General features: G+C 39.0%; 7 protein-coding genes across 8 annotated transcripts; 3 read left to right on the forward strand and 4 right to left on the reverse strand.

The window, feature by feature from the left end:
• The first annotated feature begins 11,712 nt into the window (after window positions 1-11,712).
• Window positions 11,713-17,081, forward strand: LOC110850498 (putative nuclease HARBI1). The gene is made up of 4 exons (XM_035852448.1): window positions 11,713-11,951; window positions 12,061-12,312; window positions 12,613-12,728; window positions 16,996-17,081. Exons 1-4 carry the CDS (start codon window positions 11,713-11,715, stop codon window positions 17,079-17,081), a joined length of 693 nt encoding a protein of 230 aa, XP_035708341.1.
• Window positions 17,082-32,196: 15,115 nt separating this feature from the next.
• LOC110850139 lies at window positions 32,197-32,781 on the reverse strand. The gene is made up of 2 exons (XM_022097621.2): window positions 32,407-32,781; window positions 32,197-32,345 (listed from the first exon to the last, which is right to left on the reverse strand). The coding sequence occupies exons 1-2, from the start codon at window positions 32,711-32,713 to the stop codon at window positions 32,281-32,283; spliced, it is 372 nt and encodes a 123-aa protein (XP_021953313.1). The 5' UTR covers window positions 32,714-32,781; the 3' UTR covers window positions 32,197-32,280.
• Window positions 32,782-33,272: 491 nt separating this feature from the next.
• LOC118435515 lies at window positions 33,273-36,542 on the forward strand. 2 transcript variants are annotated; one of them, XM_035851675.1, is made up of 4 exons: window positions 33,273-33,620; window positions 33,723-35,713; window positions 35,886-35,964; window positions 36,027-36,166. In XM_035851675.1, exons 1-4 carry the CDS (start codon window positions 33,359-33,361, stop codon window positions 36,035-36,037), a joined length of 2,343 nt encoding a protein of 780 aa, XP_035707568.1. In that variant the 5' UTR covers window positions 33,273-33,358; the 3' UTR covers window positions 36,038-36,166. The 2 variants fall into 2 exon arrangements, with proteins under 2 accessions (XP_035707568.1, XP_035707567.1); XM_035851674.1 differs by having other exon boundaries at window positions 33,281-33,620; window positions 36,023-36,542.
• A 7,244-nt stretch (window positions 36,543-43,786) lies between these two features.
• On the forward strand, window positions 43,787-46,300 carry LOC118435641. The gene is made up of 4 exons (XM_035851982.1): window positions 43,787-43,947; window positions 44,116-44,310; window positions 45,216-45,662; window positions 45,744-46,300. Exons 2-4 carry the CDS (start codon window positions 44,116-44,118, stop codon window positions 45,906-45,908), a joined length of 807 nt encoding a protein of 268 aa, XP_035707875.1. The 5' UTR covers window positions 43,787-43,947; the 3' UTR covers window positions 45,909-46,300.
• Window positions 46,301-47,495: 1,195 nt separating this feature from the next.
• Window positions 47,496-48,386, reverse strand: LOC118435846. Its single transcript, XM_035852309.1, has 2 exons — window positions 48,219-48,386; window positions 47,496-48,085 (listed from the first exon to the last, which is right to left on the reverse strand). The coding sequence occupies exons 1-2, from the start codon at window positions 48,252-48,254 to the stop codon at window positions 47,741-47,743; spliced, it is 381 nt and encodes a 126-aa protein (XP_035708202.1). The 5' UTR covers window positions 48,255-48,386; the 3' UTR covers window positions 47,496-47,740.
• Window positions 48,387-49,017: 631 nt separating this feature from the next.
• LOC118435920 lies at window positions 49,018-50,516 on the reverse strand. The gene is made up of 3 exons (XM_035852449.1): window positions 50,293-50,516; window positions 49,795-50,015; window positions 49,018-49,541 (listed from the first exon to the last, which is right to left on the reverse strand). Exons 1-3 carry the CDS (start codon window positions 50,514-50,516, stop codon window positions 49,018-49,020), a joined length of 969 nt encoding a protein of 322 aa, XP_035708342.1.
• Window positions 50,517-55,195: 4,679 nt separating this feature from the next.
• LOC110850500 lies at window positions 55,196-59,117 on the reverse strand. Its single transcript, XM_022097937.2, has 6 exons — window positions 58,833-59,117; window positions 58,436-58,742; window positions 57,733-58,192; window positions 56,796-57,284; window positions 56,368-56,585; window positions 55,196-55,890 (listed from the first exon to the last, which is right to left on the reverse strand). The coding sequence occupies exons 1-6, from the start codon at window positions 59,115-59,117 to the stop codon at window positions 55,352-55,354; spliced, it is 2,298 nt and encodes a 765-aa protein (XP_021953629.1). The 3' UTR covers window positions 55,196-55,351.
• Between the last annotated feature and the right edge of the window lie 11,865 nt (window positions 59,118-70,982).

Raw genomic sequence — 70,982 nt, forward strand, 5'->3', positions numbered from 1 at the left:
AAAAATACCCTGTTTTGGTTCAATAGAAAATTCACCAAAAATCCAATTGTGATCCGATTTTCACAATTTAAACATTTTTGTGATCCTAGATAGTTGCTTAATCATATCCAATATCAAACTAAAGTTTTTTGAAATTTTGATTTTTTCGAAGACACACCCCTGGACAAGAAGTTTTCAAAAATATTCAAAAAATTTAAAAAATTCATTTTGGTGTCGGATATCATAAAACAACTATCTGGGATCACGAAAATGCGTAAATTGCGGAAATTCGATCAAAACTGGATTTTTGGTGAATTTTTGAAGGTGATGATTTTCGTGTTTTTCGCACCTTTGAGTGGGTGTGGCGGGCGCAAATGTGGCCATGGAGTCAAACTGTTTCAGAGTTTTGGTACACTCATGGGGTACTACAATATATCCAAAGGGCATCGGATTCTGTGAGTGGCATGTTGTGAAGTGTTCCTCCTAAGAAAAGTACAAGTGGATGTTCAATTCTGGGCGGCACTGTAAGTTGTCATGTCAAACCCATTGTTAAGGTGGACAGGGAAAAAGAAGATAATGTCTGATGGATTGTTTGTTTTAGCTAGATAATCCTGACTATGCACAGTAGGCCAGGTGTCATAAATTTTGGCTTAAAATACAATTAAGCCTGAGTGTCTCAGGTAGCCCCATAAATAGGGTACCACTGGAAAGATCTCGGCGGGAGGATTCAGAATATATATACTTTGTGGGGTCTGGGACTACCCCCTGAGTATTTAGAGACCGAAGAATATTATGGAGTTTACGTCGATCTACTGCTGTGTTAACTCTCAATCTCGTCCTGTGTTAACCTGTATATACCTGGAAAACTAAAACTCAAAAAGATTTATCGGTCTCTAAATACTCAGTGGGTGGTCCCAGATCCCACAAAGTATATATATTCTGAATCCTCCCTCCGAGACCTATCCAACGGACCCCATTTATGGGGCTATGAGGATTTGGCCTTATGACTTCTGCCGTTAGAGCGTAAATATTTATAAATGGCGAAAAATCAAAATTCGTAACGAATCTGTAAATACAACTCATTCAGATCATTTTTCATCAATCTAGAAGGAAATCCATCCAATATTGTTCAAATGCCAGCTATTTGAAAAAAAGGTGAAACATGAGTTACGTTGGCACCTTACTCAGTCACCGTCCCCTTAAATGCTATCGCTCTGTTATGGGTGAGGCTGGGGCAAAATCAGTTCAATACTTATTGCGAAGGAGACAGTATTATTTAGACATTTCACGGGCGTTAAAACTGTTTAACACTTTTGCATATGATATGTCCAATTAGGCGCACCCTACGACTCCGTAATTTTTGAAATTTCAAAAAGGTGGACGATGTCGGGTCTGTTTCGCAAACAACAAGACTAAAAGGAAATAATAATGGCAAAAAATCAGCCGGAGCAGCCGGTGGCGAGCGGTGGCGCTTATCGAAACTTGTGCCCACTTACTCCAATGCTTTCTCTGAACCTTGGAACCCTGTTACTTTTAACCTGGAGTTCATCAATTGATGACATTTTGCAACAATGTTAATGGCTTCATACTCTGTTCATCTGGTATAGAATTTACTCTGAAGCTCGCACTCAGTTAATGGCCACCAAATCACATGCCCTGGCCCACTGTGCTATGGAGAAAGGACACCGCACGGACAACATGGCACAATCTCCCTTAGATATTTTTCCACCGTTTTTTGATATATTGTAGATGTCTGGGAGTCGAACCCTTTAGGTCGAAATCAACCTTCTTGACCTTGCTTCGGGGTCCAAAGTTCGAGCGAAGAATGCCAGTTTTCAGTTGTCAAGAATTTAACACAGTCGTAGATTGAGAGCCAACCTGGCAGTAGATGGGGAGAACTCAAAAATTTTCTCCGGTAACTGGTTGGTCAGGGAGTGGCATTACAGCCCACAAAGTATACATATTCTTAATCCCCTCGTCGAGACATTTCCAACGATACCTCGCTTGTGGGGATCCGTGACCTTCGACCAGCCGACCTAAACAAGGTCAAGCAGGGCGATTTCGACCTAAAGGGTAATTTAACTTTTGTTCTACTTCTAAAGATCTACAACATACCAAGTGTTCCGCCCCCATTTGGGACCTGGGATGGAAGATTTTCCAGCGTTGGTAAACTCCATAATATTCTTCGGTCTCTAAATACTCAGGGGGTAGCCCCAGACCCCACAAAGTATATATATTCTGAATCCTCCAGCCGAGACCTTTCAAATGGTACCCCATTTATGGGGCTACCTGAGACATTCAGGCTTAATTGTATTTTTGGCCAAAATATATGATACCTGGCCCACTGTGCATAGTCGCAAAAACTTGCATTTGCCGGATCATATAAATATTACATATTACGGATTATTGATAGAATAAAAATTACCCCAATTTTGGGACGTATACGATACACGAAGTCGTTTGAGTAGGAAAATTTCGCCATTTAATTTCATTAAGCATTTTTATAGTCATTTTATTATTAATTTTGGTCAGGATTTTGCGCGAAAAATATAATAATGTGTTTTCGTCTCATTGAAAGTAATCTTTGGAGCAATTTGGAGGGTGGTTTATCTCAGACATTTTTTGAACGTGTAGAGTATACCATCTGGACATGCTTGGCCATCTGGTTTCGCATGAGTTCCCACTACACTCTTAATAAAATTATTACTAGATCATTACCAAGCTGTACAAGTATCTGACTCTACCAGAATGGTAAAGAATTATTACCAGAATGGTAATAAATAATTTCGTTACCACAGCAGTAATAATTTATTACGCCTCGGTAAAAATTCACGCTATGACGGTAAAAATTATTGTTACCAAATCGTTGAAAACCATTACTGCGCGGTAATAAATCTTTACCAAATGAGTAATAAAGAATATTACCAACACGTGGAGTCGTGTCTTTACCAAACAGTAATAAACCTAGTAATAAGTATTATTACCACTGCGGAACAACTCTGTTTACCAGGGGCTTGGTAAAGATTGTTATTAAAATTTTATTACCAGTTTGCTAAGAGTGTACACGCATTTTGAAGAACAATGTCATGGGTAATCTTTTAAATTAGTCCGGTTAGTGCTAGTGCTCTAAAAGTTAGTGCTAGTTTTCTTGAAAATAAAATCCGAAAAGAGTGACATTTCAGATGTAATTATGCATATGCAATTTTGTATGGATTTTGTCCGAGTATTTCGGCCAAACTACGTCTTCGCATGAATTCCCACTACACGCATTTTGAAGAACAATGTCAGGGGTAATTAATCCGGTCCAAAAGTTAGTGCTAATTTGCTTGAAAATGAAATCCGAAGTTTTCGGGTAAAATTCGGCTTAACCGGCTATCTTCGGCTGAAGTAATAAAAAGTGGGAGGCCAACTTCACACTAGTACTACTTATTGTCATGCAATGGAATGAGGTAGACACATCACTCCATCTTTGTCTACTTTTTCTCCACCTAGCACAACATTTTAATTAGAGGACAAGATGACGTACTTGTTAAAAGTCGGGGTCCAGAAAAGCAATTTTTTACCTGTGCGAGAGTTCATGTATAAATATCACGCCATGGGAGTGACCATGACCAGTCGCAATTTTAAATTAAGGAGAAAAATATCTCGACGATGGGAATTCAGCCATAGTAAAAAAATACAAGTTGGAATTGTTATTTTCTAATTTTAATTTTTTTCGATTGAAAAGTAGGTAGATTTTTTTTAATATCAATTTTAAAGTTGTATTTGAATAATGTGGGTATTAATGTGTCAATATTTCGCAAGTTCGCATCGCTAAATAAAATTATCCAAATTTTGCGAATTTTCTTGCCCCTCTATGGGATAAGTAAGCATACACTGCATATAACCCGGTGTAGTCACGTGGGTGTAAATTTCGTGGTGTTAATTTGGTTTGGCTTGCCACTATGCGGTGTAAATTTTTCACTGTCTTGGTGGACTTGTATCACAAGGTGGGATAAATGTGTCACAATGCGGTGATAAGGGTTTAGACAATGTTTTGTTGAATTAATACCGAATTATTTTTAGTGTGCAAACTAATTTTCAATCAAAATTTTTCAAAGTTTGCCAAAGTATATTTTTGCGAACGTTGCAAAGTTTGCCAAAGCATTTTTTTGCGAACCTTGCGAAATTTGCCAAAGTATTTTTCTACTAATGTTGCGAAATGCGTGAAAATACGGTCAGTGTTAAAGAATTTCTCTATTTCACTAACATTTCTCTAACATTCTATTTCCAGGTGACAGGAGTTACGATCAAAACCGGAAACAATCACCACTACTTACACAAAGCCCAAAAATGAGTGAATTTTGTCAACCCCACCCTTTCCCCCACACCACCTCGTCTCCCTCCTCCAATCCGCCCTCCTCCTCGCCACTCAAACCTTCCTCGCCTACCAAAAGTCCATCGGTCACTGGAACTACGGCACTGAGGTGCACACCTTTGACATCACCTGCTCGTCATGACCCTCCGCTTCATCGGAGAACCTCCCCGTCCGGCCACTGAAGCCAAAGTCATCACCTACCTGACCAATCGTCAATTGCCCCACGGCGGTTGGCCTATTGTTCCCGACGAGGATAAACTTGACCTCACCGAAACTGTCAAAGCCTACATCGCCCTGACATATATGGGTGTCCCAAAAAACTCGTCACTTCTCACCCGTGCTCGTGACCAAATCCTTCGTCACGGCGGAGCTGAGCGGATGAACCTCCTTTTAAAACTTTACGCCACCCTGACCAGAATCATAGCTTGGCAAAGTATCCCGCTGGAAGCGCTCTTAATCCCGCCATGGTCATCCGTGAGTACCTACAGTATCGGGAGTTTCGGCAGGTTGGGATTTACGGTCGTGTTAGTGTCAAGAAGTGTCGATTTAGCCGAGAATTCTCCCGTCGTAACGGATTTTGAAGAACTGTTCATCAATAAAGACAACGTTTTAGACGATTCGTTCATTGGACCGTTTCAGAATCCGTATTTGCACGCGATGTGCAGAAGACTTATCTCGTTACTTGGGGTGGTTGATAACCTAGTGCCGGAAGCAGTGCGGAAGTGGGCAATCAAGAAGGTGGTTAAGAAGTTGGACAATATGACGAATCCGGTCAGTGGATTGTTCGGGACTGGAACGTTGACCGAGTGTCTGCTAATTATGTATCAAAAACTCGGTTTGGGAAACAGTTTGAAGGTGTGAGAGGCACGGGAAGCGCTGCGACTGACAATGAGAGAAGGTGAAACGGAGTAGGAGGCTACGTCGTCACTGTTCGAATCTTCCGTTTGGGACAAGGCGTTCATAGCGAGGACGTTGATGGAACCGCATAAGATTGGCAATTTTAGTCGGATCGGATGATGCGTTATCAAGTTAGTGCCCCTAAACATCAATAGCCTCTCAATGTAATGATTTTAATCGATAATTGAACATAAATAATCCTCTGTATGATGCTTTACCGTGCTTCTAGAAATTGGTATCAATTGGTATCGTTGCTGGGTCAATTTTTGGCGAGTTTGCAAAAAGAGAAGCCAATTTATTGCTTTTGTGACTGGATGTAATCAACTGGCAGCACTTACGTGGCTGATAAAGACGCCACGTGAGGAGAGTTGATTTTACTCAACTGCCGAGGAAAAATTAATCAACTTTTGGGCATTGATCGTCCAACGTTGGTTAATTTGATAGTTGATCAACAAAAAAGTCAAATTTTGCCCAAGGTTGAGCCCGGGAATGGGTGCGCACTTCCTTCGTAGCTGTCGACCCCAACACCCAACATCAAGTTCGGCTGAAGAAGGCGGACGTATTAACCCGCTACTAAGTTTTTGTCTCTCAGAGCGGGGAGGGTGGAGTCACCGAAGTCACCCTCGACAAATATATCAAGAGCTTTTTCCCCGACTCCACGACCCGTCGCGTTGGAGCCAGAGAAAAGTCCCACTACTGCTACGATAGCATCCAGTGGGCGGATGCACCTCCACCTTTGCCCCAACAACAACAACACGATTGGGGAGAAATCCTCGCGCGACTCAAGACCACCACACCCACCTTGCGAAGAGTCCCGCGAGGTGCGAGGAGACCTGTGGCGCAGTGCCTCACCAAGATTCTGGAGCAAGTTACGGAGTCAGGCGACGAAGAAAGTTGGGGAAAGCTGTTGCGCTTCCCATATGCGACACTCCCCGTCCACCAGAAGGAGGACCGTGTCAAGAATTTGACCACTTGGGTCAAGAATAATACAGCGGGATGGGAAGCCGGCTTCTCAATCCCTCGTGCCCTACCAATCCCGCGTCCATCTTCCAACAAACCTCCACTCGACATGACGGCGAAGAAAGTGGAGGCGAAACTCGCGGACGGCGACATCAAGGGAGCAATCCGCCTCGCATGCTCCGACGACACCATCGCACCGTCTGACGACGAAACCCTCGCCGCGCTGCTCGCCAAGCACCCGGCCCACCCCCAATAAATCAATATCCCACCACCACTTGAGAATCACGTCATTGCTGGACGAAGAATTGTTCAAGGCTATCTCCTCTTTTCCGCCAGGGTCGGCCGGGGGTCTAGACGGGATGAGACCCCAAATCATGAAGGACCTTTTGGGGTGTGTTCAAGGGGAGGAGGGCCACCAACTCACTGAGGCGATGCGAGCCTTCCTCAACAAGATCCTCAGCGGTGGAGTCCCGTCAACTTTTTGCCCCTTCTTCCTCGGAGCGTCCCTTACAGCGTTAAAGAAGAAGTCGGGAGGGATTCGACCCATCGCCGTGGGGAATACGTGGCGGCGACTAGCCGCGAAGATCGTCGTGGGAAGAATTACCCCTCAGTTGGTCCAGCACTTTTCCCCCCATCAACTAGGGATGGGTATCAAAGGTGGAGCGGAGAACGGCGCCCACGCTGCCCGAATCTACTACAACCACGCCCACACCAGGTGTGGCACACCTCCCCATAGGCGTTCCTGAAAATTGACTTCAGGAACGCCTTCGACGAAATTAGGAGGGACACGCTTCTCAAGGTTGTCCGCGACCTGTTCCCGTCAATTTTTCCGTTCGTGGCGCAGTGCTTCGCCAGCCCCTCGTCGCATTTCTACGGGATGATCCCCATTCCCTCCCTACTTGGCTGCCAACAAGGGGACCCTTTGGGCCCCGCCCTCTTTTCCCTTGTGGTCCACCCCATCGTCGAGGCGGTGGAAACCTAGCTCAACTTGTGGTACCTCGACGATGGGGCCATGGGGGACTCACCGGACAAGGTCTTAGAGGGCTCAGCAACCGTTGCTAGGATGAGCGGCGAAGTTGGCCTCCACCTCAACCACGACAAATGCGAAGTGGGGATCCTGAGGGCGGAGCGGGAGGAGGCAATCGACATTTTCCAGCAATTCCAGCAAGTAGCCCCCGGGATTCAGTTGATGTCCCCCGAACCTTCGATGTTACTGGGCTCCCCGCTCACTAATGAAGCGCTGGAGGTTGTCCTGGCAATGAAGACCCAACAACTGGCTACTTTATCGCAACGACTCGTCGGTCTCTCGGCCCACTCGGCCTTTTTCTTGCTCCGCGCGTCAATTTCCATCCCTTGACTCATCTACTTTCTCCGCTGCGCCCCATCGTCGAGAAAGATGGATGCCCTTGCCCACTACGACGCCACCCTTAATGACGCGCTCGAGGGGATCCTCAACTGTACTCTTTCGGAGGCTGCATGGATGCAGTCCTCCCTACCCGTGAAGGAAGGCGGCCTCGGGGTCAGGCACGCCGTGGATGTGGCGATACCGTGTTTTATTGCGTCCGCCCACAGCGTCCTGCCCCACGTAGAACGTCTCCTTCCCAGCCATCTCCATGGCAGAGGGGGTGCAGCGCTGGACGGATCTCGGCCTGACGGACCTCCTACCTGAAACCGTCAGAGGAGTCCAAGCCGCGCGGGAGCGTCCCATTCTGGACAAGACTTTGTCCCAACTTTCCGATTTGGCAGTTATCCGGGAAGATATTGCCCGACTCCGATCTCTGCGCAACAAGTACGCGGGGGTCTGGCTCAACACCCTCCCATCTCCACAGCTCCGTACCCTCCTTTCCAACGAGACCTTAGGGGTCCCAGTCTCTTTCCGCCTCGGGGCGACATCTGTAAGCCGCACAAATGCCCGTGCGGAGCTCAAGTTTTCTCCCGCAGCCCTCACGGTCTCTCTTGCCGCCGGAGTGCCACCAGGTCCTGCCACCAGGCCGCCAACGACGTTATCGCGAGGGCCCTCCGATCAGCGGAGGTACCCTGCATTAGGGAGCCAGCAGGGTGCTCCACCACGGACGGCAAGCGTCCTGACGGGATGACGCTTGTGCCTTGGGCGAGGGGGAGGTCCCTCGTGTGGGATTTTACGTGCGCCGACACCTTTGCCCCAAGTCACCTTCCCGACACAGTGCGCCATCAGGGTGCTGCAGCCAGCTAGGCGGAGGACGCCAAGAAGAAGTACGCATTTCTGATGGACTAGGGCTTCCCATGAGATGAGATGAGATGAGACGGGCCATCTCGAATCCTTATCGAGACAGCCAAACCGAGACGAGATGAGACGGTAGTTGTCTCATCTCATCTCGGTCTCATCTCGTCTCATCTCAAATCTCACTGAGACATCTCGATAACCATAAGACATGGCAAATACATGCGCCGTTGAAAAATATGTTCAATATTTCCGACAATGGTTACGTATACATATTCCGAGTGTAAACTTCGTGTTAAGTAAAAGTTATATCTGTTACTTTCGAAACGTGGTGAAAAGTTTACGGCGAAAATCAAAATATGTAGTTAAAATTATCCAATACTATATTTTGTTTGGGCGATTTTAAAGTGACAAATTTAGAACGGCATTCCATCGTAACATGTGGGTGTTGTCAGGAGGATCCCCCGAGAACTCGAGATTGACGTTCATCCATATAAGTACAACAAATTGGATGTCACACTTTCAATTTGTTCAAGAGAGACTCGGAACGTGTCGAAATAGCGATCAAATTCATAAGTGGGTTTTGCCCACCAATAAATTTTCCAGTACGTAGTGCAATAGAAATAGTAAAATTTATCCACAAGTTAAAAATTTTTGAAAGATCTAAACGCTTAAACCTTACCGACTCGTAAATTTAGCGTGTGTCGTGGTATCTCGGCGAGACCGAGATGAGACGAGATGAGACGAGATGGGATGAAGGCCGTCTCATCTCATCTCACGTCTCGTCTCAGTTCAACCGAGACGAAATATTCTGTCTCATCTCGTCTCATATCTCGTCTCATCTCGAATCTCATGTGACGTCTCATCTCATGGGAAGCCCTATGATGGACAGACACATTTTTGCGTATTTATTGATCAGAGTATAAGTTGTATCGCAGAGTATAAGTTACAAATTGTGTATAAAAAAAGCCTAAACGACCAGCGCTGTACATAAAATATCCCTAACTGAAAATCGCAGAAATCGCAGAATTAAACGCAGAAAAATCGTGACAAAAAGAAACGCAGCAAAAATCGAAGACAAATTCCAGAAAAAACGGGGTTACAAATAATACACCTCCTCCAACTCTTTTCCTGGAGGAAGTGTACCCAAAATCGAGGCGACGTTTCCTCGTTGCGCGGCGAGGGAAACTCGTTGGCGAAGAAAATTGACAGCATTGAGCTGTCCAGTCGTGGAGCCAATCCTTTGCCCAATTTGTTCGATGAGGGCGAGTCCCTCCTGCCCCCAAACCCCAGTCGTTTCCATGGCAACCGGGACAAAAATGTACCGGTCCATCAAGAAGGCGTACTTCCTCTTCTTGGCGTCCTCCGCCTTGCTGGCAGCAGCACCCTGATGGCGCACTGTGTCGGGAAGGTGACCTGGGGCGAAGGTGTCGGCGCACGTAAAATCCCACACGAGGGACCTCCCCCTCGCCCAAGGCACAAGCGTCATCCCGTCAGGACGCTTGCCGTCCGTGGTGGAGCACCCTGCTGGCTCCCTAATGCAGGGTACCTCCGCTGATCGGAGGGCTCTTGCGATAACGTCGTTTGCGGCCTCGTGGCGGGACCAACGACCGGCGCTCCGGCGGCAAGAGAGACCGTGTAGGCCGCGGAAGTAACCTGGAGCCCCGGACGGGCATTTGTGCGGCTGGCAGATGTCGCAGCCGAGGCGGAGAGCGACGGAGACACGGAAGGTCTCGTTGGAAAGGAGGGTACCGAGTTCTGGAGATGGGAGGGTGTTGAGCCACACCCCTGCGTACTTATTGCGCAGGGACCGGAGTCGGGCAATATCCTCCGGGATAACTGCTAAATCGGAGAGATGGGACAATGTTTTGTCCAGAATAGGGCGCTCCCACGCGGCTTGGACTCCTCTGACGGTTTCAGGTGGGAGGTCCGCCATGCCGAGATCCGTCCAACGCTGTACCCCCTCTGCCATGGCGATGTCGTTGCCATGGAGATAACCCGGAAGGAGACGTTCTACGTGGGGCAGGACGCTGTGGGCGGACGCAATAAAACTCGGTATCGCCATATCCACAGCGTGCCTGACCCCGAGGCCGCCTTCCTTCACGGGTAGGGAGGACTGCATCCATGCAGCCTCCGAGAGGGTACAGTTTAGGATCCCTTCCAACGCGTCCTTAAGGGTAGCGTCGTAGTTGGCAAGGGCATCCATCTTCCTCCACGACGGGGCGCAGCGGAGAAAATAGATGAGATGGAAATTGACGCGCGGAGTAGGAAAAAGGCCGAGTGGGCCGAGGAGTCGTTGGAAGAAAGTTGCAAGACACATTTTTGTCCAGGTTGCCATGGAAACGACTGGAGTATGGGGGCAGGAGGGACTCGCCCTCATCCAAGAAATCGGGCAAAGGATTGCCTCCACGACTGGACAGCTCAATGCGGACAATTTTCTCCGCCATCGAGTTTCCCTCGCCGCGCAACGAGGAAACGTCGCCTCGAGTTTGGGTACACTTCCTCCAGTAAAGGAGTTTGACGAGGTGTACTATTTGTAACGATGTTTTTCAGGAATTTTGTCTTCTATTTTTGACGTGATTCTGTTTCGCCACGATTTTTCTGCGTTTAATTCTGCGATTTCTACGATTTTTTACCCGATTTTTCTTCGCTTTTCAGTTAGGCATATTTTGTGTACAACGCTGGTCGTTTAGGCTTTTTTATATATACGAATTGTAACATATACATACACTGCGATACAATTTGCACTCTGATCAATAAAAACTTTTCTTGTCTGTTTAAAATAGATTGTCGAAAAAAGTTTGAGTGGGAAAGACGACGCGTCCTCCTTTGTCAGCGAGCGAGTGAGTGTGAGAGTGAATGTTAATCAAGTAAGTGGAAGTCGAGCAAATTAGAAGCTCCATTTTTTCTAGTCGTCAAATATTCGAATCAAGTCTAAAAATTAATTAAAATTAGGAATTTAATTAAAGTTTTTTAGTTATTCATTTGGGTCTACCTTCCTTCAAGCTAAATAAAGCACAATTGGCACGATTTATGCAGTTTTAAGACCTGGGAGCTCATGCTCGAACGCGTCGTTAGCTTAGCGACGTCGTTAAAATTAGCGACACATGCTCAAAATAATTTTTAGCGATGTCGGTAATGCTAAGGACACATTTGAGCATGTGCCCTTAGCGTTTGTCGCTAGTAGCGACACCAACGTACGCTCATAACTTTATCTGTCGTTAAGACCATGAAATTTGTTGTAAAAATTTTCGACGCTTAAATAGCTGTCGAAACGAGATAAATTTGTCGTAACCGTAGTTCTCATTACCAAAATATCATGGCCGTTGTTCACTTCGTGCAACATCAAGCGGAAGGACGCGAACACCTCCACCGTCGCGTGTTCCTCGCCAAAATAAACCCTCTTGAGACTATGGACGACGACAAACTCATAGCAGACTACCGGTTTCCCCGCCACTCTATTCTTAAAATTACCGAATTATGCGCCCCATTCTTGCAAAGGCGAACCAACAGAAACCACGCCCTTCCTGTACAACTCCAAGTTCTAGCCGCACTAAGGTAAAAATAATTTACTACCACAATTGATGTAATGTTACACTAATTATTGAACTATAACTTTAAATATGTAACAACAATATTTTTTATAATATTTATTTATGTTTTTCAGATTTTATGCAAAGGGGGTTTTCCAGCTTGATCTTCAAGGATTGACGGAAATATCACAGTCAAAATTAAGTCGAGTGATACAAGATGTCTCCCTTGCAATTGTGCGACATGCCCCAACGTTCATCCGGTTCCCAACTACGGATGACGAAATTTTAAGAACAAAACAAGCGTTCCACGCCAAGGCTGGTTTCCCAAATGTTCTTGGAGCTGTGGACGGAACATTAATCAACATTCAGGCCCCAAGTGGTCCAATGTATGTTGGGCGGAAGCGATAACACTGTCTCAACGTTCAAATTATTTCTGATTCGAAGCACAAAATTTTGGACATCGTTGCAAAGTACCCTGGCTCCACACATGACTCTTTTATTTGGAAAAATTCGGCACTACGGGGAAAATTTCAATTATCAGGAGACAGTAGCTACGGGATTGAACCTTGGCTTCTTACTCCATTTGAGCGCCCTGCCACAGATGCACAACGACGTTACAATATTTCTCAGAAGAAAACGCGTCATGTTGTCGAGAACGCCATTGGATGAATGAAGAATACTTTTAGATGGATTGATAAGACGGGTGGGTGCATGATGTACCGGCCCAATCGTGCGTGCCGAATTATAGGAGCTATAGCTGTACTTCACAATTTGAGATTGGAATTAAACCTGCCAGAGTATCATGCCTACGATGATATCGAGGATGATGACGCTGAACCGCAAGATCCCCCAGCACAACTTCGGGAAACAGCTCTCACACGAGAAGGAATTCGAGCAGGAGATCAAATTGTAGAGGATAGATTTACTTAAAAGTTATGTTATTTAGTGCATTACTTGAATATTTTGTCAGCCAGTCATGCGCTTAAATTTAGTGTGAAATGTTAAATCTTGTTTAAGCCAAAAAATATTTTATTGTTATAAACACGAAACGATGAGACTTGAAATATTATACTTGATAACATTGAATTAATTGATAAAATTATTCAAATTAACATAACAAATTAATGCATAATTTAGAAGGGAATGTGAACACCTAGTCCCAGTTTGAATTTCATGAGTCGATTTCTCTCCTCCATTGCCGATCCAATGCGTTTCAATTCCTCCAAAATGCCTTTCTCAACACTAAGTAATTCAATAGAGGGTTCATCTGTCCCCGCTGATTTTCGTTTCCTCTTCTTGGAAGTTGGCACGGATGAGTTGGGGACGATGGCAAATAATTCATCATTATCCTTAACCATAACAAAATATTTAGGCAAGATTTATAAAGTTGTTATAATTTCCACACGCTTAGCATAGTTGGCGAAATAGAACATTCAGCATTTTCATTAAGATCATTTGTTGAGAACGACGACGGGTCGGACGTATCGATACCATCTGGGATCCCAAGGATGCCTTCCACCCCAATGAGACGAACCATTTTCTTCTCCCACGCCAGGAACCCGGCGAGCGACTCCTCAATTTGATCCATGTCCGACTCTTCCCATTCTCCTCCTCCCGTTTTGTGATGTGCTTTAATTGCCGCAGAGGCCTTTTTCTTGGTTTCCGACTTCAAATGACGGAACTGCTCTTTGACCTTTGTCGCGGTCCTTGATAATTAAAGCGAGTTATTGGCATTCGTGACCGACTTCTTAGTACCACTGATATGGAACAATCGGTGATCCAAAATGGTGCCAAACAATTGAGAAAATAGATGCACCACACACCAAATGTGCATAAGAACCGAAAAAATAACTCGAATTTTTACTTCGGATTTGTCAAGATTTTATGTCCAAATCATGGATTCATTTTCCTCGTTTATTTTCCACCATTGGCGAGAAATTGTATCACAATTATTTATGTATATCTTGTTTCCGCCTATTCTGCACCATTAATGCAAAATTATGCCAAAATTGTGTATGTATTTTATCTGCCAATTCTGCACCAGTGGTGCAAAATTATGCCGAAATCATAATTACAGGGTGAGCTACTTCTAACGTTACAACGGTTTATTTTGATTGAAAGGAAGTCAAAATTTTTTAAGGATTTTTTCGATGATGTCGCTAACCTCATAACGACATCACAATTCCGACGGCATGACGACAAATGATGAGCATACGTCGTTATAGTTTGTCGTAATTATGGCGTCGTTAATTAACGACGTCGCTAAGTTAAGGTCGCGTTCGAGCATGAGCTCCCAGTTCAAGTCCAAGTCAAGTCCAAGCATAAGTTTCATTACGGCACGAGGTCAGATCACCACAAAATTAGTTATCACAAGAACATAGTTCTGAAGTTGATAAGCCCCTGCCGTAAGAGATACAATTTGATACGCTGACGATCTACGGATCCCTCACAGGATACCCTACGCTGGGACCGCTTACCCTTGACGAGCCGGGGTGTGGTACACCTAACGCGCGATATTTTGGAGAATGGATCCATTTATTAGCACGCCCTGCGAAGCAAGGGAGCTATTGAATTCCTTTTGTCCGTCTGTCTGTCTGTAAAGCGAGTTATTGGCATTTCTGACCGGCTTATTAGCACCACTGGTATCGAATAATCGGTGACTCAAAATGGTGCCAAACAATTGAGCGGATAGATGCAAAACGCTCCAAACGTGCAGAAGAACCGGTAGAAATAACTATATTTTTTAATTCTAATTGTCAAGATTTCATGTCAAAATTATGGTTTCTTTTCCGTCGTTTATTTTCCACCGTTAGTGCAAAATTATATTATAATTATGTATATATGTTGTCCGCTTATTATGCACCATTAATGCACAATTATACAAAAATTGTGTATCTATTTTATCCGGCTATTTTGCACCATTGGTGCAAATGATGTAACGTTAGAAGTAGCTCACCCTACTACCCTAGAAAAAAGGATGACAAATTTTGAGGGAAAATAATTTTTTAACAGGTATGGTTTCAATTTTTGCGTGTTAATTTAAAAAAAATTTGTATCAAAATGTGCAATTGCAAGTTTACAAAAACTAAGCACCATTCTTCTTTATAATTTATCAGACAGAAATATATCTCAATTTCTCAATATTTCTCAAATTGTGATAGTTGAAAGTCAGAAGTGAAGTTTTATGGAAAATTAATTAAAAAATTGTGCTTAGGTTAAGGTTCGATACTTTAATTTTGTTTGAAATTAATATCCACGCGAAATTCCAGGAATTATTTCGAAGAAAAATTTTAAATTTTATTAGCTCACCCTGCGTAGCACGGGAGCTATTGAATTCCTCTTGTCCGTCCGTCTGTCCGTCTGTCTGTCTGTCTGTCTGTCTGTCCGTCTGTCTGCTCACGAGGCTTTTGCATCAATTGATGCTAATTAATTTGCCCTATGTGCAAATTTTAGCAAATTAGTAGCACCATTGGTCTCGAACAGCCAGTGACACAAAATGGTGCCTAACAATTGAGAATATAGATGCAAAACACACCAAACGTGCATAAGAACCGAAAAAAAATAACTAGAATTTTTACTTCGAATTTGTCACGATTTTATGTCAAAATTATGGATGCATTTTCCTCGTCTATTTTCCACCATTGATGGAAAATTATATCACAATTATGTGTATCTTCTGTCCGCCCATTCTGCGCCATTAATGCAAAATTATGCCAAAATTGCGTATCTATTTTATCTGCCAATTCTGCACCATTGGTGCAAAATTATGCTAAAATCATTGTTACAGGGTGAGCTACTTCTAACGTTACAACGGTTTATTCCACATTATTACCTCACCCTGCGTAGCAGAGGAGCTATTGAATTCCTCTTGTCCGTCCGTCTGTGTGTTAACGAGTTTTTTGCATCAATTGATACTAATTAGAGCCAGTTATTGGCATTCCTGACCGACTTATTAGCACCACTGATATCGCACAATCGGAGACTCAAAATGGTGCGAAACAATTGAGAAAATAGATGCTAAACGCACCAAAAGTGCAGAAGAACCGTCAGAAACGCTTATGATTTTGACGTCAAATTTGCTAAGGTTTTATGTCAAAATCATGGTTTCTCTTCCCTCCTGAATTTTGCACCATTGGTGCAAAATTCTATTCCCATTACATATATCTTTGTTCCGCATATTCTGCACCATTAATGTAAAATTTTTCCAAAATTGCGTATTCATTTTCTCCGCATATCCTGTACCATTGGTATAAAATTATACCAAATGGTTATTACAGGGTGAGCTACTTCTAACGTTACAACGGTTTATTTAGTTCAGAGTTTTCCTCAAAGCATAATCAAATCAAGTAAGCAGGAAAAGGGCATTAATTCTCCGTTGAAGGAAATCCGATGATAATTTAATTGAATATGATTTACCTCAATGGTCAAAAAACATTTTAAAATGATTATGCCTCTTAAGCTGTGAAGGGGGTGTACCAGAATTTTGTGGGACTTCCAGGTAACCTATGATTATGAAATTTTTTAGGAGCATACATGGGGCAATTTGAGGCATATTTGCGAAAGAAATTTTTTACAAACTTCAAATTTTGAAAAAATAAAAAATAAAAACCAAATTTTCGGAAATATTTAATATTTCCGACAGTTTTTCGAAATTTGCAAAAAAAAAGTTCACTATTAATTATTTTCTTACTGTACCCTCACGCCAAATTTCAGGTCATTTTGACCAAAAATGAAGAAAAAATCGCGGTTTTTTGCAAAAAACTTCCAACTTAAAAATCATTTAAAGGGGAGACCTGAGAACTTTAATTTTGGCGACAAAGCGTTTCTATTATCGCATACAACATATTTAAAATCAAATTCAAAATATTTGAAATACAAACTATTTTCGGTTGTATGGTTAATTCCGGTCTGGGTCTCTAGCAATTTGCAATGTTAGTAGAAATTATTGAATTACACGTGCAAAATTAGTCTCCCATTCTGAAATGCGATATTCTTAAGCAACATTTCAGTAGGCTGTTTACCTTCGACAACAAATTAATGGTAAATTAATGCGTATTTAATAACGAGACTTGAAGGTAAGTCAATAACATTATGTATATATTTATGGAAAGGTTACCTGGGAGTCAACATAACCTCTTTGATAAATGTCCATTAGCAGGTTTTTCGTTGTTTGTAGGGATATACAGAGTAGGCAAAAAAGACAAGAGATGCATGTCTAAGCACACATTTTAAGTCTGATTAGTGATACAAAACTTTAGGCGAAATAAAGCACTTTTCCGCATACATGTAACCCACTTTTCAACATATTTCATACGATACAATATTGACAACTATGATTCAACTTTTTCAGTAATTTACTGCCTAAACCTCATTCTGCTTTACGGGATGAAGATTGAACTACTAAATTGCAAAATCTTGTTAATTTTGCTCAAAGTTTAGTTTTATTAATCGAAATTATTACAATAGGGAATTGAAATTTATCGTCCTTATCCAAACTTCTCTGCCCACCCTGTATATTCTTATTTTATATGTGTGCTTTATACCTGTCATCATGTCTCACCCTTCTTGAATACTGTTCAATGTATTCTGTCTAGAAAATCAACATACCTATTTATTGATTTTACTCAAAGAATATTTTTTACATATGATTTTGCAGATAAGAATTTCTCGAGTTTTATTTCAATCAAATTCTTGTTCGAAGCTTTATTTACAAATATGAGTAAATTATGGTACTTAAAAGTTTTAAGTTAAAACTGATACTATTATCCATAAATTTTAATCCTAGACTTTTAATTACAACATTTCCTATGATATATAAATGAGCAATAAGTGTCATGTGAAAATATAAATTCAGGTATTCGTCAATATTTATGCCACAAAATCCTGTATATTTTTCAAAACTGTGGAATCCTTCACATTTGCTTGAAGCCATTTCTCCACCTTTCCGACAACTAATTCCCGCAAATCTTTTTTATCTTGGTGTTCCATTTTGAAGAAAGTAATCGCCAACAAGGTCCCTACAAGGAGTCTATCCCATCCATTGTTGGTAATGGCTGGATCAAATAAATAGAAAATGAACAATCGGATTCTTTGACAAAATTTTTGTATACAGAGGATGGTCCCTTTTGAATGTTAACAATACAAAAGTTCCTATAAAACCGAAAATATCGGATTAATTTCAAAGAAATCATTATCAGATATAGAAGTAGGGCTGACATGCATAAAATATGCATGATGAAGTCCGTACACCCCCTGTCTCCCAATCTGGCGAATTTGTTGTCTGACGATCCCCATAAGAGCTTTGCCACTGTTTTGCGCTACCTTTTTTGATATTCTTGACCAGATTTGTCGAAATCCTCTCAAATTTTTGGCCGGTTTTTGTCGACTACTATATTCTTTCTTGCATAAACCCCAAATATGTCAATCGTTCTTGTGTGGGTGGAATGTCGGGGGATTGTTCATTTGCTCTATCTCACTTGCATGTTAAATCGCTTATCGCCGAGTGGAATATTGGACTTAGGACTTTTTAGAACCGTTAGGACTTTTTAGAATTAAGCATCGACTGCACTTAGGACTATTTAGAATTAAGCATCGAGTGCACTTAGGACTTTTTAGAATTAGAACGACGTTGTGGTTGAGAACACGGATATTTATCTCGCCTCCTATCACTACGCGTACTTACTGGTTTTCTACTTTTGATTGAAATAGTAGCAACGCGCTCCACGCATATTTTGGTTGGATTGAGTTTAAATTTTACAACGACAACTAAAATCAGCATACCCGAAATGCTTAACTTGTCCTAATGAACGAAGTTGAGCGTGCGAAGGATTCCAATGGGAAGGAAGCCATTCAAAAATTTAAGCCAAAATTTAGAATTTTCTATAAGTATTTTACCGTTTTTAAATTTTTACGACTGTCAAAAATCGACTACGCACATGTTTTAAATTACAAACTTGATTTTTCGAAACTATTAAAAGACCAGCCTTGCTTCTGCATTTTGGTTTTGAAAATTTTTGGGATTTTAAAAAACCCAAAATCATGAAAAAATTCCAGAATCCTAATAATTTTGAATCTTTAACTGAAAAGCAGGGATAAAATAATGGCGCGCCATGGCGCGCCGCCGCCGCCGAGGGTTTTCACTACTCACGCCGCCGCCGATATTGTCATCGGCGTGGAGCTCTGGTGTGGGGGACTTTATTTAATTTTTTCTGTAGACCCCAATTTACGAACTTTAATGTTGCGGAGCAAACTTTTTGAAATTTTGAGTTTCCTTGTACTACCACGAATTGACGTGGAAGAGTTGGTGGTGAAGCGAATTTTTATGGAATTCGCTTTTTGGTGGGTGGCTATAACCAGAGGCGACCTAATTATTAGCTCACCCTGCGTAGCGGAGGAGCTATTGAATTCCTCTTGTCCGTCTGTCCGTCCGTCTGTCCGTCTGTGTGTTAACCAGTTTTTTGCATCAATTGATACCCATTAAAGCGAGTTATTGGCATTCGTGACCGACTTATTAGCACCACTAATATCGAACAATCATTCAGCGGTCAAATACAAATTTATTGTTTAGCAAACTCACTATCACAAAGAATAGCGTTAAAAATTACATTCTTGATTCGACGAATCAAATTTATCAACTTTAGGGGGGCAAAATGGTTCAAAGATAACAAAATTGGCTTTTCTAACGCTTTAACGTTATTGTATTACTTCCACTGACTAGAAACTACTCATGTCAACCTACCCCGAACCTTCTCAATGATACTGGTGTCAAGTATATTCGACGGCGAAGACAACAGTCAAAGGGTATTCCATCTACAGTACCCTACATTACTCCGCGAATCCTGCACTTTGCTTTGTCTGGCTTGAGAATTCTACCCTGCCTACAAATCTTGGTTCCATTGAGGAGCAAATTGTTTTGGAGTATATCCTGGTAGTACCCAGTGTCCGGGCGAGTAATAATTTCGGCAAGAAAACTGGTCCAAAGGCCTCCCAGATCGTTACTGACCTACAGCCAAAGAGTATGCATACCCAATAAAAATAATAATCGTATATTTCTGTGCTGTTATGCATTCTGCATGTATTTAATGGATTTAATTGCACACACTAGTCTGCCTCTTCTAGAAAAATTCAGGCTTGTGTCTCAAATCATACCAATAATATTTGAATCGGTCAGGGCCATCGAGGTTCCAATTTTGGCATCAGGGGGGAGGGCTATTCCACATTCAGTTTTACTCAGGACATGCGATTTCTCGTAAAATCAGGTCTGGATCGTTTATATGCATCAGTAAGAGTAGGTTGAGCAACGTTTTTATATAATTAAGGATATGCAAACTTCGTCAGCACATTTCGAACCGTATCACACACAAATTTTTGGCAAAAATTACTAGTGATTTTTGTAATTTACAATTTTGCATGGCTTGTTAGGTTAACTATTTGCCTTCAGTCTTGTTCCATAGTCACTTTCGGAAACTCATGGCCAATTCGGGTTCCATAATGTATCTTCCAATTCAATACTATGACGAATAAAGGCCTTGGATTTTGAAATATAATTTGTAAGTCCTTTTTCATTTTTTCTAAGGTCATACATTAATCGAACCTTGGCAGATTAACCTTCATTTGGGCCTAAACTTCTCCCTATATTGGCGTACAAAAGAGTTTTTACTCAGAACGGGACTATGACCAAAAATAAAATAAAACTGTGAAGTGGTCCTAATGTAGGGTGATAATCTCCAGAAACATGCCAAGTATCAATTCGTTCAAGATAACGTGAGCAGAGAAACAGAAAAAATTCGCTTGGTCCTATCATTGTTGGACGCACCATATTGAATTCCTCTTGCCCGTCCGTCTGTCCGTCCGTCTGTCTGTTAACGAGTTTTTGCATCAATTGATACGCAATAAAGCGAGTTATTGGCATTCGTGACCGACTTATCAGCACCACTGATATCGAACAATCGGTGGCTCTAAATGGTGCAAAACAATTCATGGGATAGATGCAAAACGCACCAAAAGTGGAGAAGAACCGGAAGCAATAACCATAATTTTGACATCAAGTTTTTTAAGATTTTATGTCAAAATTATGGACTCATTTAAATCGTTTAGTTTCCACCATTGATGCAAAATTATATTACAATTATGCATATCTTTAGCACGCTTATTCTGCACCATTAATGCAATATTATACCAAAATTACGTGTCTTATTTATCCGCCTATTCTGCACCATTGGTGCAAAATTATGTCAAACTCATTATTACAGGGCGAGCTACTTATAACGTTACAACGGTTTATTAGCTCACCCTGCGTAGCACGGGAGCTATTGAATTCCTCTTGTCCGTCCGTCTGTCTGTCTGTTCACGAGGTTTTTGCATCAATTGATGCTAATTAATTTGCCCCATGTGCAAATTTTAGCAAATTAGCACCATTGCTCCCGAACAGTCGGTAACACAAAATGGTGCCAAAGAATTGAGAAGATAGATGCAAAACACACCAAACGTGCATAAGAACCTGAAGAAATGACTAGAATTTTTACTTCGAATTTGTAACGATTTTATGTCAAAATTATGGATGCATTTTCCTCGTCTATTTTCCACCATTGATGGAAAATTGTATCACAGTTATGTGTATTTTCTGTCGCCCATTCTGCGCCATTAATGTAAAATTATGCCAAAATTGCGTATCTATTTTATCTGCCAATTCTGCACCATTGGTGCAAAATCATGCTAAAATCATTATTACAGGGTGAACTACTTCTAACGTTAGAGCGGTTTATTATAATTCCGTTGAGATCCCCTCATCCGGTTGAGAAAAATGATATGTCACATGATTTGGTTTCGATTAAATTGAAAAAGCGCCAATAGCCACACCCACTGGGGGTGTGGTTTCTAAATTTTAGTTTTGCAGACTCAATCTGCTCGTCGAGCCGATGAAAATGATATATCACATGAGCTGGTTTCTTGTACATCGAAAAAGCGAGAACCACACCCCCTGGGGGTGTGGTTTCAAAATTTTACTTACTCAGTCGTAATCTGCTCGTCGAGCTGAGAAAAATGATAGGTCACAACCCATGTTTTGAATAGAAACGGAAAGGCGCCGAGAACCACACCCCAGGGGGGTGGCCATGTGACCATTTGAAATTTTTATCGGTGACCTGGGTGTCGGGGTATTTTTTCGACATGCGATTTGATTTTTGTATTTTGAAATTCCGCTTCAAGAATTAATTTTACGTGTTTTTTGAACTTGTGACCTTAATTGCATTTGAAAAATCTGGGAATATATATTTCGCCAATTGACCCAAGGTTTCCAAAACAGACGGTATTTTGAAAATCGGTCGACAATTGAAAAAGTAATTCAAATTACAGTTTTCAATGTTGTTAAGCATTATCAAGATCGACCAACAAGCCTCTCAGCAAGATACATACTAAATTGTCTTTAATTTGAATGCCTCGACCATAACTGCGAAGTATGCACTAAAATCGTTTTGTCTAACTTAACCTGGGACGCACCATATTTCGGGACGATTTTTGCGGATGATTCGGATCTTCGTCTTGTTGGAATGTAAATGATGAAGTCGAACGTGGAAGGGATGCAAGTTTACTGAGGTTTCAAAATGATTTGCAAATTTATCATGGATTCTTTCTTTGCCCATCACTTATTTATATAGTTGGAAGAAGTCGTCATAAAAAACGAGGAAACTTCTGACCAGGAAGAACTTGTGCTCGGACTTAGTAAACACGAGGATGCCGATCGCGATGTTGTCGAGATGGGGGTCGAATCTGAACCGGAAATTGAACAAGATCCTCTTGACTTTGATTATTTACTTATTAGTTTTGTTCTCTGTTTAATAAAAAACATGCAATTTATTTCTTAGCAATTTTTAACTAAATTGACGTGTTTAATTCAAGCGAAATTCCTCATCGTTGGACGAGGACGACAATAAAGACGTCCACATAAAGACTGATCCCACCGTGACCGCGCCTAATGTCTCCACCCCCACAATTATTTAAAAAATGTCCCCCCAATCGTAAATAATCATAAGCTTGTCGATCATGAATTTTTCATCTGCATGTTAACCCCCACGATCTGGATGTCCTCCTTTGTAAAATAACCCTCTATCCATTTCCTGTGGATGAATGCTGAATTCTACATCAAAAAAGACCTCGCCCGATACACAATCACCCACAGGTTGCCCAACCATTCTTCTGCGACACGTGTGATGCCACATTCAGCCGACAAGACTCTCTTAAATTGCATGTCGACCATTCAAAATTTGGACCTCAGTTGGAAAAAAACTGAGCGATATTGACTTCGAATTATGCTGAATGACCCTTGCAGCAAGGAGTTTGTCTCACCAAATGAATCGCGTACATTTGAAGGTGCATGGCTTCTCGTGTCATCACTGTGGGGTCAAATTTTATAATAACAACGATCTCAGGAAGCATTTTAAAAGACGACCTGAGACCAGGGGCGAAGCTGGGATGGAGTTTGACGAGTTTTTGAAAGTTTCCACACTTATGGAGAAAACGAGGGGGCGAGAATGACCAATTGTTGTGCACATACATATGTACTTACATTTGTAAATGAATAAACATATTAAAGGGGATTCTATCTAGTTAACGTTTTTCATGTATCTACTTCTTGGATTTTCATGAAACAAGAATTTTGCATATGCTGAAAAATTGTAAAAATGGTTTAATTTTTAACAAATTAGAATAACAGCCTCATTCATAAGTTATGAATCATAAATGAAGTATAATCCAGGACACAAATACTCATTTCATTTAAATTAGAATAATAATAAAGTAAAATAATAAATATATAAGTATATGTGAAACAAATTTTGATATGACTTATCATGAGACTTAAAAATATTTACTTATACCTAAATTACACAACAAGATTCTTAAAAGAATTGGAATTGGGTTACTACTAATTATCCTAAGGGAACCGTAAGTACGATCATCTCTCGACTGCGTTCGAAATAGTCTGAACTGATAAATAATTTAGTTACAGTTAAACTTTGTGATAGAATATGTTTGTAAAGTAAAATTGCGAAATGTGCAAATTTGCCACAATGCGATTATTTACACGAAAAACTGTTTAAAAAATAAAAATTGTTCTATTGGCAAAAAAAATCGCGAAAATTTTCAGAAATATTTCATAACTTTTATTGAGAAACATCAAATTATCAATACTTGTCTACCTTAAACATTTTTTCATAAAATACATATCTTTTTCACATGAAAAATTATTAATTTCAAATTTTGGAAATTTGCGCTATTTTTTACAATACGAAAAATATTTATCTTCTTTTAAACCTTTGCAGCGCATAGCGTTAAATTTTTTAATATAGTTTTAATTTGTAATAAATCGAAAGCATTACGATTTTGAAAATTTTGCAGATTTAACAGATTGCAGATAGAACAAAGCCTTCTCACGATAAAAAATACCCTTACTAATGCCTACCTATTAACGTTGTGAAATTAGAATTAAAACGAAGCTGAAATTATTGTTTTTTTCCCAACCTTTACGACCTCCTTTAATCTCTTCTGGGGAACTGTGGCCAGCGGAGCACCACATGAGCATTTAGGTTGGCGTCGGGGATATGCTGGTGCAACCATGCCCCCAAATTATCCAACGCCCCTTGGACCTATTAAATAATTTGTTATTTAACTTATTTATTTCCCACAAGTATTGGTGGAGCAAAACGTAAATTTAATTCTCATACACTCTTAAAAATAATGTTACCCTTTCGAAAATTAATCCAACACTAATTAAACTAAATCAGGAGTAAACTTGTACACTTTATCGAATTATTCTGGATTTGGCATTGGTTACTTAATATATAATTGAAAGGGCGATTACTTTTTAAAAGGGTAACATTATTTTTAACTAAGAGAGCAAGTACATCGAAATATTTATAACCATCAACTGTTTAAATCGTATCAAGGCATGAAACCTTACGTTAATATTAGAGAAGTGCTGCAGAGTTAGCCCATGCCCGTTAAAAATTGTGAGGTCTCCTGGCGTAAATATCACCAAGTTCAGTGGAGGGATTGCGACTAAATCCGTTGCCAAGTTTCCCATCGCGGGCGTCGTTACAATTCCATACAAGAAATTAAAGTTCGGGTTTCTAAATCAAACCCAGAACAATTTTAAAAGATTAATCTCAACGAGAATCATTTTGATAAATTAACATTGTGGAAAATAAAAATGAAAATAGATGTCTCCCAGCGTGTGCTCTCCGATTCTGACCAAATTATTGTTAATCGATCACAAATGTAATTATTTTGAAATTTGACAATGACATGATCTGCCAATGCTCACGTTTGGCGGAGATATTTTTGCATCAGAAGAGCAGGAATCGATTGGTAAATTTTAAAAGTGTAAAATTTATCAACTTTTTGGAGCATTTTATTCTCGTTTGATGAAAATATCTCCGCCAAACCTGTGCACTTGCAGATCGTGGCTTTTACAAACTTCAGCTTAATTACAATTGTGATCTATTATTAATTGTGATCTAAATTAATTGTGATCTTAAAGATCACAATTAAAAAGAGGAACAATTGGGTAAAATTTATCCAACCGCTGTGTAAAATTCATGCTCCTTATTACTCAAGCTTCATTAAACTTTGCAAATTTTTATGTAAAGTGCACATACCCTATAAATTCGCCTATTATTCTCAAAAACTGGTCTGTCAGCACGGCTTGGGTAGGTCGCGTTACCCACAAAACAATGGTCCTGTGTCCCGGAGCGCTGTTCGTTACGCACCGTAAAAATGTGTGTTCAAGGTGCAAAAGGGTCAAACGGTTTCTCCTTCTCCTGCAGCGGCGGAGAAATTTCCATATGGCTGGTCTAGATAAGTAATAAATAATTTTAGGGGTTCAGATTTTCTAAATAATAAAATATTTAGTTACATACGCGAAGAATTGGATGGCATGCAAAAGCATCATCAGCCAGGCATGCATCGTGTTACGGTCTGGATACTGAAATCCTGCATCGTTATCGTCCGGAAATGTTGCATTCAGAGGGGGGCTAAAATAAAAATATTTAAATTTAATATTATTATATTATATTTATATTAAATTAAATTAAATTATTATATTATATTATAGATATTAATAATAATATATGGATAAAGTCATATGTTTTAATAAACTGTTGGACGTTATAAATTGAATTATGTAATTTTATAAATACTTAAATAGTGACAATATCCCATTCCCTTCACTGCTACATCGTATTTTAATTAGAAAATAATTATTGCTAGCAAAATAGTGAGTTTGCAATTTCATAGTAATTAAAACACTATCGTTCCTACGGGATATGTAGTATTAAATGAGAAATTCGTACATTTTTTAAATAGTTCTATGCCCAAACGTCATCACCCCTACGCATGCAAAAAAGCGATGCAAAATATTAGCCAATTTTTACAAATTAAAAAATTGCAAACTTTTCTAAATCTAAATTTTTTGAACTTCCTAAATTAAAATCTACACAATATTTCTTCAAAATAAGATAGAACGAGCAAGCTGATCTATTTGCAGGTATTTTAAAATATTTGTTTCCGCAAGTTGCAAAAATGTTTGGAAATTTGCGTCAAAAAATAGCTGTGCTTGCCGGGCGCAAAAAACCGGGTTTCCGGACTTCGTTAAACGATTTGAAAATCAATTTTCGATTTCCGCAAAAACCCAATTTTCATTTTAAATGTTACAAAAAAATACCTGTTTTGTAAAATAATTAATTCTACGTGTGTACTTGCTTAACTTGGTCGTAATTTAACAGGTTTTTCAAAATTTGCCGGTTTGGGAAGCTATAGTTGTGACAGTTATAGGTTTGTATTATGTACTCGTCGCATCCCTAGAAAGAATGGCGGTGGACGAACTACATGGAAATGGGGAGGGAAAGGGGGAGGGGGAGGGAGATTGCATGCGAGTGGAGACCCAAAACTAGCAAAAATTTAGCATCCTAAAGTTCAGGAGATGAACAGTGGCGAAATTAAGGATAAGCATTGCAGAAGGACTACTCAAAAAATCGAAGCTATCTAATTCAAATTCTGTTAGGAAATTTCTACTGGCAATTTTGCTTAGTTTTCATTAAATTTCCAATGACTTTACATTAAATTCTGTGACGAAATAATTTTCATTTCAAAAATCTTCGTTTCTCGCTGAACCATACGAATACAACGCCAACTTTGCATTGAATAAAATTTATCCGTTCTTAAAAAGTACAGAATTTCCGTATTTTATTAATTATCTGTCAGGGACAGGGGACGGATCGGATCAGATATTTTTCAAAAATCAAAAAAACAGATCGGATTAAGTAGATCGGGGATTTTACAAATTGAAAAACGGATCGGATTTATGAAAACAGTGACCTGACTCAACTCTGCATTTAAACCCATTCTGGAAAGACCCTGGACTCATGCGTTCCTTAAAAAATTACCGATTTTATCACTTGCACTTTCGAAAACAAATATCTTCTTTCAGAAAAAAATGTGATTATATGAAATCAATAATCAATAAAGGACGCGAATAAAATGAATTATTTTGCCACAACTTTCTTACCTCGACTGTGAAGAATTTCCTGGCCAAATATAGTTGACGAATTGCACAAAATAACCCCCAACTCTCTCCATTACATCAAGTAGTCCCTTGACGGCTTCAATTGCGCCTTTCGCCGCATCAACAACCCCATTGAACGCTGAAATTGCCCCGTTCAGGACGGCAAAAAATACGCCTACGAAGAGAAAGTCTGCAGCTGGGAGATCTGCAATTTTTAAAAATTGATCATTATGACGCACTAATCTGCAATTATTAGCTCACCCTGCGTAGCAGAGGAGCTATTGAATTCCTCTTGTCCGTCTGTCTGTCTGTCTGTCTGTCTGTCTGTCTGTCTGTCTGTCTGTTAACGACTCTTTTGCATCAATTGATGCTAACTATAGCGAGTTATTGGCATTCGTGACCGAATTATTAGCACTACTAGTCACCGAACAATCGGTGACTTAAAATGGTGCCAAACAATTGAGGGAATAGACGCAAAACGCACCAAAAATGCAGACGAACCGGAAGAAATAACTACAATTTTTACTTTAAATTTGTCAAGATTTCATGTCAAAATTATGCCTCGTTTTCCCTCGTTTATTTTCCACCATTGGTGCAAAATTATATCACAATTATGTAAATATTGTGTCCGCTTATTATGCACCATTAACGCAAAATTAAGTCAAAATTGTGGATCTGTTGTATCCGCCTGTTCTGCACCATTGGTGCAAAATTATGTCAAAATAATTCTCACGGGGTGAGCTACTTCTACCGTTACAACGGTTTATTTTTTGATAATCAATGTGCTATTAACATTATGTGTGCATAGATACGAAAGATATTTAAATTTTAAAATACATAATTTTGAAGAGCCTAATAAAAATCGAGTTGCTGCACGGAACAACTTTTTTCATACCTGGATTATCCATCTCCCTGTCCCACGGCCTGGATAGCTATCTATAACGCGATCAGATTAATTAATTAAATATGTACATAGTCACTAATTATCTTAAATTATGTACACATACGTAGAAAAATATAAAAACTAGATAATGAGGCAATTCACGCACTCCTTACATTATAAAATCGTGTGTTCATATAATATTTTACCAAATTAAATGGCGCACTTGATCTGCGTAAGTTTGCAAAAATTTGAAAGCAAATTTTTGTTGGAAATATAAGTAGAAGATTGTACGCTTAGGGAGTTTGCAATTTTACAAGAGAATGAGTGAATTGCGTCAATAATTTTAATTCAGAAAGAAGTGTGCTGTAAAACTTACGATGGGTTTCCAAAAGACAGACCTAGCTTTCACCAGCCCCAAATTAAGATAAATTCATAGACAAATTTCTCCCAAAACTATCTGGTAACTATTTCAATGGAATTTATTGATGCAGAATTTTTGACAGGAGAGGGATGATGAGGAACCGGGCTGTCTGGTGAAATATTGCGAAAAGAATCATCTCGGTGAGATCATCATCATCATCATCGGTTGGGCGAGGTCAGTGCACAAGATACAGGTGTGCTCATAAAATTTGTCATCTTTAACAACCAAATATTACAAAGTTTATTTGACATTTAATACAAGTAGAACATGACATGCATCAAAATAATATCTGTTATAAGAAGAAATGTGAAAACATGCGAATCGATGATACATAAATACGAATGATCTATTATCATGTAGTATTTAACAACTAAAGTGCAATTTATGAATAATTAAATCATGGGGAAAAAATTACGATGCTTTTACATACTTGTGGTTAAAATGTGTAGTTATAAAGGAAGATTTTTCGATCCGAGAAATTCGTAAACTTCCATCAGTTAGTGAATAAAATGATTTAAAACTCTACAAAATATGAAAATAACTTCGTGTTCAAATCTTTTTTGATTAATTTCAAGAGCAAAATCTCATTAATTAATGGAGATTTGCGATTTTTCCCATGGAAAAACAACTTTCCATGTAGCGAGACATTTAAACCACCCTGCACCTGCATGTGCAGACACTTAAACGTGTAGTAAAATCTCAAGGCCAGTCGGCTAAATGGTGTTGCCATGTGTGAATACTGTGGGGATAAATATTTCTTTAGGTAAACACTTGCGCGGCATGCAGTTTCTGGCAACCACGACGTGTCGTATTTTGACCCGCAAATTTTTGGGTCTTAAAATGATTCCAAAATTCTTGATGTATATTATCATGAATATTAGTGTGCAAAAAAGTTGCTACTAATAAATATTTTTAAAAAGTGGGTTAACGTGAATCACTTACGTGATGGATGGTGCATAATGATATTTCCATAAGGAAAGTTAGCCGCCGCGGTTGGCACCGTCTGCATGATTACCGCCGCCGCCTCAATGTAATGGAATCCACCAGAAATTGAGAAATTGTGTACGGTGGCGGGCTTGAGATGCACATTGTGCAAAATATACGTCCACGTACACATATACTATGCCGTACGCAACCGCCTCAATGTTATGTATATATATATATATATCGCTGCAACCGTATAAAAAAGTAGCGCCAGCGTTTCTTTTAATATGACACCGAATATCACAATTATGTATTTGTTGACCTTTGAAGTCATCGCAATGGTCAATATAGCAAAAATATTGTCATCGCTTAATTCGTGGCGAAATTTCCTTCAAATGACACCCTACATGAAAATTGTTTTTTGACCCCATCACCCCGACGACGAGGTCAGAGGTCTAAAATGGCGAAAACTATATTTGATTAAGTTGAGGCGTTCTGGGATATCCTGCTGACGGACGGACAGACAGACGAACAATACGATGACAGTAAGTAGCTGACGCTACGTAGTACTAGTTTTTTCACTTTGCATTTGATAAAAATAAATTGTGCTGGATTTGGAAAACTAAATCAATTACTACTCGGCTGGAGACGGATTTATATGCTAGTATTTACGATTTTATTTATTTACGCATGATTTAAACCTTTAACTGAATTTTAAGAACCTTAATTTATACTACTGGAAACGCAGCCTTCGATCTGTATCTCAATTCTGTGTGAGACTCATCTGGATTAGCTCGATCTTCCACCTGAAAAATTCGCTTCTCATTAAAAACTTAATTGAGTTTTTATTATTATGCGACTATATACTTACACTGCTGTTCATAAATGAGTAGCACGGATTCTCCACTAACTTCATGACTCTCTTTCTCAACAAATACCTCGAATTTGAAAATCATTTCGGGCTCATTTTAAAGGCAAATTAGTTGACTTCAACATATTTAAAATGTAATATTCTGCAATTATTACTACTTCCAGAAAAAGTTGCTAACCCAAAAAAGTTATAAAATAATTGGTCAAAAGTGAGGAGCATGAGAAGTTTACTCCTAAGTATATTGTGAAACTAAATTGGTAGGTCATTATTTTTTTTATTAATTACAGTTTATACTTACTATAATATAGGCAATTTAAAAAAATTGATAATGTAAGCCAAGAGAAGAGCGACACAAGTAGAGATTCGGGATCTCATCATTCAACACTACGAGGATGTCGAAAACGATCAAAAGACTCAACAGGAAATTGCGTCTTTACAGATCTTTACAGAAAAGGAGAAGAAAATGATTGTCAGAAAAGCGCTTATCAATCCAAAACTATCAACCTCAAAAATTTCTGACGAAGTAAAAATTGAGCTCGGCAAAGATGCAAGTCGTTCAACAATTGCTAGAGTACTGAAAAAGGGTGCCCTAAAAATTTTCCTAGCTAAGAAGAAGCCATACATATCCAAGGTCGACCTGAAAAAACGCCTTGCATTTGCTCGAGCGCATGTAAACAAGAACCAAAACTTCTGGAATTCTAGACCATTTTAGACCTCTGACCTCGTCGTCGGGGTGATGGGGTCAAAAAACAATTTTCATATAGGGTGTCATTTGAAGGAAATTTCGCCACGAATTAAGCGATGACAATATTTTTGCTATATTGACCATTGCGATGACTTCAAAGGTCAACAAATACATAATTGTGATATTCGGTGTCATATTAAAAGAAACGCTGGCGCTACTTTTTTATACGGTTGCAGCGATATATATATATATACATAACATTGAGGCGGTTGCGTACGGCATAGTATATGTGTACGTGGACGTATATTTTGCACAATGTGCATCTCAAGCCCGCCACCGTACACAATTTCTCAATTTCTGGTGGATTCCATTACATTGAGGCGGCGGCGGTAATCATGCAGACGGTGCCAACCGCGGCGGCTAACTTTCCTTATGGAAATATCATTATGCACCATCCATCACGTAAGTGATTCACGTTAACCCACTTTTTAAAAATATTTATTAGTAGCAACTTTTTTGCACACTAATATTCATGATAATATACATCAAGAATTTTGGAATCATTTTAAGACCCAAAAATTTGCGGGTCAAAATACGACACGTCGTGGTTGCCAGAAACTGCATGCCGCGCAAGTGTTTACCTAAAGAAATATTTATCCCCACAGTAAATATGCACTCTATATAAAGTTGTGAAAAATTTACCCAAGTTTGAATAAAAAAGAGGATGACAGCACAATCCAACCGTTGCATAAATTTTACCCAATTGTTGTGTCATCCTCGCTTTTTCGCAACCTGAGTAAATTCTAAAATTTTAAAACCTTGTTCATAGTGCGTACAAATAAAATGAATAACATTATATTTAGCATGCTAATGATGAAGTTACTTATTTTTAACCGGACATATTTTATTGACTTCTGAAACTCTATTTTATTTGTAAAGTAGGCATATTTACAATTTTTTTGACAAATGTGTTTATGATCAATTTATGATTAAGATGTGTAAGTATGATTTTAATTAAGTGAACGGTGGATTTGGCCCGAGCTGCTTGTCGTACATGCCAAACCCTTGCTGGATTATGCCTAGATTCAAAATTAACATTTTCAAAATCAGCTTATTTGAATAATCGTTACTGTATTTTACCTGCTGCACTATCAAGTTTTGCCAACAGTAGCAACTCCACCAGTTTAGTGAGAGTAGCTGCAATCCCATTTTTCGATACCCATTTTTGCAATATTTCTTTGATAAAGTTCAACTTGTCATTCTCGTTTATTTGAAGTTCTTCGGACCAGGAATTATCCGAAATTAGTGCAGTTGCAAAACCGGAAAGGTTCTCGGTTAATTTCTTATCTCGGATTAGACGCCCTGCAACGTCCCGTGTGGGAAACATATTTGCAGATATTTTGATAAAAAGGGGGAGGACAGGAAACGTGCTGATTCCTTGATGCATGCAGTTTCCCAACTAATTTTAGAAAGGCTTATTCCATCCATGAAATCTATTTGATCATGAAATGCAAGCAAAACCCAGGACCGACTGGTTCGCATCCTATATATAACAATACACTTATCGGTTAATAGATAAGATATATATACACATTTACATCATTGAAGTGTTTTATTTTTACAATAAATGCTAATACACAATACAACGCTGATATGTAATATTTGTCGGCTTAATCGACCGAAACCAAATTGCAATCATAAATAGTTATATAAACTTGTACGTACTTCAAAAACGCCAACTACGTGTCAACATCCTCAAAATATGTACTTAACTGTAAATCGCAATAAATGGAGTTGAACGAACACAAAAAAGCTGTGATGCGGAGATGCAACAATTTACATCATTCACTGAAGTAATGGTAAGTACGACTCTAAATTTTTTTTATTGAGGGTGAACAGGATGTCGACGCGACTGCCTTATCGGACAGTGGTCATGCATAAGTAAATAATTCCATTGTTTGTAAGGGAGTCGATAATGTAAATTATCTCCGTATCTACGTCTCCATTCGCCATTTACGACAAGGCTTTAGCATTTAGCTCTGTGTAATTGATTAAACCAAACTTGTCCTTGTAATCGTCCACACGTTAAAAAATGACGACTAAAAAAATTATTGCAGTATTCCTTCAAGACGCAATGTTCAAAGATAAGTGGCAAGACGTATTCGCTGAGATTTTGGATAGGAACACAACAGCAGAATTCGACACATGGCAGAATCAAGTAACATCATCTAGTTTGACCCACCGCAGGCTGTACCAGAAACTGATAGAATATGCAATTAGTCAACACGGGGAAATTCGTATGTTATCGCTACTGAAATCAACTTTAAAAAAATCTAATTGTCTACAAATTTATCGTAAGTGTAGGTTTCTCCTACTTATCTATGATTGCATACGAATATATAAAATACATAAATGCAAAATAATTACGTGCATTAATTATTTACTTTTCATGACAGATGCCATCAAAACTTATCACGGCCACGGGGAATATTGGTTCAACATTAAATCTGGCATCGACCAATTTTACGGCAGAGACAAGCAAATTCGTAAATTGCTCGAAATTTATGATAAGCACACGTCTTTTGTAGTAGTAATACTTTGCGGTCTACCTGGAATGGGAAAGACAGAATTAGTTGCACAATTCCTTAGAAATGAGCAAATTAACCATAAAGTTCCATGTATATGGATAAGCCTGCTAAATTTCAAGGAAGAGTTGACGAACCTGGCTGAAACATTTCTTCCAGATAGTAAACTAGACTTTAAAAATACAGATCCTGGGTCATTATTGGTAACCATTGCGATTGATATTGGCAAAATTATTGATCAAAAATGGATTTTGGTTTTGGACGGATGTACCGCTGCTACAGTCAAACCAAAGATTTTGATGAACCTAGCAGACTCCAAGGCAATGGTTATATTGACCTCCAGCAATAAAAATTTGTACCACATTCATAGAAGCCACCTTATCGATGTTACCGAACTAGACGAGGAATCAGCTCTAAACTATGTAAAATGCACTCTGATGTCGGAAGAGACGGAAGCTTCCATGCGGCTACTTTGCCAGTTTGTCAACAACTATCCTCTGGCCTTGGAGCAAGCCACGTGGTACCTATTGTACAAACAGACACATAACGTTTCCAAACAAACCATTCACGCCTATATTGAGGAATGCAAGGCGAAATCTGCAACCTTGCTTTCTATTCAATTACACCAATTTGGAAGATCCAAGTATGAGAAAACTATTCTGGAAACGCTGGCAACAACAATTAACCAACTTCAAAGTAGTAGCGAGGACAACAATAAGCATCAATATGCTTTTAACCTACTCCAGATTATCGCATGCCTCGGACCAGACCATGTCGAAACGACATTTCTGTTGAAAGTTTTCACCTGCTGGAAAGAAACTGTCGATGAGAAAGTTTTTCAGGAGAGCTTGAACTTCTTAAGTTCCCTGTGTTTAATAAAAAGCGAAAAAAATGAATGCTTACAGATGAACCCTATTGTCCAACAAGTTGTACGATGCATTAAGCGAATAGATAACAAAATGTTGTACGACATCCTTATCAACCTAGAAATTGGGTGTCAATCCGTACCGGAAATTCGACATTTTCTATTCGTTTGGGAACATTCACTCAAGGAGATGTCTATCTCGGAAGAGTTGATGCTAGTTGCTCTAAAAATATCAGGTCGTCTAGATAAACTTTTCATGTACAATGAAGGCCTGTGTTTTGCTGAGAGCGTAATTAAGAGCATAAATGAGGCTGAAAACAACCCTCTAAACCCGGAACTCTTGTTGGAAATGAAAATAAACTGTGGTCTGGCTTTGCGCCGACTAGGAAAGGGTAACGAAGCTGTAAAGTTATTCAAGGGCATTAACAATACATACACACTGCCTTCCGAACAACCAAATGAAAAATGTTTTACAATACTTCAGCACCTGGCCAACTCTTATTACAACGTACAAAAATTTGAAAAGGCACTCAAATTGTACAAAGAAGTATGCGCTGGTAAATCACTAATTTTTGGCGAGGATAGTATAGAAGTAAATAAATGTCAGTCCAATATCGCCGGTGCGCTAAGTGACCTCAAACAATTTTCCGATGCAGAAGTGAAGTTGCAGGGGGTACTCAATTGGTTCAAGGAAAAGGGTTACCAAGATGAAGTGCTACGAGTAACACATTCGCTGGGATATTGCTACTATAAAATGAAGGATTATAGCAAGGCCAAGGTTCAGTTTGAGCACGTTATTAAGAAGAGGGCCGATCACCAAGATAATCAAGCCCGAGAGTTAATTGCAAAATATATGCTGGCCCGTGCAATTTTTCACTTGGGTGAGATATATTCAGCAATAGATATGCTAAAAGACGTTTACCAGAAGCAAGCTGGACTTATTGGGGAGGACCACCCGGATACGATTGACACAAAAAACAAGATCGAGAAATACTTGGTATGTAAGAAACTGCATAATTTTAAATGCAGGTAGTGTGACACAACTAGTGTCCGTTTAATTAGCTTCGCTATATACTCCTGTTTTTCGCACCTGTGACGTCACCATTGCAATGCTATTATGGTTAACTATTGGTAATATTGGGATTCATTGTTGATGAACCTTTATGCAGAAACATTCGGATAATCCTCTCACGTTTGACGAACAACCTGTTCCCGCACATGTCGTTGATTGCTGTTCTTCTAAAGAATGTAATAATTAAATTATATGTAAATTTCTCAGAAGATATTAATCTCATCAATATGCTAGGTAGTTCAACCTTAGAGAGGCCCAATGGACAAAACAAAGATGGCTGTTCTGCAAATGACTGTTGTTCAACATCGGTGCATTTCGAAGATATAAATGACGTTAAACTACTAAAATTAAACTACCGTGAGAAAAAATCGATATTAAAGGAAGAAAAAAGATCCGTAAATGTAAGGATCAATAATTTAAAGCTACGCTATCATGAGAGAATGGTCACACTAATGAAGAAGATAGCATTCTCGGGCAGGTAGTATGAATTAAACTTTAATTACAAGCCTAGGGAATCCACAGATCCCTGTGGAATCCATCCACAGATGTGAGATCTCCAGAGTTGCGTTATTTAAATAAGTTTTTATTAAAATAATGCTTAACGCCCGGAGAATATTTATTATTTAAAACTAAATAAGTGCGAAGATTATTTATTATTTATTAAGTAGCGCAAGCTACTTTATGCGATACAGGTATAGTCTTATATGTATTATAGAATGAAAGAATGGAAATGAATACAAGAATAGACCTTCGGCTTTTTCGCGTTGTTGGATATTTTGCATACATATTTTTAAACCCCAGTACCCCGCAATGGTAGCATACACATTGCATGTTAATTACTCCTTTACTCACGTAATATTCCACTTTTCGAAACAAATTACGGTTTACAAGTTTTTAATAACAAGTCTGGAGAGAAGGCAGCCAGTACTAAAATTAATGCGTCTTTGCTGTCACACTTTGATTACCATATAAAACCATAGTAATTAACACAACTTGTGAACAAGGAAATTGTTTGCATGTTATAAGTAAAATGAATTTTCACCAATATAAACTTCGTATTGTCAGCATATAAGAATGGCCATTCTTTTCACGAAGTAGTAAAAGCCTTATTGATTACAGTAATTGAAATGACACATTTATTTGTTTTTTCTGGCTGATACATGTTTCGACAATTTTCTTACCCACTCAACAATAACTTCTTTGCGGAATCGATGGTGAAAACTTTCATGTCTACTTTCACCCAAAAATTTAAAAAATACAAGGTTCTAACTTTCAAAATGGATAATCTCTTAAGAAAACTTGTCAGCCCATTCTCCCACTTGGAGACGTCATACTTACCTGTCATGACCTGGCTGACTAAATGGTCGATAAGATCATTTTCAATTCCGATAACGTCAGAACCTGGAAGCAAGGAGTTTTCAGTTATTAAAAAAATAAGACATTGGGTTATCTACGTTTGCACTGCGCTGCTATGGTTTTTCTACAATGTTACTTATTCTTTCTGGTTTTACAAAAATATCTATAATTCGCACGGAAGTCTTCCCATCTGGCAGAAAGTAATTGCGTTTTACTTTCTTATTTCGTACGATATGATATTTGTGTTGCACATTTGTCTCCTATTTCGTAAAAGAGAATTACCACAAGTGCTGAAAACTTGTGTCTGGATGGAGGCGAAATGCATTAGCAGAGGTAAGTTTTATTCATAAATGATGTGGACTCTGTTAGAAATCTGGTATATCTATGTAGTCAGTCAGATACTGACTTATCGGTGTTAAATTTGTTACCACCTGGTATCAAACGTATACCTGTCGGTAAATATTTGCTCCCGATATGGTGAAACTATTATACGGAGCTTTTACTCCATGATATTACTTATCAAAAACACTATGGCAGAGTCATATATGAATACCGCCTGGTATTATTTTAGTACACGATTTACAACAGTGTGCTAATTATGACTTTTGCAAATTTCAGGGGCATCAGACTACACGAAAATCAACATTCTGTCCAATCTTGATGCAGCAAAGTTTTCATTATTTGTCATCCCCGTAATGCTGGGGGCGCTGGGATCTTTTAGACCCTGTACGCCTCCCTCCATCCTAAACGAGGTGCTCCTCGAGTGTCGGGATGGATGGGGCGACCAAGACGCGGAGATGTGGTTACGCGTGGTAAATGGGGCTGCACAGTGGTACGTGTGGTTCTCGTTACCATCAGTTATGATTGCTACGATTAGTCGAGTTTTTCTTTATCCTTCCGTAATGGTGGAGTTATGGATTAAGATGATTGAAAGGTGAGGCTTTACGTTATTACTATCATACCTGTTCACATTCATTTAATTAATAGAGAATGAATACATATGTGCATAGGTAGCTTGTTCATTTATTACTCAATAGGTTCATGAATAATTAGTTAATAATTTTTTCCAAATTTTAAAATGAATGAATATTTATTCTCCTCATATTCATGAAGAATGAATGATTAATTTTATTCATTGTTCAGTTTTCAAGCTATGCTTAATATATGAGGTATATTGAGAAATCCATATAATAAGGCGAATTTGAGTTCAAATGAATAAAAAATGAGTAATGAATAAAAGTTTAGTTTTAAAATTTTGAATAAATAAATATTTCTTCCGATTTTTGTGTAAATTGAATAAATTTTGAATGCGGCCAGGTTTTCGAACAGGAGTGATGGTTACCGGTAAAATGACCTTTTCTTAAATCGAAATTTTGCAATATTTAGACAACTGGACCAGTACAAATTTGGGATTCACGGCTTATCGGGTTTTCGTGTCGCACAAGTATTTCAAAACCTGGTCAACTCCGTCATGCGAAAGCCGCTCATCACTATTTTTGTCTTGCTGACCATGCTGTCAGAAATAACGTCACTCTACGTGATCATAACATCCTGGGAAAATATTAGTTTTGGCGTGTCCGCATTCTTTTACTTGATGGTGATCGATTACTTCGTAATAATTCATATCACGTTGCACTCTCTCAGTAAACCGTACGTTGTGAGCGTGAAGCTTGCAAAAAACATGAAAAGTTTGCGATCACAGAATGCCTGGTTTAAGAAATTTTTGACGTCGTGTCCTCCCTTAAAAGTGGGGATGGGAGATGGTAAGTTCTTTGATGGGTTGACATCATTCATTATTTGGCAGTTTTGCGTGGACAGGTTAATTAATATGTTGCTCATGGATAAATAAATAAGCGTTTACTGGAATGAATGCTAGTCATCGTAAACTCTTAGAAATAATCCCATTTCCATCCTGTTGAACAGTAATCTGAATCTAAATTAAGCAAGCCATACTAAAGTTTAGTATGGAATCCAGACTCTGGATTTGGTATAATTTATTATAATGCATAGTGCATTTACTGTACAAAAAGGTAACATTATTTTTATTTAAGAGTGTTTCTATGCGGAGAACTGGAATGACTTTGTATGTGCAAATTTTCATGCAAAAATCTATATCAATCCTTACTTAAGTATGTACAGGTAGTAACATTACATGTCTAGCTGTAAATATTTATATTATTTGTTGCTAAGAAAGAAAAAGACGGTCGAATCATTAATGATAAGTAAAGTAATGATAAATAATTGCAAATTTAATGGTCTAGTTCTATTGAAACGATTTAAATAACCTACACGTTTATGTATGAATTCGTTTAAAACTTTTTAAGTGTTTTTTATCATGAAATTCTGACCTTGTTTTGGATTGTATGAGAATTTTGAAAATCTCTTATTTTAGCTTTTTACATAAATAGCCAACTATATTTTAATTAGACTCAAAATTACATGCGTGTATGTAATTTCGAGTCTAAATTTTTTACTTCATGAAGTACGTTTAGTTGTCATTTTGAACACAAATTTATTTTTTGCATTACTACATCAGTCATTACAGAGCTGCATAATTAAATTAATTCAACTTGGCAAGTAATGCTTTGCATGTACATTTATCCCGAAATCTAAATTTAATGTTTCTCAGTGATACAATAGATTAATGTAAATATGGGAATGATTTTGCCAAGTAAAAATGTGCTAATCGTCTTTGTATTAAATTTAAGCCTTGTAAGCGTACGGATCTTATCTAATTGCTCTCCGTTGGTTTCTGTAATTTGGTAGGGATTTTGTCGTGCGTGGCTTTGGGGTTGGTGTGTAGGGGACACTATCTCCAACGCAGTTGGGAACATTGTGGGGCCAGTCACATTCCTCAGTGTCCTACATGTTCATCCAAAATGTCGTTACATTTGTTCAAAGTTAGGTTAATATTTATCCGAATATTTGCAACATCTTTACCGGGTTGTAGTATAAGCCGTGGGGACAGGCATGAAACCGCGGACCATAGTAATGGTCACAGATGTAGTAATAGCGGCAATCGGACGGATGGGCTATAACTCCTGTGTAACCTTCGGGGCAAATCCAGGTAATTGGATCCTGACGGGGACAAAGGTAAAGGCATTAGAGGATAATAAATATGCTCTTACTTAGGCGTATCACCTCATTTACATAAATCTCGCTATGCCCACTTTTGGCGATACGGGCTTTCCAGATCAACTAAACTCTATGTCTGTCGTGAATCCGTAAGAATATGCAGATGAGGTGACTAGTACAAATATACAATTCCTCATTATAAGCAATTTTACCGCTGTGGTTGTCCTAGCCGGTATGGTCCTGGTAGTTGGGATCGTTGTCACTGTAGTCGGCATAGTGGTCCCTCTTGGCGGTGGCGTCGTTAAAGTGACGCATGGCGTGGTCGATTCGTGGTCGCAGACGAGCAAGTCTTGATTCCACACTGTCCTATTTGGGCAACATTGTGCCTAGCAAAAAATGTGTATATTCATACTGTTAAAAATAATTTTAGAACGGAGTCACACTTTGCACTCTAAAGTTAAGCAAATGACTACTGCTTATCAAGTTAAACTTATTCTGTGTTTAGTACAGTTTACTTAATTTCAAATGAAAAATACGGTTACTTTTCGAGAAAGGGGAATTAATTATATAAATGAAATACACTTACTATCGCTAAACCATTTGAGCACTCGAGAAACTTTGCGCAGTCGTACGGGTACGGGTGATAAGTGGGATGACCTATCCGGGACAGTACGGCATGTACTGTATATGATAAAAAGAGATACAATATAGACCAATTTTTGCAGTATATTTTTGCACGTGCAAGTTCTCACCTCATCCTCCTTCATCAGACCACATTCGGAGGGCTGTGTGACCTGGGAGCAGCACGCCGTCTGGATGAAAAGGGCGAAGGAAACCAAGCTCGCAAAACATTTTGCAGGGCGCATGTTATTGCGTTTAAATTTTAATATTTCGCCCGTTTGTCGAACTGAGCATTTTTCGCACACCTTGGGTCATTTTATACTAAAAATTTGCGACTCAATGTGCCGACAAAAGGATGGAAAAGCGTATGTATGTAGACTGAATTTGTCAAGGTGACTCCCTACGTCAACGAGTGTGCCGCATTATAAGATAAGTAATCAGTGGGTCGGTCTCAACAGGCCGCGGGAGCGAGGGGGTTTCAGCATTTGTAAAAATAAATAGTGGATCTTCTTCAACGATTATCTTGATAGGATAACAACTTAACTTCTCGATGTATGTAAATACAAAAATACCTGTTCAAAAAAATATTTTCACTCAAAAGTCAATCATCCCGATTTTTGAATTACGATTTTCATTCACATACAGTCCTTTTCCTTCAAACTCATTTTATTCGAATTCATTTCTTACTTTGCCCCATGTATTAGGCACAGCTTATAAAATAAAAGGAGCGAAAAATCCTTTTATTCAAGTTTGTTAGGCTAAAATGAGGGAATCTTTTTTTCAGTAATCCTGCATATGGAAGGAAATTCATACTCATAAACTATTATGAATGAAAGTGAACAGGTGCATATGTATGTAAGCCTGGTTGCGCATCCCATGATTGAATATGATTTAAGTGCTGGTTAAGGTTGAAGTTCCGTGATTGTGATATGATTATACCGAAGTTATGTACGTTTGCAGAGTTAATTAAATTATGTACTCTTCGTGGTTGCGATTGTCGGCTAATTTTCAACAGTTTCATTCGTGTGTGTCGCTATGCGGTACTCAGATAACTACATACGCAAATCATGGCGTCTTATTTTTTGGACGCAGCGGAAATATGTAATTCACTGAAGTTAAATTTGAATAAATGTTAATACGGTAATATGCATGCTAAATGGGAGAAACTTGAGACGGCGTTAGAATAAATACATACAATGGAATTATTTGTGCGTGTAACTTCATGAGGTCAAAAATGCATAAATGGATGTCATTTGTAGGGAATTTCACCACGAAGGACTAGTCTAAAGATAGGCTGTTTCCCGGCTAAGCGAGTTTCGAGTTCTAACCTGTCTAGATTTATAGGTCAGGATAGTAGAAGAAAAAGTCATAATGGGCGCGTTGCCAGATAATGCCTGCGTCACCTTCTGTAGGCCAAAAACTGAAGATTTCGCCATGTCAATTTTTGATAGCTTCAGGGGCCATTATATCCAAAACGGCTAAATATTTCTTAATACTACCAATTTGAGAAATGATGGTACTTACACACGGTTACTAAAAAACTGCATACCGAGTTATTATCATGTAAACCCACTCCACTAAAAAATCCGATCTAAAAAAATCATTATTTTTTACGTTTTTTTGCAAATATTTCGCTTACTATGCTTAGATGCCACCGTAGGATTTGGCTCGAGTAATTTTTATTTGGAAGAACAACTATACCCATGCAACATATCAAAAATTTGGAGATGGTATATTCTTAGTTTTCGAGTTAAAAAATCAAATATGTCAAAATTTAACACTGAAAACTTGATAATTTTGCATTCTGGGACTAAGGTCGACACTCGTTCTTGCAATTGCCCATCTACGGTTGATAATTTGACGTACTAAATACGTTTGAGGTTTAAATGATAATAACTCGGTATGCAGTTTTTTAGTAACCGTGTGTAAGTACCATCATTTCTCAAATTGGTAGTATTAAGAAATATTTAGCCGTTTTGGATATAATGGCCCCTGAAGCTATCAAAAATTGACATGGCGAAATCTTCAGTTTTTGGCCTACAGAAGGTGACGCAGGCATTATCTGGCAACGCGCCCATTATGACTTTTTCTTCTACTATCCTGACCTATAAATCTAGACAGGTTAGAACTCGAAACTCGCTTAGCCGGGAAACAGCCTATCTTTAGACTAGTCCTTCAACACCGTCAATATCTTTGACCTCATGACCTGAAGGACAAGGTCAATGGTAAAATGCACATACTTGTCAGAAACGGTGTCGAGTTAAAGGAAATTCAGTGTCTCTAGCGCTACTTTTTTATCTGTATTCGCTATTTACGGTATTCAAGAGAAAGTGTTATCAAAATTGGCAATACTGTAAAGATGCAAACGTTGAAACAGCACTGAACCACTGATACAATTCTCTCCTCCTGCTTGGTTGGCTAATATTTTCAATTAAAAATACCCCTGCACACATGCCGCCTAGAATTTCACAAAAAATAAAAAAACGTGCCAGATGTGAATAAGTTACAAATAAGTTGTGAATAAGTTAGACCTTAACACGGCGTCGCTTGTAATTGTACATAGTATTGAGAACTTTGTTGTTCTCACACATAGTTAAGTCCTCTACGTAGCTACCCATTGATATGGGGAGTAGAGTTTTAAGTATCAAAAAAATAGTATTGAGAACTTTGTTGTTCATTGCATAAGTTATTAGGTGTGTTATTCGTTGAAATCGTCCCATCATATTTGTTTCCCACAAATGCATAAAACCAAATTCATTCGTAGAAGTGTCAAATTTCTCTAAGTCCGTAAAATATGGGACTCTAAAATAATTATAGGAATATGAATTTGTACAAAAAGTAACTTGTTCCTTATGTATGCATTTTACAACAGTCGAGTGGACGGTGTGAGAGACAAACTTGAACAAAGTGTTGGACTTTGAACCGAATAAAGAGAAAGGCATGTGTTAAAAGTGAGAGAAGAAAAATACATGTTTCTCTGATTTGTTATTATTCATCTTTCACAATTGAATAAATAATTGTGTGAATTATTTTTACCAAGATTTCAAATTTTGTTTGTCACTCCATCCTCCCAATCGCTGGGCAAAAGCGGTATAAATTACAGAACGGTTGGTAGAAAACAATAATATCAAATATTTTTCAAAATTCTTAAACATCTTTCTTATGTGATTTTGCTCCGATACATTAGTTAATTTAGTGGACGATTAAAAAGGGTGATTTTAGTCGTAATTATATGTTTAAAATATAACTGGTCGCGATTGTCTTGTTCTTCTCAGATGTGGCTAAAATTCTTTCAAGATGCCAGAATTCCTCCCCACATTGCGACAAAGTACGCCCTAACTTTTGACGAGCACAGGATGAGGATGGATATGTTGTTGGATTTAAACAAGGAGTGTTTACGAGACCTTGGCGTCGTTGCGATGGGAGATATCATCTCGATTTTGAGGCATGCGAAGGAAGTTGGGGAGAAGGTTGGTTGGTGGAATTATTTTTTTGGTGCAATAATAAGTGATTTATAAATATACATTTCGTTAATATGGAACCCTTGCGACTTTATGGTCTTGGCTTATTGACAGCAAGGCGAAGTCAAATTAGAAAAGCATTCGGTATCATTCTAGCCTTCTGGACCATTTGTTTTTTTTGCATTTTTACATGTTTCAGAACATTTTAAGACTTTTATTTTTGCACCAAAAAAAAGTTGGAAAATTTTTCGAATTTATGCCCCTAGTGGGGTATTGCTCGTGTTTAAGCGAGCGAAGCGAGCAGGTTAGGGAACGTCCATATATTATGTCATCATATTAGTGGGTGGGTGGTTTTGGTCTTCCTATCTTTACCATGTTAAAATTCCCTATCCGTTAATGTTTACGTAAGGTGGGTGGGTGATAAAATCGAAAATTTTTGATGACGTAATATGTATATGGATAATCCCTTAGGTTGCAAGTACGCGGAAAGCCTGGATAACTACCTCGCTTGGGCCCCGCCCACCGTTGGCCCCCTGCGCCCCGCCCACCGTTGGCCCCCTGCGCCCCGCCCACTGCTAGCCCACTTGGGCTAACGGTAGTCGCATTAAAAAAGTGGTCCAGAAGGCTAGACCTCAACCAAGCATTCAACAAAAAACATGCATAGATTTATACCTATATCCTTGCGCATTATACATCAAATATGTCCTGGGACACCGACAACGACTAATCTGTAAGGTGTCGTCCATAAATTACGTAACGCGAGAGGGGGGAGGGGGGGTCTAAGGCTCCAATGATATTGTGCCTAATGTTGCGCATGTTGAAGGGGGGAGGAGGGGTCTAGAAAATCGCGATTTTTGCGTTACGTGGTTTATGGACGGCCCCTCAACCCGAGAGCTAATTAAATTTGTTTTCAGACAAAATACGACTGCTACGAGGCGGAAAGACGGAATGATGCTTCCGGTTTATCCAGCAATCCGCCGGCGTGTCTTCCACCTACGGCTGAAATTGATGGTTACATGGCGATTAATGCGCCGCCGCAACCAGGGAGCAGGAATTGTAGTGTGACCACTCAGAACATCCCTCTACCAAGTATTGGTTTGGGTTTAACTTCTATTTTGGAGGAAGGCCGTATAAACGAGACGGCTGTATTGGATTGTCCCATGGGTGAAGTTTCGCCGATGATGGACCCACAGAAGTTGGGAGATGACCTTTCTCCTAAAGTCAAAGATAGTACAAAAGAAGCAAGATGGACCTCAACTTATAGCCACGTTATGGATCTTGAACATTCTCATGGATGTCGAGATGCCATTTGTCAACAGCGGAATTGCCATAAATTTAAGCGAATTGTTAACCATGCTAAGGTAAGTCTCCAGAATTTAGACATAATTTAGTAATATTAAATAATATTTATAATTAACACTTCAATTACATTCTTATTTTAGACATGCCCGCGAAGGGTCATTGGTGGTTGCGCTGTTTGCAAACAGCTAATTGCTCTTTGCTGCCTTCATGCTAAGAAATGCTTGAAACCTGGGTGCGCGGTGCCCTACTGTGCCAACATTAAGAACAAACTGAAACAACAACGACTCCAGCAAATCGACAAGTAAAGCAAGGATATTTGAAGTTCAACATTATTAAAGAGAGAATTTCTGAAATTCTTAAGACTGAAAATTAAAATTCGGTACATATGTATTCTAGAAGCTTACAATGCTCTCGTTTTTGTAAATGTCCAAATTATGTATTCAGATTTAGTAGTCTGTCCAGAGGCAATTTCGTAATTAATTTATTATGTCGGACAATCTGATTCCAACTACGGTAAAATTTAGATTGGTTAGATGTACTACGCTACTTATGTTCGGATGAGGCATTTGAATAATAGTTATTAGTTTACGCAAAAATTCTGTCAAGTTTTGTATGATAAATAGTCGAGTTTTTCTTAATTAGTGTGCATGCAACTTAGTAAATTTTAAGCAAAAATTTCCTCCTTAATAATTAAATAAACTCCAAATGAATTAGATCAGTATTATGCACAAATATTTATTAGTCACGATAATGGACTACGCCCAGGTCTTTTTAACAAGCTTTCCATACATAGCTTTCCATATTGAAAGAAACATGCGAACATAAAGGAAAATGCAAGTATATGTACAGGGGAGTCACAGTCTTTCGTGAATTAAATATTAACACACATGTTTTATAAGTAGGATACAGTAATCATCACCGAACACCACACGGCTCGAAAATGGAAACGGCATTTAAAAAATAATTAGCCATGCAATTTTACATGTCAAATTGTCAACTTAAAGTATGCCAAATTTTAACCCACCAAAGCAATCTTAATTGCTTAATCTAGTTAAAAAGAATTTGACCGAAATTTTGCCTTGTCCCACATCTCCTCGAAATCCGCACAAACGGTACCCCCTCCTCACCTAAAATCCCCAAAGCGACCCTCATCTCCTTAAACTTCTTGAACTTGGCCCTTCTCACGGCCACTTTGTCACTCTCGACCACGTGGTAATCCACGTGGGGGAAAATCGTGGAAATTCTGGCGTAAAAATTAGGCACGTCTTCCTTCCACCCCCAGCCATTATCCGGCCCACGCCGCCGTTTCATTATCACCCCGCCCACATCCCAGTCTTCCGTGGGGAGCGAAATATCCAAACTCCTCACCGTCTCGCACGGCGCGACACCCTCCGCCAAAAAAGTTTCATACAAAAAAAGCATGGTCGCCTCAAAATGCAAATTCTCATCGGGACAAACATACTCGATTTCCCTCCGCCTCCAGGGAATTGGTTCTTCCCTCGCCACGATTAACCTCTCCAGAACAGGAAATTGTTTTTCATACACTAACTTAACCTCATCCCGCTCAGTGTCAAAATTTAGGTAGAGATGTGGTCGAAACCACTTCGTATCCGGGCTACAAATGAGCCCTGGTAGTCTTAAAATTTCGAAAAGTTTCAACCTTGGGAGAATTGGGATCTTGAGAAAGCGCAAGGGGTGGATGTTCGAAGTGGGACTAATATTGTGTACCGTGGAAATCCACACGTGTTCCAACTGTGGCGCGAGAAGGTCCAATATTTCGCACGTGTGTGCCCTATCGCTCAGCGTAACGTTAAACTCGAGTCGAGATACGTTAGCAAAGTTTGACTTGAGGTAAGGCGGGGCAAAATGAGATCTTCTTGTTGAATCAGGCAGCCAGGAGTGACCATCATTTTGAGAATTTGCACCTGGCTGAACATAGTTAGAAATCGGGTGGTTAGCGAGACCACGTTGCCCCATCGCCCGAGTTGTTTGTCGGGATAGAGTTTGGACATGTTAAGGGTCAAAGTGGTCAGTTTGTGGGGGACGTGTGAATCATGTGGAAGTAGGTCGGCCCAGTTTCGATCGGAAGAAAAGAATGCTTTGGGATTGACCAAAATGAGATGAAATTCGAGAGATCTCAAGTTTTTGAAAGGTTCATAGATCTTGACAAAAGAAGACGCCACGTGGCGGAAGGAGTTGTCGAGGGGTATATAGAGAATTTGGTCACGGTGCTAGTTGCTGCAAGTGAATCTATTTTTGACCAAAAAGTCTCCGCATTTTCCTCGGGCGCACAGACAATTACGTTGAGGTGTTTGGGGGATAGTTTCCTAAGGGGGAGAAGGGCCTTGGAATTGGTGAGGAGGACATCGACCGGATTTCGTATCAGGAGGTGTCTAAGGGCTTCCTTTTCCCACGTGGGATGGACGAGAGAGGCCGATTCTAAGTCGGAGCTGGGCAGGAATTCCATGATTTGAGAAATTATCTGAAATAATTGAAATTTTTTGTTATGAAATAAGTAAAGTTTCGCCGTGCTTAATTACTATTTGAATTTGTTTCAAATCGTGAAATAAATAGGCACAAAATCCATCGATATTTTGTGTTAATCAATCACATACCTCGGGCAAAGTGGAAATTAAGTTGTGCGTTTCCATTTTTATGCAGATTTCTAAGGTTTTAAAGTAAAATCCTCAAAACGAACTTAATGCGTCACAAGTTAATTTAAACTGTGCACTCGTTTTCTGAAAATGTTTTTGTTAAGTTGTCACGCGAATTCACGCTGATGGTGTCTTGTTAGTGGGTACGACGGGACTGGTTTTATTACCATTAGTGTGTGAAGGGCAGGGACGAAAATAACTAGTTTTCCCTGCTCGGAATATTAAAAATAATCCTGTATTAAAGTATGAAAAGGGTAAAAGGTTTTTTAGTGAGAGTAAAAATAAGTTGGGGCCAAAATCAAGACTTGGGATTAAGGAAAATTAAAATCATTGTTCAAGTTTAATTCTAACTTTGCATACGAAACCGGTTATGCGAGAATTACCAAATTGATTTTTTTATGCTGATGTAATTTGATTGCACTTTATAATTAAGATGGGCTTATTTGGGGGCCTTGTTTTTATTTTAATATTAGATATTTGGCACACCTACACTTATGGGAGGATACCCTCTGTTATGTAAATATGTATGCATTACGTATTATGGAATTATTCTATGCGGTACTAAATTGTGTTTATTTGTCTATGGAGAAACCATATGATTGATTGAATTAGACGTTTTCAAAAAGAAGTATGTAAACCATTTGATTAATTAGTACTTCACAATTACCCATTCCTATACCGAATAATCAATCCAATTTTAATTTTTCAAAAATTCACAAACCAAACCATACATAGATAGAAATTAGGATACTTGAATTAATTAATCCGTTCCCTCATTGAAGAATTGAATCCCGAATTTCTTCAAATCCTCCGGAATTGTGGGATACGCTCCTGCCCGAATATGTTCCAGCGTGCCGGTCACAAGACGGTAATATTTCCTCACTTCTTCAACCCATTTTTCCAGGACGGCCTTCTCCTTTCCCATTTTCATGCAAAAAAACAAAATCGTCTCGGCATAGGGAAGATTCACATAATTGGTCGGGATGTTTTTGACGACGGGGTAAATATTCTCCAAGATGAACAAAGACAGCTCGTAGAGTTCAAGACCTGCCCAGAGAATTGCAGCAATTTTATAAACGTCGGGACACATCAGGACAAAATTCAGGTCGGGTGTGCCGATTCGAAGAAGTTCCAGTTCTCGGATGATTTTCAAGTCGACTTTGAAATCGTTCATCTTCAAATAGTTTGCAGGCTTGAGACTTTTCAGGAGACTGTCTCTCTTCTCGATTACGTCGGCACTTTCGGATCGGTCCAGTTCGCAGAGGCGACATTTACAGATGAATCCTGTCAAGATGTATGTAAACAAACGAGACTTAAAATTGTTTTTTTTTAATGCACATAATTACAATAGGGCGAAGACATTATTTCTATTTGCGAAAAAACGTTATAAGTTTGATAATTTACACATTTTTAAAGCATAAGTCGAAAGATTTACAAAATTAACGAAATTCTAGAAATGCATTCACCCATTTTTGAGTTTGAATGTGACTTTTCAGTCAATGCAATGACAAAGTCGAAAGATTAAAAAAAAACTCACCACTATGACTTAGCATAAAATCTCGCTCTGACAACGGCATCATTCCGGGGGCATAGCTCGCCACGATTTCCTCCCCTTTTTTCACCTCCTTAAAAGTAGTGACCATCATGACAAGGGCGGAATCATGATGACCAAACATAACGTTTGCGTCCACACAGTCATGATTAATTTTGGACGAGGGGATCCAAACACCGGCAGAAATGAAGTCGTCGGCATCATCCCTGCATCAGATTTAAATTAGAACAAAGTTATTTTTAACGCAGGCGTTGGTAAGTTACCAACGGTAACTCGTAAAATTTGTAAAATAAATTTCCAAAAGAAAGAGACGCCCATGAGCTGAGTAACTAAGTTTACAAACATTTGTAATCTAATTTTCCGCAGAAATATTTGTCAAATTTATAGATTTTACACTGTAAAATTTACAGTGTTACTCAGGAGTCGTGGGCCAGGACTGCGTGAAGTGTCTCGTTATCTATTCATCTGCGTTTGGATACTCACCTCCCCTCACAACTGGAACAACACGTGATGTTCAAGCGGCAAATCTTCCAAATTCGGTTAATGTCCACCTTTGTAATTTTGGGATCATTCTTATCCGTCAAGGATTTCAATTCCGGTCCAGCCCAAAGGGTGTAAAGGTCCCGGCCGAGGAGAGGATCCAACCAGATCTTGTTGGCCACCGTGCCGACCCCACAAAGGATACATATTCTAAATCCTCTCGCCATTGCCTTTCCAACGATACTACATATGTGGGGTTATGTGAGACTTGACCTCCCGACTTATTCTCTTGACCCCCGGAAATTAGGTCACGCAAGTCAAATTCGACTTCAATTTTAATTTAAATATTGTTTGACAACTAAAGATTTGCAACATATCAAAAATCCGGACTGATCGAACAGATGGTAATGAATAATTTTAGCATTAAGGGTATTTTGTACGAATATTTGTCTAAACCGATGTTCCTACAAAGTACCCTTAATAATTGAGCTAGGATGTTCTACCCTACGGCATTCGACGCAGAGTATAGGGTTTCTGTAGAGATATGGCGCTAGAACGATACCATTTCATAAATGTTGGAAATATTTTGAAAAAACTAAAAAAAAGGAACAAAAATTTCAGGTAGTTGGTATTATCAATTTCAGCCTAGACGGTCAATTCTCTGGAACGCTCTGACCGACCTTAAATTAGGATCGCATGCCAAGGTTGAAGAAAATCGGAATGCTAGTAGCGTCACAATCAGCGTTCCTAGCGTTTGGGGCAATATGAAAAATTTGGGGCACCTTGAGAAAAAACGCGCGAACACGTGTACACTAATTTTTGATTTCATTGGACACGTGTAAGAGCGTTTTTGGTTTTGCGACAACACCGTCAGGACCAGGTACCGGTTTAGCTGAAGCTAGTCAAAACTAAATTACCTCTTATATAGGGTACCGGTGTTGTTGAAGTAAATAATCTTGGTAATTCTGGCAATGTCCACCTTCGTAATTTTGGGGTCATCCTTATCCTTCAAGGATTTCAGTTCCGCTCCAGCCCAAAGGGCGTAAATGTCTCGGCCAAGTTCAGGATCCAGCCAGATCTTGTTGGCCATCGTGCCGACGAGATGCTCCAGAGTGGACGTCCTCTCCAAAAATGCATTCGTTTCTGCTGCTTTGACGTGCAGGCCGGCGAAGGGTTTGCAAACGAGGAGAACCGTTTCAGCCGGGATATCTTGCGTGGCGAATAATCCTTCGCCCTCGCCAATCTTACTCGGCCCGAGCTCAACTGGGCCGCGATACTCGGAAATGCGGTCCACCATCCAGAGCGGCAAATCTGCCTGAGGTTGACTCGTATTCCGTGGCGCTGGGCGTCGCAACGCGGCGATTATTTCTTTTCCGGGTGGTTTCCCCAGTTCTGGGATGATTGATCTGTTAAATTAATAATTAGGCAGAGTTCACTTATCAGTCAAACAAATGCTTGATTTAATGCTAAATTAATAAGGAATTTATGATTGCAAAATTGTAAATATTTTTCATGTAAATCGCACCTCAACTTCTCGATATCTTTATTCTCTTCGCCCAACGACGAGATTTGGGTCAGCTTTTCATCCAGAAACTGACCAGCCTCAGCGTACCGTCCAAGTCCTATGAGACCCTTGGCGTGACGAAACATCGCCTTGACGTGGGTGTTATTGATTCCAAGAACTATCTCAGTACAAAGCAGAGCTGGATTGAAGCAGCCGAGTTTGATCAGAGCGGCCGCCTTGTTGGATAAGATGTCCGATAAGAGCACCGACACGGTTATCTCCTCTTCGGGTAAGTAATCCAGAGCAATGTTGTAAAATCGGATGGCATCAGTTGCCCGGTTTTCGACAAAGGCCTTGTTTCCCACGTTCTTCAGCTTGACCGCGATCTCGACGTTGCTTTGGTCAGGTGTGAACTCCCAGACGAGGGGAGACTTCAATTCGCAACGAGATTTATAGGGCAGTCCAGACTTCCATCGGACACCTGGACAAAAATTAGAGTCAAACCATTTGAATGGGAGTCGTATACATGCTTCCCATATTTATGGAGAGAGAGAGTAAAACTCGGATTTCGCTACCACTGCTGCCAGTCTTACCTCAGGGCCGTAGCAAACGGCCCTTTGGTATAGATATCAGCATTATAAATTCCGATAAGCCTAACTTTTTAATTTGGGGCGATTTGGCTGTTAACATTTTCAATTTTGTTAACTGTAGTAATTAAGTATTTATCTCATATTACTGGAGTTTGCTACGCCTCTTGCTTATGAGGCCCCTCCTCCAGAAACTTTGACCCCAAAAATCTCGATGACGCACAACTTTCTCTTCGGACAACAAAAGCTTAAAATCTAGCTCTTCATTAGGAGAAAAATCTGGCATCAGGTTGTCAGAAGAGAAAGTTGTGCGTCATGGAGTTTTTTATTGATTTATGAAATGGTTTTTCAAGGTAAAAAAATATAAAAAATCGGAATTTTGAAACTTTTGATGCGTCAAAATGTTCGTATCCATAAGGGCAGTCGAATGTCAAATGCAACTAGGGGTCTAATTCTTATTTTGCCGAGTGTACATCGACATTATCATTTTCCCAAATTTTTTCCCCCTGTTTTTCCTGGGGGTGTGGTTGCAAATAATTTAAAAATAGTTTTGTCAACTTGATCTTGATACCCGGAATTTAAGTTGGAATTTTTTTGATTAAAATCGGTGACATCGATGCGAAACTGAACGACTCCCATTCAAATGGAATGGTTCATTATGCATGTAGATACATTCGAGTTACTTAATTATTAATTACTTAATCGTCTAGTATTTTAATTAATCATCCCATGAAATGATTAAAAATTTAGTAAATAATTAATATACTGAACAACACATTTAATTAATCACCTTAAATCCGGATACATATTTTACCTGGAAAAAGCGCTGCCATCCTCTTCGGACTGAGCAACTCTACATCGCCCGGATTCTCAGCGACCACTCCAACTACCGGAGTATCGGTGGCGTCGTCGAAAATGTTCTTGAAGACGGGATCTTTCACGATCATCACCGTCCCCAGTGGGAGGACGGACTCGAAGTCGGACTCGTTTTTGGCTTCCACCGAATAACTGAACAGCGCAAGGATGACTTTATTTCCTTTGACGTCCTCCACAACCGCTTGCACGCAGCCCATCGCCGTAGACGGGGTGGTCGTTCGACAAAGGAAAAACTTCCCGGTCAAGATCTTGATTAAAAATCGTAGTTTAAATTAGAAGATTGAATTTTTTTATTAATTTTAATTCCATCATAAAAGAACTCACTCGATCTCGGTTTTTTTCAGGGTTTTGATACCGACACAATTTGTCATCTTCAACTCGACCTCCTCCATCCTCGTGTCTTTTTTGCAGTGGGGGTGGGTGTGCCTAAGGGGGGATTTATTTATTGTTTTGTGTTTGTCAGAGTTGGGAAAATCTGGATTAGGGATTAGTGATTATTAATCCGGATTAGAATTAACTAATCCCTAATCCTTAATCCAATGAAGATATAATTTTTAAACTAATCCTTAATCCCTAATCCACAATTTCATCATTGGCAAACTAATCCTAATCCCAACAAGAAAGATTGAAAGTAATCCTTAATCAAAAACTAATCACGATTAGGGATAATTTTTTTACGAAAAATACTCTGGTTGCCTATGAATTCCTCTCTCTTCTACCCTGAATTGCTCTATACCATCTACTTCTCGTTCAATTTCCATGCAACACTATTAAGTATTCTCCTTGTTCGACTAATTAATTTTACGGCTGCACTTTGCAGTCTGAAACTTTTCTAATTTTCTTGCAAGCTAAACCAAAAAATTTATTTCCGGCCTACATTAATTAATGTTATGTTCCATCTAACTCTTCCCCACTTAACTGTCATCCTGAAATTTCTAAATCTTTCAACTGTTTAAAATAGAAACAAACTAGGATACTTATTTCTACCGCGCAGCATATGTAAATTACATTCAAAGTAATTATGGTTCCGAAAGACTGAATAAATTAAAATTAATCCTTAATCATAAAAATAATCTGGATTACTTATAACTAATCCTTAATCACGAAAGTAATCAGGATTATTTAAAACTAATCCTTAATCACAGGACTAATCCGGATTATTTAATCCTAATCCTTAATCCGGATTGCTCTTCTGAAAAAACTAATCCCGTAAAAATCTAATCCTAGAAAACTAACTAATTCTAATCCTAATTCTAATCCAACAATCCTGAGAAACTAATCCTTAATCCTTAATCCGGAGCAAAAAAACATTTAATCACCCAACTCTGGTGTTTGTTAAACTGCTCTCTTTTCGCTCTTTGATCTTTGTGCACTGGTCGGCGAGGTGTAAATAATTTAAGTTTCCCTAGTTCCTGTATTCTCTCTTTGCCCCGGATTCGCTTCGGGAGAAACATATTTTTGCATGAAAAAAGTGCATTCGATAATAATTACCGTATAATAATTACAGTTTAATTTTCTAATTTAACTTAAATATGTATCCTTATAAAGGAAAAAGGACACTATCGAAATCATGAATCATAATTTATGGTGGTGATTCACTATTTAGTGAAGGAGTATGAATTTCCTATCGTATAAATGAAAATGAGTGAAAGTTCCCTCATTTCTGACGGATGAACGTAAATGAAATAAATCGTTTAATATATTCTTTCGTTTATCACGTTATGCTTATTACAAACTACATAACTACGTAATACTACAAACATGGGTAAGAAATTAAGTGAAATGCAGTCTAATGAAATGCGTTTAAAAGAAAATGTCTGAATGTGAATGAATGCAAATCTTCACTCAGAACTTCTGAGTCAGAAGTCTGTATTTGAGTGAAAATAATTGGATTGAAAAAATATGCTTGAAATGAATTTTCAAAAACAAGTAAAATATATCTGCAACATGAGTCAATTTAATTATGTAAATTACTCATTCAATATCATCAAGCCAAAGTTATGTAAATTAAAAAAAAATAAGGACAAAGCAGAAATTATTTCTGAGAAATATTAGAAAACTTGGATTACATAATCTCATTCTCATCCCCAACTAATTAATCCGTCTCCTCGTTGAAGAATTCAATCCCGAATTTTTTCAAATCCTCCGGAATAGTGGGATGATCTCCGGCCCGAACGTGTTCCAGCGTGCCGGCATACAGACGACAATACTTCCGCACTTCCTCCACCCATTTCTCCAGGACGGCCTTTTCGGTCCCCTTTTTCATGTAAACGACCAAAATCGTCTCGGCAAACGCGTGTTTCACATAGTTGGTCGGGACGTTTTCCATGACAGTGTAAATTGCCTCCATGATGTGCAAACACGCGTCATAAAGCCCCAGAGGCAGCACGAAGATGGAAACAATTTGATGAATGTCGGGACCCGGTAAGGCAAAATCCAGGTCGGGTGTGGCGGCACGAAGCATTTCCAGGTTATCGAATGTTTCCAAGTCGGCTTCGAGAACTTTGACATTCATATTCTTCAGATATTTGGCAAGGTCGAAAGTCAGACTTTTCAGGAGGTTGGCTCTCTTCGCGATTACAGTCACACTTTCGGATCGGTCCAGACGGCAGAGGCGACATTCGCAGATGAATCCTGTGCAAAAAAATTGTGCAAAAAATTATCATTTTATTTTAATTTCTCCAGGTATAAATAAATGTACATGCCTAATTACGATGCTGATACGTTGTAAATATTTATGGAAAATATGTAGAGGAAATTGTTTCCATACGTTTGTGAAAAATGTAACAAATTTTTAAAACAAATGTATGCAGAAGTATTTTTTTTAACTTCGTCACTTATTGTTGGCCATTTTTCATCTATGTAAAACCATTCACAAAGTTGCAAGTATTTTAAAAATGGCTAAATGATTTAAACCTCTGTTGTGACAAACGTCGCAAAACTTTTTAAATCTACAAAAATCTTTGCAGACTTGTCCACACTGATTGAAATATATTATCCATTCTTTGAGATTTACATGTGTACAAGTTAAGAAATACGCATCGATAAGTTATCGAAGATAACCAAATGAATGACAAAGTCAGAATTAAGAATTATTTAAGATCAACTCACCATGACTTTGCATAAAATCTCGCTCTGATAACGGCATCATTCCGGGGACATAGCTCGACACGAGCTCCTCCCCTTTTTTCACCTCTTTGAAAGTCGTGACCATCATGACCAGGCTAGTCTCATGATGGGGATACATGACGTTGGCGTCCACGCAGCTATGATTAATTTTGGACGGGGAGATCCATACACCGGCAGAAATGAAGGCGTCAATATCTTCCCTGTGACACATTTACATAAATTAGAATTGGTTATTATTTGTGCATTATAATAATGCCATTATTAGCAAAAATAATAAACAAAGTTCGCAACTTTGCACAAAAATTTGGCTTGCAGATTCAATTGCGAACTTGCGCACGCATTTAGTTCGCAATTTTTTTTCAAAAGCATGTAATGAATGAATACCCTCATTATTTAAGTCGATCAGTTACCTCGTAAAGTTGTTATTGGTGACGTTAAAGGAGCAAATCTTGGTAAGTCGGGCAATGTCCACTTTCGTAATCTTGGGGTCGTTCTTATCCGTCAAGGATTTCAGTTCAGGTCCAGCCCAAAGGGCGTAAATGTCTCGGCCAAGGAGAGGATCCAGCCAGATCTTGTTGGCCATCGTGCCGACAAGATATTTGTAGGGGTTCGTGCTTAATGAAAATTCCTTCTTCTTCGTCGATTTGACGTACAGGCCGGCGAAGGGTTTGCAAACGAGGAGAACTGTTCCAACGGGGAGATCCTGCGTGGCAAATAGTCCTTCACCCTCGCCAATCTTACTTGGCCCGAGTTCTACTGGGCCGCGATACTCGGAAATGCGGTCAATCATCCCGACCGGTAAGTCTGGCTGAGGTTTGTGCATATCCGGTGGCCCTGGGCGTAGCAACGCGACAATAATTTCTTTTCCTGGTGGTTTCCCCATGGCGGGAATGATTGACCTGTAAAAATATTGATGAGGTTAAGATCGCAATTAAGGTTCTCCAGCTTATGCTCTGAGATTTTGGCCGGAGAAGCGTCAATCCGATTGACTCAATCGATCACTTTAACTATTTAATTAAATTAAATTTTAAAATGAAATTAGCGAAGGGTACGATCTCCCAGTGGTCACGTTTTGCAGGGATATTTGCACACGAAGAGCGCTCTAAAGTTGACAAGATTTACACTCACTAAATTCCATGTGCACATTTTCCTCTTCGGATGCAAATATCCCTGCAAGCCTACTGGGAGATCGTACCATTCGCAAATTTCGTGTTTAGTAATTTAATTTGTGATCGATTAAGTCAATCCGATTGACACTCATTTGGGGCGACCTCCAACTTCTCAAGCATTAAATAAAATAAGAAATTATGAATTATTTTTTGTCATGTAAAACATGTAAAATCGCACCTCAACTTGACAAGATCTTCATTCTCCTGACCCAAGGACGGGATTTGGGAGAGCTTTTCATCCAGAAACTGACCAGCTTCAGCGTACCGTCCAAGTCCTATGAGTCCCTTGGCGTGACGATAGATCGCTTTGACGTGGCCACCGTCGATCGCAAGAACTTTCTCGGTACAAAGCAGAGCAGGATTGAAGCAACCGAGTTTGATCAGGGCGGCCGCCTTGTTGCATAAGATGTCCGATAAGAGCACGGACACGGTTATCTCCTCTTCGGGTAAGTATTCCAGGGCAATGTTGTAAAATCGGATGGCATCAGTTGCCCGATTTTGGATGAAGGCCCTGTTTCCCACGTTTTTCAACTTGACCGCGATCTCGACGTTGCTTTGGCCAGGTGTGAACTCCCAGACGAGGGGAGACTTCAACGCCCTTCGAGATTCTTGTGGTAGTTCCGACTTCCATTTGACACCTGGCCAACAATGAGTTAAATACTAAATTAATCGCCCAATCTAATTAATTAATCGTGTAATAAATAACATCACCTTATTAACATGAATAACAATAATTAATAAATAATGTGATTAATATTATTAATTTAATAATAAGCAAGTTAATATTTTAATTGAGTACCCATCCAATGAATCATTTAACGACTTATCTAATTAAGCTTGCAATAAAATAATTTAAGTAATAATCATTTTATCCGAATTACCTGGAAAAAGCGCTGCCATCCTTTTCGGACTGAGCAACTCGACATCCGCCGGATTTTGGGCGATCACTCCAAAATTGACAGAATCAACGTGACACTTTTTGAAGACGGGATTTCTCACGATCATCATCGTCCCCAGGGGGAGGACCGCTTCGAAATCTGACTTCCCCATTTTCGCATCCATCGAATAATTGAATAATGCAAGTCGCACGGCCTTCTTTCCCGTGACGTCCTCCACGCCCGCGTCCACCCCGAACAATCGGCTCGACGGGGTTATCGTTCGGCACAGGACAAACTTCCCGGTCAAAACCTTGATTAAAAAGTTAATCACAATTAAATTAGCATATTGAATTTTTCACTTAATTACTGAATAATTAAATTTCTTTATTAACCGTCCCACATTTTTCACCAGGGTGTCGATTTCGACACAATTTTCCATCTTCAATTCGACCTCCATCCCCTCGTCGTAGGCGGGCTGGATATTTGGTTCTTCTAAAAACATAAAATCCTTGGTGGTCATCTGCTCGCGAAATTTGATGGGGTCAATGACCTCTCGATGAATGCGGGTCATGACGGAAATGACTTTTTCTCTCGTCGTGTGGTGACGGATTGATTCTTCGTCAGTTGGAAGTCGAAAAGTTGATGCGGGGACGATGATCTTTGGGAAGGGTTGGCGACGCGGCATTTTGGTGGATTTTGTGCAGTGGGGGGTGTGTCCAAGGGGGAATTCGTTGCTGCTCTTCACTGCTAGTAGACGACGTTTGTAAGACAAAAGTTTAAGATTGCCTCGTTCTCTTTCTGCCCCGCAAATTCACTTTTTTGTATTAAAAAGAAGTCTTTGTTTCATGAAAACCTTTGATATTGGCCCAGTTAGCGATCTATAGGAAGTTAGACCAGCCCAGCCCAGAATTTCAAATTTTTAATTTTTGAGCTTTCCCGTGCATTGAGGAATGATTTGATGACTGAAATGTGTTCCATAGTGGCTCCTAATAATTCCCAAAAATTTCCAGCCATACCCGACGCGGGGAACTATTTTAATTTGCATAAATGTCTATTTTTGGCATATAACCATCCATTTTCTCAACTTTGTCGATTTTTCACAATTTCAAAGTTGCCTGCGGCAATGTTCTGATGGTTGAAACTTGATCAGGAATACCTGGTGAACATTCCCACCAAGTTTCAGGAAAATCGTACGGCGGGGAGATACCTAAAAATTGACAAATGACCATTTTTTCACCCTCGGCGTCAGTTTTCATGACTTCAGGTCACGGCCAAATATACATACGCATACGTATGTATGTATGTTCATACGTCAGGCTCCACAAACTTTCCGTATTGCTTTTATCGACAAACGACATATTTGCGATGTTCACTGAGCTGTAAATGAATAAGGAAATCATTACGTACATTTGGTAATTTTGTCGCCCGTTGTATTAAATACTAATTCGAAAGATTGTTTTTTTTCTGCCTGGAAGATTTGACCTGTTTTTATCAAGATGGAAATAATAAATTATGCACATAGTCTGTGTGATTAATTTTAATGACATTTTGTAGGTACCATAGCATTTTATTTCATACAATAATCAACACAACAGCGCGCTAACTGATACGGCAATACCAAATTGTACCAGCAATTTAAAGTTTGTGATGATACGATAACCTAAATTTTTAATTTTAAACTGTCAAAGTTTACCAGACTTTACATCATTACAGCGATATTAATAAGCACAATTTAGAATATAATTTTTACAGTTTTACTCGAAATATACGAATTTGTGATCTAGCAATTTAGTACACAATTACAAGAAAATCAAAGTGTAATAATAGATACATGTGTTAAAAATTTTAGTCCCACAGGAAGGACCAGAATTTCACAATGCGCCGAAGAAACCAAGGTATTTTCGTTTTCCCATATTTGGTGCACTTTTTGCACTCAACGTCCACAAAAATCGGGTCCACCAACAAAAGAGGATCCGATTGCAGTATGCGGAAAATCTCCTCGGAATTGGAATTCAGGCAGGAAAGAAGCAGCGTCCTACAGGGTTCACTCAATTTTGAGATGTTCGGACGGATTTCATGCACTGAAACATAAATAAAGTATGACGACGATTTTAAATAATTATGAGGAATGACGAAATACATTTGCCATGTAAAGTATATTTGAGAAACAATTAGAATATACAGTAAATTGTTAGACTTACAAATTTCAAAGCAATCCATGGCACTTGATGCGTGGAAATATTTTAAGAGACGATTCCTGTCGTCTACATCGTAATGTGCTTGTAAATGATAATTTAGTATTTTTAGTACTTCTTGGGCTTGGTCGTCCGGGTCAAAAAAGTTAATTGATGAGGCACGGACAGAAAATAAAGAATCCATTTTATTTAAAACTAACTGAAATTCTACTCTGTAATTAATAAATATTGGGAGTGAAAAAATAAATGTGAGTCGTCAGATGAAATATAGGTACTAATTAAACTGAATGGAGCCCACACGGTGGTTAAAGAATGTGCCAATTCAGATCATATCTGAATATTTATTCATATTTATGTGCCTAAACTTGAGAAATAAACCTCAGCTCATTTTATTGCTAAAGTTTGCATATATGTATGTATATAACAAATGAACCATTTCATAATAATGAAGATGACTAATTGGAATATGTGGTTGAGAGCTGCTGTGCACTAGAGATGCGTAGGATCGGAATTTTACCAACCCAACGCTATAATTCTTTTTAATGTTTCTTATGTATTTTGTAAGTAAGTTTTTGACATGTTTTGACTTTTTTAATTAATAATCACTTCCAAGTGCGACATGTGTTGAGTAATTCAATGAACTATGTGGAAACTTAAAACCTAATGAAACAACATTTTAGGAGTTTTCAGTACTTGGGCGAATGGAAGTTAGCGGATCCTATTCAGCTCTAGACATACACAGATTAATGAACCATGCAATTTCTGGACCAACCGACGGGTGTAGCATTCCAGATGCAATAATGCACAATTGCTTAAATATGAAATGCATATTAATTATATGCAATTGATACCATGCTAGTTTCTAAAAAGTCGTACAGTCTATTACAGTCTTGCAGTCTATTTACATTGGAATCTTCACGTCAAATATCTCGACAAATTACTCAAAAATGTTCTCACCAAAGTCCCCAAGTTTTCATGCGGATTTCCCCGAATTGCCACATATAAAAAAGTTACTGTGCCCTGTTGCGGTACAAAACAAAGCGTTCCACCATCACGGAACGGAGCGACAAGGACTAAAAAAGCACATGTTAGAGTGTCACGAGGAAAAACCGACAGAAGAGGTTCGAATAAGGACTGAATTTCAAGTAAGTATAAATATGCTTTACTTGTTTCTTAATCAAGCAAATATGTGGGATCCACCATGATCGCACATAATTTTTTTATTTTATGATTATTATTATGATTAAGTCATAGGCCAGTAGATACTTTAGTTTCATTTATAAATTCAGAGTCTTCATTTATTGAAGGGATTTTATTATTTTAAAGGTTAATTTGTGACCGCGACGCCTACTCAAAGGTGGAAAACTTCAAACTAAAAAGTTGTATGATGTGTAAACTGCGTCTAAAAATCGAGTTTCACCAAGATTTTGACTTTTTAAACATTTGTAGGGTCCTAAATAATGATCACGTCCAATTGCAAACTCAAATTTTTCGAAATAACAAATTTTTTCGATACGTGGCCCAGGTCAGAAAAAACTTGACATGAATATACTAAAATGTGTTGGATGTGGTAAGCCAACTAGGCTTGCAAAAAGTACTAAAATCTTACCAAAACCTGATTTTTCTTGTGATTTTGGTCCAGCAGTTTTCCTTAGGATTATTTGGATAATTATCAAAATTGTCATCCATTTGGAGGATTGTTTTTTAGCGATTATGTTTGTATTCGTTTATTTTTTGAATAATTTTAATCGACCAGTTATGAGCAAAAATGTGCTAATGTATAAATATTGATAATCAATTAGTGTAATATTTTAGCAAGTACTGGGAATACATGCCAGTGACAATAACTAGTCCAACGCATCAATAAAGAAATACAAAAAATCCTAAAAAATTGCAAATAAAAAACTGAAACCGTTTTAACTTGCAAAATATGTTAGCAAATTTAAAAATGCTGTGCAATTTAATTTGGAAATTTTTGATTTTTACTTGAGTAGAAAAAAAATCAAACGTTTGGAAGAAATAGCATGTCTTTATTTTTGGTTAAATTATTTAATTTTAAATACCAAGCACTTTACAAAAATTAAATGAAAAGTTATACGAAATATAAAAAAGGAATTTACAAAATCGCAGGTTCCGAATAAAATTTCCCAAGCGATACTGGCTTGTGAGACGCATACTCCGATGCCTGCGAGGTCGGTGGTGGAAAGGGCTTGGACAGCAACGCCAGCAAAAAATCCAACCAAAACACTCCCAAAACTAAACAATTTTCGAACTGATGCACCCTTTATTTCATTCACCCCCAGTCAAACGACACATTCGTGGGCCACCAAAACTTTACCACCAGCTTTTGGTGGAGAATCAAGATCTACCCCTGCAAAGTCATTTTGCAGGTCCACAAAGTCCACCACGTTTGACGACTGGATGGAGTCGCTAAATAGCTCCTCCTACGAAACGATGGAAATGACGGACAGAAGGAAAGATAAGACTCTGCAGAAGATTCATAGATCCTTTGGCGGTATGTCAAAGGAATGATACGACGAGGATGTTGACTCGTATGTCAACGATTACAAGGGCTGGTACAGAAGACCAGCAGGGCTGCCCTTCCCCTTCCAGATTTATGGAGGCTGTCGTCCTTCGTACGGACCTGGGGACCACCCGGAGGGGCAGGCCACCAGACGGTCTGGTTCGGAGAGCACGCCCCCACCCCTAAACGATCAAAACTCACCCCCCACCGCTGAAGAACTACAAAATTCAGGACAAGATCCCCCCTCCGACCTCCAGCAACCTCCCCCGGCAGCAGCAGAGGAGCAGCATCCTTCAAACCAAGATAATGTTGCAAGTGCAGAAGAAGAATGTAGAGTGTTTCTTCAAACACGACCAATATCCACCAATCCTCTGGAGAATGCACATGGTAAATATATTTTTGATTATTACTATCCTAGCCAACTAAAAATCGTCAAATTGAAGCAATATTAAAGTTTTGGGTATAACCTCTTGTGTGAAGTAATATCCTGGGTAGTCACGTTTCTCAAAAGGGACCATGATATAATGATAATATAGAGTAATAATTTTCTGATTCAGCAACGAGAAGAAATATCAAAAATTAGTATATTCTGAAGATTTTTTAAATAAGATTTTTTCGATTTATTTTATTTTCGTTTCCGAATTCAAAAATATGAATTTCGTAAAAACACTTAAAAGGGGTCGAGGTATTGAAAATAGATTGCAACAAAAAAAGATTTCGTAATTCCATCCACCCGTACCAGAGAAATCTGCGCCCCAGTGTAGCCTATGATATATGTCCATACCGCCCCCCAAGGTAATTCCTCCGCCCAAAAAGAAGTTGGCTTAATCATCACACGAACTATAGTAACATTTTGAAATACTTGATTCCAAATTCCAATATTACTGATGGATCTCGTTGTTGAATCAGAAAATTCGTATATACATATGCATTATGCTTGAATTACTATAATACATACATGCATAAGCAGAAAAGTGAAGGGAAATAAAAATTCACTTCACGAGTTTGCAAAAAATAATTTACGAAGTTTAGCCTTATCTTACTTTGTTGAATATCCCTATGTTTCGAATATTTGATAAAAATAAATAAATGATTTCGATAGGTTGTTGTATCACAACTTTTTGTAAATTTTGCAAAATTGTTATGCGAATTTTATGAATTTGAAGTGAATACCCCCAGTTCAAGCAGGATCTATAGAATTTCTCAACATAATTAAATGCCCTTTTCGCAATTGTGTTTCCAATTATTGTTGTCGATTGTGCTCGATAACGGGATTAATCGAACAACCCCCCACAGTGCTTGGGGGTGTGGTCCCAAATTAAATACACGTTAATTTTAATATAAATAGGGTGTCATTTTGACAGAAATTTCACTACGAATTCAATATTTTGCACGTTTGACCTCGTTAAGCATATAATTTAAATATTGGGGTGTCATTTTATAGGAAATTTTACAAGACCGTCCACAAGTGGGTCTAAGGTCAAACAAACAAAATTGACATATGTATCTTGAATTATTTGAAGGGAAATTTGACGCTACTTATTTACATTCGCTTGATTTGAACAGGTCTATATAAAACAGTATATCACGTCATATGATTTGTTACGGATATATTTTTATTCAAAATCCATTGACAAGTATTTATAACTAGCCTATAAGCCCGTCTTCAAGACGGGCCCCATTTAAAATTGGACACTAAACTATGAAAATTATTAAATCATAGCGGTTCAAAGCAGTTTTGCTTAAGAAATGCTTTATAAAATACTCCAGTACAAAATACAGCTAAAACTCCCAAAAATATCTCTTATCAGAATAAATTCCTCTACAATCATATTTATTATATTATAGTTGCATTATGCTCTCCAGGGAAATCATGAAAGTTCAAAGAATTTGTTTTTCAACTTGAGTGGATACATTTTGACCTTACTACCTAGCAGAAATGCATTTAGTCATCTAAAAACCTTTCAGCTTCTGACTACTTGGCGGACAAAATTCACGTGGGTTAATTCCGCCAGTTAATCCTTATCCTTATGTAAAAATCATGAATCAAGACCGACAATACGACTCGAACTGTATATTGTAAATCTAATTAAGTTAATATATTTTTTAGTTTTGACAATGAATATTTTTAACGTTGCTAAGGAATTTTTTTAACGTTGCTAAGGAATTTTTTAACGTTGCTACGGAATTTTTTTAACGTTGCTAAGGAATTTTTTTAACGTTGCCAAGGAATTTTTTTAACGTTGCTAAGGAATTTTTTAACGTTGCTAAGGAATTTTTTTAACGTTGCCAAGGAATTTTTTTTAACGTTGCTAAGGAATTTTTTAACGTTGCTAAGGAATTTTTTTAACGTTGCTAAGGAATTTTTTAACGTTGGTACGTACGGAATTATTTTAACGTTGCTAAGGAATTTTTTTAACATTGCTAATGAATTTTTTTAACGTTGCTAAGGAATTTTTTTAACGTTGCTAAGGAATTTTTTTCACGTTACTAAGGACTTTTTTTAACGTTGCTAAGGAATTTTTTTAACGTTGCTAAGGAATTTTTTAACGTTGGTACGTACGGAATTATTTTAACGTTGCTAAGGACTTTTTTAACATTGCTAATGAATTTTTTTAACGTTGCTAAGGAATTTTTTAAATCTTGCTAAGGAATTTTTTTAACGTTGTTAAGGAATTTTGTAACGTTGCTAAGGAATTTTTTAAATCTTGCTAAGGACTTTTTTTAACGTTGCTAAGGAATTTTTTAACGTTGCTAAGGACTTTTTTAACATTGCTAATGAATTTTTTTAACGTTGCTAAGGAATTTTTTTAATCTTGCTAAGGAATTTTTTTAACGTTGCTAAGGAATTTTTTTAACGTTGTTAAGGAATTTTGTAACGTTGCTAAGGAATTTTTTTTAACGTTGCGAAGGAATTTTTTTAACGTTGCTAAGGAATTTTTTTAATCTTGCTAAGGACTTTTTTGACATTGCTGATGAATTTTTTTAACGTTGCTAAGGAATTTTTTTAATCTTGCTAAGGAATTTTTTAACGTTGCTAAGGACTTTTTTAACATTGCTAATGAATTTTTTTAACGTTTCTAAGGAATTTTTAAAATCTTGCTAAGGAATTTTTTTAACGTTGTTAAGGAATTTTTTAACGTTGCTAAGGAATTTTTTAAATCTTGCTAAGGACTTTTTTTAACGTTGCTAAGGAATTTTTTAAATCTTGCTAAGGACTTTTTTTAACGTTGCCAAGGATTATTTTTAACGTTGTTAAGGAATTTTTTTAACGTTGCTAAGGAATTTTTTAACGTTGCTAAGGATTTTTTTAACGTTGAGAAGAATTTTTTAACGTTGTCAAGGGATTTTTTTAACGTTGCTAAGGACTTTTTTAACATTGCGAAGGATTTTTTTTTAACGTTGCTAAGGAATTTTTTTAATCTTGCTAAGGAATTTTTTTAACGTTGCTAAGGAATTTTTTAAATCTTGCTAAGGACTTTTTTAACGTTGCTAAGGATTATTTTTAACGTTGCTAAGGATTTTTTTTAACGTTGCAAAGGAATTTTTTTAACGTTGCTAAGGAATTTTTTTAATCTTGCTAAGGAATTTTTTTAATGTTGCTAAGGACTTTTTTAACATTGCTGATGAATTTTTTTAACGTTGCTAAGGAATTTTTTTAATCTTGCTAAGGAATTTTTTAACGTTGCTAAGGACTTTTTTAACATTGCTGATGATTTTTTTTAACGTTGCGAAGGAATTTTTTTAATCTTGCTAAGGAATTTTTGTAACGTTGCTAAGGAATTTTTTTAACGTTGTTAAGGAATTTTTTATGTGTATTTATTGATCAGAGTATAAGTTATATTCGCAGAGTATGTATATTGTTACAATTCGTAGTATAAAAAAAGCCTAAACGACCAGCGTTGTACAAAATATCCCTAACTGAAAATCGCAGAAATCGCAGAATTAAACGCAGAAAAAACGTAACAAAAAGAAACGCAGCAAAAATCGAAGACAAAATTCCAGAAAAAACGGGGTTACATATAATACACCTCCTCCAACTCTTTTCCTGGAGGAAGTGTACCCAAAATCGACGCCACATTCCCTCGTTGCGCGGCGAGGGAAACTCGCTGGCGGAGAAAATTGACCGCATTGAGCTGTCCAGTCGTGGAGGCAATCCTTTGCCCGATTTGTTCGATGAGGGCGAGCCCCTCCTGCCCCCAAACTCCAGTCGTTTCCATGGCAACCGGGACAAAAATGTACCGGTCCATCAGAAATGCATATTTCTTCTTCTTGGCGTCCTCCGCCTTGCTGGCTGCAGCAACCTGATGGCGCACTGTGTCGGGAAGGTGACTTGGGGCGACGGTGTCGGCGCACGTAAAATCCCACACGAGGGACCTCCCCCTCGCCCAAGGCACAAGCGTCATCCCGTCAGGACGCTTGCCGTCCGTGGTGGAGCACCCTGCTGGCTCCCTAATGCAGGGTACCTCCGCTGATCGGAGGGCTCTTGCGATAACGTCGTTGGCGGCCTAGTGGCGGGACCAACCACCGGCGCTCCGGCGGCAAGAGAGACCGTGTAGGCCGCGGGAGGAGACCTGAGCTCCACACGGGCATTTGTGCGGCTGGCAAATGTCGCAGCCGAGGCGGAGAGCGACGGAGACCCGAAAGGCCTCGTTGGAAAGGAGGGTACTGAGTTGTGGAGATGGGAGGGCGTTGAGCCAGACCCCCGCGTACTTGTTGCGCAGGGACCGGAGTCGGGCAATATCCTCCGGGATAACTGCCAAATCGGAGAGATGGGACAATGTTTTGTCCAGAATAGGGCGCTCCCACGCGGCTTGGACTCCTCTGACTATTTCAGGTGGGAGGTCCGCCATGCCGAGATCCGTCCAACGCTGTACCCCCTCTGCCATGGCGATGTCGTTGCCATGGAGCTAACCCGGAAGGAGACGTTCTACGTGGGGCAGGACGCTGTGGGCGGACGCAATAAAACACGGTATCGCCACATCCACAGCGTGCCTGACCCCGAGGCCGCCTTCCTTCACGGGTAGGGAGGACTGCATCCATGCAGCCTCCGAGAGGGTACAGTTTAGGATCCCTTCCAACGGGTCCTTAAGGGTAGCGTGGTAGTGGGCAAGGGCATCCATCTTCCTCCACGACGGGGCGCAGCGGAGAAAATAGATGAGCCGCGGGATGGAAATTGACGCGCGGAGTAGGAAAAAGGCCGAGTGGGCCGAAAGGCCGAGGAGTCGTTGGGAGAAAGTTGCAAGTTGTTGGGTCTTGGTTGCCAGGACAACCTCCAGCGCTTCATTTGTGAGAGGGGAGCCGAGCAGCATGGCGGATTCGGGGGGCATCAGCTGGATCCCGGCGGCTACTTGCTGGAATTGCAGGAGGATGTCGATGGCTTCCTCGCGCTCCGCCCCCAGGATCCCCACTTCGCATTTGTCGTGGTTGAGGTGGAGGCCAACTTCGCCGCTCATCCTAGCAACCGTTGCTAGGGCCTCCAAAACCTTGTCCGGTGAGTCCCCCATGGCCCCATCGTCGAGGTACCACAAATTAAGCTCCGTTTCCATCGCCTCGACGATGGGGTGGACCACTAGGGAGAAGAGGGCGGGGCCCAAAGGGTCCCCTTGTTGGCAACCGAGTAAGGACGGGATGGGGATTGTCCCAAAGTAGAGCGATGAGGGACTGGCGTAGCACTGCGACACGAAAGGGAAAATTGCCGGGACGAAAGGGAAAATTGCCGGGACGAAAGGGAAAATTGCCGGGACTTTTTTAACGTTGCTAAGGAATTTTTTAAATCTTGCTAAGGACTTTTTTTAACGTTGCTATGGATTATTTTTAACGTTGTTAAGGAAGTTTTTAACGTTGCTAAGGAATTTTTTAAATCTTGCTAAGGAATTTTTTTAACGTTGCTAAAGAATTGTTTTAATCTTGCTAAGGAATTTTTTTAACGTTGCTAAGGAATTTTTTTAACGTTGCTAAGGAATTTTTTTAGCGTTGCTAAGGAATTTTTTAACGTTGCTAATGACTTTTTTTAACGTTGCTAAGGAATTTTTTAACGTTGCTACGGAATTTTTTTAACGTTGCTAAGGAATTTTTTGAATGTTGCTAAGGATTTTTTTAACGTAACCATAACCTTAACCATAGCCATATCTATAACCATAACCATAACCATAACCGTAACTATAATCATAACCATAACCATAACCATAGCCATAGCCATAACTATAACCAGAATCATAATCATAATCATAACCATAACCATAACCATAATGAAAAATCGAATCAGTCCCCTGATTGGTTGAGCTAGAATGCCAACAGCAAATCGGAATGCAGGAATGTCACGGAAAATTTTCACGGGACGGACTTTTCGAAATTATAATATAGATATGTAGACTCAATATGGTTCCACGATAAAATCTGCGTGAAATTATTAATAATTAACTTTGTGAATTTTGCAGTATTTCAAAGAATGCAAAGGGTCAGACGATTACTGGACGCTATAGTAACCAGTAAAGAATGCATGGATAACCCAGACGACGCTCGGCTTCTTTATTCCCATGATCGGCTAAATTTGAGCACACATAAATCCTTCAAAGAGTTTCAAGAGTTCCTGGGACAATTACACGAGCCAGTTTACACCGACTTTTTTCGGTTTTATTTTGGAAACCGTCCTTTAACACCACATCCCGAAACAATTTCAGGCGCCTTGTCTCATTACGGATGTAGATACACCTCAAAAAAGAAAGGTTCGATTTCTACAGTATTTCAAATTTATGGAATTATACGTATATATTTATTGTTAATTTTTATTTATATTAGGCCACTTGCCTGGTTGCACTAAAGAATCTACCAGCTCCACCACAAATGATTCTAATAAAGGTGGTAAGAAAAGCACAACAGCAAAAAACAGTGCAACAAAAAACACGAAAAAAATCTATGCGGGAACTGAGGAAAGTAGTACTGGAGCAGTTACGAGGGCTCGTAGCGCTAAGGCCGCTGTGTTGCAGAATATCATCGGACCACCTGGTACACAAAAAGCTATGCTGTCTACATGTGGTGACGCCTGCGGTTTTAATGGAATTACGAAAATTAGGTAGCCTTAGATAACTAAATTAAACACATTCCTGGAAATTTAGATGGCATAATTCCAATTTGAACGAGGCTACATATTTAAAACACTATATGATATACGTGAGCGAGAATTTGCATTTCTCCCGTGAAATGTTTTTCAAGAACAAGAAAAATGCAAGTGTTTACATAAGTATGGACTAAATTAAAATCTCGTTTACACTGACAATTATGAAAAATCCTAAAAAATGTGTTTAGTTTTGGAAGGGTACATAATTTTTGTAGTTTAATCAAAATCGGGACCAGACCGCTGGCGTGATCGCATTGTTAGTTCTCTAATACATGGTGGCGATCAAAATACGATGCAATGAACGATGAATTGTTGCAATTTTGGAAAATTGTAATGACATTAGTTTATCATATGTAGGTTACCGAAAAAAATCACCTGGAAGAATTACATCGGAAAGTATCTTCCGGAGCAAATATCGAATGGAAATAATCACCTACATATATTTTCCTATGTGATTTCTTCCAGATAATTGTTTCTGGGCATCCTATACGTATATATTTCAACTTCAAATGAACAAATCCAACTACCGCATGATTTAATTTATATCAAAACAATTTCTTGCTGGCGTAATAATGCAGCTCTAGTAGTATCATTTACATACATTGTTAAAAATTGTCTCGTAACCTGCCGATTGTTATCCCCCTATGAAACAAAGGCGAATAACGTCACAGCTTAGCAATTCTTTACTGCAATTACTAGTGAGAAATATTT

The sequence above is a fragment of the Folsomia candida genome, unplaced genomic scaffold (assembly GCF_002217175.1).
Source record: "Folsomia candida strain VU population unplaced genomic scaffold, ASM221717v1 Fcan01_Sc005, whole genome shotgun sequence".
Taxonomy (NCBI): Eukaryota; Metazoa; Arthropoda; class Collembola; order Entomobryomorpha; family Isotomidae; genus Folsomia; species Folsomia candida.

Excerpts from the sequence above, each read along its gene's own strand:
- LOC110850498 (XM_035852448.1), top strand. The coding sequence starts at position 11,713 with ATGGCCGTTGTTCACTTCGTGCAACATCAAGCGGAAGGACGCGAACAC. Across the intron at positions 12,313-12,612 it reads CAGGCCCCAAGTGGTCCAAT|ATGGATTGATAAGACGGGTG; the intron begins GTATGTTGGGCG and ends GAATACTTTTAG. Across the intron at positions 12,729-16,995 it reads ATTAAACCTGCCAGAGTATC|TTGAAGGTAAGTCAATAACA; the intron begins ATGCCTACGATG and ends TAATAACGAGAC.
- LOC110850500 (XM_022097937.2), bottom strand. The coding sequence starts at position 59,117 with ATGCCGCGTCGCCAACCCTTCCCAAAGATCATCGTCCCCGCATCAACT. Across the intron at positions 58,743-58,832 it reads TCGACACCCTGGTGAAAAAT|GTTTTGACCGGGAAGTTTGT; the intron begins GTGGGACGGTTA and ends TTTTTAATCAAG. Across the intron at positions 58,193-58,435 it reads GATGGCAGCGCTTTTTCCAG|GTGTCAAATGGAAGTCGGAA; the intron begins GTAATTCGGATA and ends ATTGTTGGCCAG.
- LOC118435641 (XM_035851982.1), top strand. The coding sequence starts at position 44,116 with ATGTGGCTAAAATTCTTTCAAGATGCCAGAATTCCTCCCCACATTGCG. Across the intron at positions 44,311-45,215 it reads CGAAGGAAGTTGGGGAGAAG|ACAAAATACGACTGCTACGA; the intron begins GTTGGTTGGTGG and ends ATTTGTTTTCAG. Across the intron at positions 45,663-45,743 it reads GAATTGTTAACCATGCTAAG|ACATGCCCGCGAAGGGTCAT; the intron begins GTAAGTCTCCAG and ends TTCTTATTTTAG.
- LOC118435846 (XM_035852309.1), bottom strand. The coding sequence starts at position 48,254 with ATGGAAACGCACAACTTAATTTCCACTTTGCCCGAG. Across the intron at positions 48,086-48,218 it reads TAATTTCCACTTTGCCCGAG|ATAATTTCTCAAATCATGGA; the intron begins GTATGTGATTGA and ends CAATTATTTCAG.
- LOC110850139 (XM_022097621.2), bottom strand. The coding sequence starts at position 32,713 with ATGCATCAAGGAATCAGCACGTTTCCTGTCCTCCCCCTTTTTATCAAA. Across the intron at positions 32,346-32,406 it reads AAAACTTGATAGTGCAGCAG|GCATAATCCAGCAAGGGTTT; the intron begins GTAAAATACAGT and ends TTTTGAATCTAG.
- LOC118435515 (XM_035851674.1), top strand. The coding sequence starts at position 33,359 with ATGACGACTAAAAAAATTATTGCAGTATTCCTTCAAGACGCAATGTTC. Across the intron at positions 33,621-33,722 it reads TAATTGTCTACAAATTTATC|ATGCCATCAAAACTTATCAC; the intron begins GTAAGTGTAGGT and ends TTTTCATGACAG. Across the intron at positions 35,714-35,885 it reads ACAAGATCGAGAAATACTTG|AAACATTCGGATAATCCTCT; the intron begins GTATGTAAGAAA and ends ACCTTTATGCAG.
- LOC118435920 (XM_035852449.1), bottom strand. The coding sequence starts at position 50,516 with ATGGCGAGAGGATTTAGAATATGTATCCTTTGTGGGGTCGGCACGGTG. Across the intron at positions 50,016-50,292 it reads TGTTCCAGTTGTGAGGGGAG|GGATGATGCCGACGACTTCA; the intron begins GTGAGTATCCAA and ends AATCTGATGCAG. Across the intron at positions 49,542-49,794 it reads TTTTATGCTAAGTCATAGTG|GATTCATCTGTAAATGTCGC; the intron begins GTGAGTTTTTTT and ends ACATCTTGACAG.